At 52.6% G+C, this 71,200-nt stretch overlaps 1 protein-coding gene across 1 annotated transcript; it reads left to right on the plus strand.

The window, feature by feature from the left end:
- Positions 1-30,454: 30,454 nt before the first annotated feature.
- On the plus strand, positions 30,455-31,185 carry LOC100277204 (uncharacterized). The gene has a single exon (NM_001150840.2). It carries the CDS (start codon positions 30,611-30,613, stop codon positions 31,064-31,066), a length of 456 nt encoding a protein of 151 aa, NP_001144312.2. The 5' UTR covers positions 30,455-30,610; the 3' UTR covers positions 31,067-31,185.
- The last annotated feature ends 40,015 nt before the right edge of the window (positions 31,186-71,200 follow it).

Here is a 71,200-nt window from a genome sequence, read left to right on the forward strand (position 1 = left end):
TGAAGCCGAACGATGGCTGAAAGGTACCAACTCCCGCGGAGTTGCGTTCCCCCGACGACGAGGCGGAAAGACGGCGGATCTCCCCCATCCGCGGGCTTGGGAGGTGGAAAGACACGATGCATAAGGGAGCGCGAAGACATGGTCGCCTTCCAAGGGGGTCACCTTCCTTTTAAGGGCAGTTCTCCCTACTCGCGTCCCCAGCCGTCACGGGCTGAGTCTTCTCCAACACACTCCAAGGTCCTCCCCAACGGCGCGGGGGCTGGGACCCACACGTCATGCAAGCCGACTCAGGGCAGAAGAAGCCAAACCGCCGCGCGCGGTGCATACAACCGCCCAGCGGTTACAAGCGACCCTCCACTTTTGCCCAGACCAGCGGGCGAAAGGGTGGGCGGCCATGCGGGCGGCATGCAACCGCGCCAAGTGGGCGCGCTTCTCCGACTCCCAACACGCCCAGCCTGGAGGCCCAGGCCCACGCGTCATGCAACTGGCGCGCCGACTGCTTCGTGCATGCAACTGCACCGCCACTTGCGCCACCACTGCGCCTCCTCGACTGCGGAACCAATACCGCGACTCGAGGCGACCCAGCGCATGACTCAGCAGCGCCAGCCTGGCGCGGCGGTCAGTGCGGCCAAAAATGGGCCGGCAGTAATGACGGTGGCAGGCGGGCAGGAGCAGCAGTCACGTCGTCAGCCAAGCTTACGTCCCATCCGGGGGCAGCGAGAGCACCCTCTCCAACGGCGTGAAGACAATGCACCCGTGTTTCGTTCCTCGAGCGACTCGCGCACGCGCAACGACCGCCCCATCAACCACTCGCCCCGTCGCATCAACTCCGCGGCGGGACAGGCGGCGCCTCTGGCAGGAAAAGCGGGCGACGCTTCGCCTTCGCTATAATGACCGCGCCAGTAAAGGTACGCCGCGTCGTTCGATTTCGTATCCTTTTCCTTTTTTCCTCTTTCTCTCTCTCTTGCAACAGGGACCGGGAAAGGGGGATACCCCGAAAAGGGTCCTTCCCCGTGAAGGAACCAGGCTCCGAGCCTCCCTACTGATCAGAGGTTCGAAGGCTGGCCCCCCGAAGGGTTCGACAGCCGCCTCAGATCGCGTGGGCCCTACACCCACTACTGGTCAGAGGTTCGAAGGCCGGCCCCCCGAAGGGTTCTACGGCCGCCTCAGGCTACTCGGGCTCCGTGCCCATTACTGATCAGGGGTTCGAAGGCTGGCCCCCGAAGGGTTCACAGCCGCCTCAGACGATGAGCGAGGGATGACCATGGGTACGTTCGATACATAACCAAGGCTCGGGCTGCGCTCCCGAGGTACCCTAGGACATTTCCGAGACCAGCGGGAGCGATCTTGTAACGGAATCCCATCAGAGGGAGGCATCGAGCCCTCGAACCCCGTCGCCAGAGGACCGGGTTCGGCAGATCACCCGCAGGTACTTTTGGGCGTGCCTCTGGGCCCCTAGCTGACCCCTAACGAACGGGGCACGGACGTCCACTCGGATTACCCGCTTGCAGCTCACCGGAGACACCATGTTCGGCGCCCATCGAGGGCAACATGGCGTTTTCCCCCCTCCTCCTTGCGGAAAGGCGACGCAGGGGCGTATGTAAAAAAGCCGAGTCTGTCCCTGATCGCCCTCTCGCCCTGTGCAGAGGCTCGGGGGCTGCTCTCGCAAACCCGGCTCCGGCCGAACCGTTGACAGCGTCAACATACCAGCCCGAGAACTTGGGACCCGACCGTACACCCGGGCTACGACCAGCTCGCATGAGGGAACAACCAGACCAGCCGAAGCATTACGCGAGGCATTAAGACCTCGGAGGAGTGAAACCACTCCTCCGAGGCCTCGGGGGCTACACCCGGCGGGTGCGCTCGCGCGCACCCACCAGAACAAAACGCAACCGAGAAAGGCTGGTCCCCTTGCAAAAAAGTGCGACGAAAGCCTCCAAGCGAGAGCTAACACTCCCTTTGAGGCTCGGGGGCTACTGTCGGGGACCATAATTAGGGGTACCCTCAAGACTCCTAATTCTCAGCTGGTAACCCCCATCAGCATAAAGCTGCAAAGGCCTGATGGGTGCGACTAAGTCAGGGATCAGTCCATTCGAGCGACTCGATCACGCCTCGCCCGAGCCTAGCCTCGGACAAGGGCGGCCGACCCCGGAGGATTTCCGTCTTGCCCGAGGCCCCCCTCCAACGGTGAACATATTTCCGGCTCGCCCGAGGCCCTGCCTTCGCTAAGAAGCAACCCTGACTAAATCGCCACACCGACCGACCAAGTCGCAGGAGCATTTATTGCAAAGGTGGCCTGACACCTTTATCCTGACGCGCACCCCCCGGCAGAGCCAATGTGACCGTCGTCACTTCGCTGCTCCACTGACCGGCCTGACAGAAGGACAGCGCCGCCTGCGCCACTCCGACTGCAGTGCCATTTGACAGAGTAAGGCTGGCAGGCAGTCAGGCCCCGCCAGAGGCACCATAGGAAGCTCCGCTTCGCCCGACCCAGGGCTCGGACTCGGGCTCAACCCCAGAAGACGGCGAACTCCGCTCCGCCCGACCCAGGGCTCGGACTCGGGCTAAGTCCCGGAAGACGGCAAACTCCGCTCCGCCCGACCCAGGGCTCGGACTCGGGCTAAGTCCCGGAAGACGGCGAACTCCGCTCCGCCCGACCCAGGGCTCGGACTCGGGCTAAGTCCCGGAAGACGGCGAACTCCGCTCCGCCCGACCCAGGGCTCGGACTCGGGCTAAGTCCCGGAAGACAGCGAACTCCGCTCCGCCCGACCCAGGGCTCGGACTCGGGCTAAGTCCCGGAAGACGGCGAACTCCGCTCCGCCCGACCCAGGGCTCGGACTCGGGCTAAGTCCCAGAAGACGACGAACTCCGCTTCGCCCGACCCTAGGGCTCGGACTCCGCCTTGGCCTCAACCGACGACCTCCGCCTCGCCCGACCCAGGGGCTCGGACTTGGCCTCGGCCACGGAAGACAGACTCGACCTCGGCTTCGGAGGAGCCTCCGCATCGCCCAACCTAGGGCGCAGGCTAGCCACGTCAACAGGAGGCGCCATCATCACCCTACCCCGAGCTGACTCAGGCCACGGGGAACTAGACCGGCGTCCCATCTGGCTAGCTCCGCCAGATAGGCAATGATGGCGCCCCGCACGCTCTGTGACGACGGCGGCTCTCAGCCCCCTTACGGAAGCAAGAAGACGTCAGCAAGGACCCAACCGCTCCGACAGCTGTCCCTCCGCCAGGCTCCATCGCTCCTCCGACGGCCACGACATCACACCAGCTGGGTGCCAAAATCTCTCCGGCTGCCACGACGGCATGTACTTAGGGCGCTAGCTCTCCCCCGCTAGACACGTAGCGCTCTGCTACACCCCCCATTGTACACTTGGATCCTCTCCTTACGCCTATAAAAGGAAGGACCAGGGCCCTCTTAGAGAGGGTTGGCCGCGCGGGGACGAGGACGAGAACAGGCGCTCGCTCACTCTCCCGCGTGGACGCTTGTAACCCCCTACTGCAAGCGCACCCGACCTGGGCGCGGGACGAACACGAAGGCTGTGGGATTCCCACCTCTCTCACGCCGGTCTCCGGCCGCCTCGCTCTTCCCCCCTTCGCGCTCGCCCTCACGCTCGACCCATCTGGGCTGGGGCACGCAGCGACATTCACTCGTCGGCCCAGGGACCCCCCGGTCTCGAAACGCCGACAGTATTAATGTATGAGATCTCGATATCTCCCTTTTGTTGGTGATCCCTTAAAAGTGATACCGAATGGCTATGTGCTTAGTTCGGCTATGCTCAACGGGATTATCCGCCATGCGGATTGCACTCTCATTATCACATAGAAGAGGAACTTTGGTTAATTTGTAACCATAGTCCCTAAGGGTTTGCCTCATCCAAAGTAGTTGCACGCAACAATGGCCTGCGGCAATGTACCCGGCCTCAGCGGTAGAAAGAGCTACGGAATTTTGCTTCTTTGAAGCCCAAGACACCAAGGATCTTCCCAAGAACTGGCAAGTCCCCGATGTGCTCTTTCTATTAATTTTACACCCTGCCCAATCGGCATCCGAATAACCAATCAAATCGAATGTGGACCCCTAGGATACCAAAGCCCAAACTTAGGAGTATAAACTAAATATCTCAAGATTCGTTTTACGGCCGTAAGGTGAGCTTCCTTAGGGTCGGCTTGGAATCTTGCACACATGCATACGGAAAGCATAATATCCGGTCGTGATGCACATAAATAGAGTAGTGATCCTATCATCGACCGGTATACCTTTTGATCGACGGATTTACCTCCTTCATCGAGGTCGAGATGCCCATTGGTTCCCATGGGTGTCTTGATGGGTTTGGCATCCTTCATCCCAAACTTGCTTAGAATATCTTGAGTGTACTTCGTTTGGCTTAGGAAGGTGCCCTCTTGGAGTTGCTTTACTTGAAATCCTAAGAAATACTTCAACTCCCCCATCATAGACATCTCAAATTTTTGTGTCATGATCCTACTAAATTCTTCACATGTAGACTCGTTAGTAGACCCAAATATAATATCATCAACATAAATTTGGCATACAAACAAATCATTTTCAAGTGTTTTGGTAAAGAGTGTAGGATCGGCCTTTCCGACTTTGAATCCATTAGTGATAAGGAAATCTCTAAGGCATTCATACCATGCTCTTGGGGCTTGCTTGAGCCCATAAAACACCTTAGAGAGTTTATATACATAGTTAGGGTACTCACTATCTTCAAAGCCGGGAGGTTGCTCAACATAGACCTCTTCCTTGATTGGTCCATTGAGGAAGGCACTCTTCACGTCCATTTGATAAAGCTTAAAGCCATGGTAAGTAGCATAGGCCAATAATATATGAATTGACTCAAGCCTAGCTACGGGTGCATAGGTTTCACCGAAATCCAAACCTTCGACTTGGGAGTATCCTTTGGCCACAAGTCGAGCTTTGTTCCTTGTCACCACACCATGCTCATCTTGCTTGTTGCGGAAGACCCATTTGGTTCCTACAACATTTTGATTAGGACGTGGAACTAAATGCCATACCTCATTCCTAGTGAAGTTGTTGAGCTCCTCTTGCATTGCCACCACCCAATCCGAATCTTGAAGTGCTTCTTCTATCCTGTGTGGCTCAATAGAGGAAACAAAAGAGTAATGCTCACAAAAATGTGCAACACGAGATCTAGTGGTTACCCCCTTATGAATGTCGCCGAGGATGGTGTCGACAGGGTGATCTCGTTGGATCGCTTGGTGGACTCTTGGGTGTGGCGGCCTTTGCTCTTCATCCTCCTTGTCTTGCTCATGTGCATCTCCCCCTTGATCATTGTCGTCATCTTGAGGCGGCTCATTTGCTTGATCTTCTCCTTCATCAACTTGAGCCTCATCCTCATTTTGAGTTGGTGGGGATGCTTGCGTGGAGGAGGATGGTTGATCTTGTGCATTTGGAGGTTCTTCAGATTCCTTAGGACACACATCCCCAATGGACATGTTCCTTAGCGCGATGCATGGAGCCTCTTCAATACCTATCTCATCAAGATCAACTTGCTCTTCTTGAGAGCCGTTAGTCTCATCAAACACAACGTCACAAGAAACTTCAACTTGTCCAGAGGACTTGTTAAAGACTCTATATGCCCTTGTGTTTGAATCATATCCTAGTAAAAAGCCTTCTACAGTCTTAGGAGCAAATTTAGATTTTCTACCTCTTTTAACAAGTATAAAGCATTTGCTACCAAAAACTCTAAAATATGAAATGTTGGGCTTTTTACCGGTTAGGAGTTCATAAGATGTCTTCTTGAGGATTCGGTGTAGATACAACCGGTTGATGGCGTGGAAAGCGGTGTTGACCGCCTCGGCCCAAAACCGATCCGAAGTCTTGTACTCATCAAGCATGGTTCTTGCCATGTCCAATAGAGTTCTATTCTTCCTCTCCACTACACCATTTTGTTGTGGGGTGTAGGGAGAAGAGAACTCATGCTTGATGCCCTCCTCCTCAAGGAAGCCTTCAATTTGAGAGTTCTTGAACTCCGTTCCGTTGTCGCTTCTAATTTTCTTGATCCTTAAGCCGAACTCGTTTTGAGCTCGTCTCAAGAATCCCTTTAAGGTCTCTTGGGTGTGGGATTTTTTCTGCAAAAAGAACACCCAAGTGAAGCAAGAATAATCATCCACAATAACTAGACAGTACTTACTCCCGCCGATGCTTATGTAAGCAATCGGGTCGAATAGGTCCATGTGTAGGAGCTCCAGTGGCCTGTCGGTCGTCATGATGTTCTTATGTGGATGATGAGCACCAACTTGCTTTCCTGCTTGGCATGCGCTACAAATCCTGTCTTTCTCAAAATGAACATTTGTTAATCCTAAAATGTGCTCTCCCTTTAGAAGCTTGTGAAGATTCTTCATCCCAACATGTGCTAGTCGGCGGTGCCAGAGCCAACCCATGTTAGTCTTAGCAATTAAGCAAGTGTCGAGTTCAGCTTTATCAAAATCTACCAAGTATAGCTGACCCTCTAACACTCCCTTAAATGCTATTGAATCATCACTTCTTCTAAAGACAGTGACACCTACATCAGTGAATAGACAGTTGTAGCCCATTTAACATAATTGAGAAACGGAAAGCAAATTGTAATCTAAAGAATCTACAAGAAAAACATTGGAAATGGAATGGTCAGGTGATATAGCAATTTTACCCAAACCTTTGACCAAACCTTGATTTCCATCCCCGAATGTGATAGCTCGTTGGGGATCTTGGTTTTTCTCATAGGAAGAGAACATCTTCTTCTCCCCTGTCATGTGGTTTGTGCACCCGCTGTCGATAATCCAACTTGAGCCCCCGGATGCATAAACCTACAAAACATGTTTAGTTCTTGACTTTAGGTACCCAAATGGTTTTGGGTACTTTGGCATTAGAAACAAGAACTTTGGGTACCCAAACACAAGTCTTTGACCCCTTGTGCTTGCCCCCAACATATTTGGCAACTACCTTGCCGGATTTGTTAGTTAAAACATAAGATGCATCAAAAGTTTTAAATGAAAAGTTATGTTCATTTGATGCACTAGGAGTTTTCTTCTTCGGCAACTTAGCATGGGTTTGTTGCCTAGAACTAGATGTCTCACCCTTACACATAAAAGCATGATTGGGGCCAGAGTGAGACTTCCTAGAGTGAATTCTCCTAATTTTGCTCTCGGGATAACCGGCAGGGTATAAAATGTAACCCTCGTTATCCTGAGGCATGGGAGCCTTGCCCTTAACAAAGTTGGACAATTTCTTAGGAGGGGCATTAAGTTTGACATTGCCTCCCTGTTGGAAGCCAATGCCATCCTTGATGCCAGGGCGTCTCCCACTATAGAGCATACTTCTAGCAAATTTAAATTTTTCGTTCTCTAAGTTATGCTCGGCAATCTTAGCATCTAGTTTTGCTATATGATCATTTTGTTGTTTAATTAAAGCCATGTGATCATGAATAGCATTAACATCAACATCTCTACATCTAGTACAAATAGAAGTGTGCTCAACGGTAGATGTAGAGGGTTTGCAAGAATTAAGTTCAACAATCTTAGCACGCAATATATCATTCTTATCTCTAAGATTGGAAATTGTAACATTGCAAACATCAAAATCTTTAGCCTTAGCAAGTAATTTTTCATTCTCAATCCTAAGGCTAGCAAGAGATATGTTCAATTCTTCAATCTTAGCAAGCAAATCATCATCATTATTTCTAGGATTGGGAATTGAAACATTACAAACATGAGAATCAACCTTAGCATTTAAACTAGCATTTTCATTTCTAAGGTTGTCAATGGTCTCATGGCAAGTGCTTAGCTCACTAGATAATTTTTCACATTTTTCAACTTCTAGGGCATAAGCATTTTTAACCTTAACATGCTTTTTGTTTTCCTTGATTAGGAAGTCCTCTTGGGTGTCCAAGAGGTCATCCTTCTCATGGATGGCACTAATTAATTCATTTAACTTTTCTTTTTGTTGCATGTTTAGGTTGGCAAAAAGAGTGCGTAAGTTATCTTCCTCATCACTAGCATTTTCATCACTAGAGGATTCATATCTAGTGGAGGATTTAGATTTAACCTTCTTCTTTTTGCCGTCCTTTGCCATGAGGCACTTGTGGCCGACATTGGGGAAGAGAAGGCCCTTGGTGACGGCGATGTTGGCGGTGTCCTCGTCGTCGGAGGAGTCGCTAGAGCTTTCGTCGGAGTCCCACTCCCGACAAACATGGGCATCGCCGCCCCTCTTCTTGTAGTATCTCTTCTTCTCCTTTCTTCTCCCCTTCTTGTCGTCGCCCCTGTCACTGTCACTAGAAATAGGACATTTTGCAATAAAGTGACCGGGCTTACCACATTTGTAGCAAACCTTCTTGGAGCGAGGTTTGTAATCCTTTCCCCTCCTTTGTTTGAGGATTTGGCGGAAACTCTTGATGACGAGTGCCATTTCCTCATTGTCAAGCTTGGAGGCGTCGATTGGTTGTCTATTTGGTGTAGACTCCTCCTTATTCTCCTCCGTCGCTTTGAAAGCAACCGGTTGAGCTTCGGACGTGGAGGGACCGTCAAGCTCGTTGATTTTTCGTGAGCCCTTGATCATAAATTCAAAGCTCACAAAATTCCCGATTACTTCCTCGGGAGTCATTAGTGTATATCTTGGATTGCCACGAATTAATTGTACTTGAGTGGGGTTAAGGAAAATAAGAGATCTTAGAATAACCTTAACCACCTCGTGGTCATCCCACTTTTTGCTCCCGAGGTTGCGCACTTGATTCACCAAGGTCTTGAGCCGGTTGTACATATCTTGTGGCTCCTCCCCTTGGCGAAGACGGAAGCGACCGAGCTCCCCCTCGATCGTTTCCCGCTTGGTGATCTTGGTGAGTTCATCACCCTCGTGCGCGGTTTTGAGCACGTCCCAAACTTCCTTGGCGCTCTTCAATCCTTGCACCTTGTTGTACTCCTCCCTACTTAGAGAGGCGAGGAGTATTGTTGTGGCTTGGGAGTTGAAGTGCTCGATTTGTGCCACTTCATCCACATCATAGTCTTCATCCCCTACGGATGGTACCTGTACAACAAATTCAACAACATCCCATATACTTTTGTGGAGTGAGGTTAGATGAAATCGCATTAAATCACTCCACCTAGCATAATCTTCACCATCAAAAGTTGGTGGTTTGCCTAATGGGACGGAAAGTAACGGTGTATGTTTAGTAATGCGAGGGTAGCGTAGGGGGATCTTACTAAACTTCTTGCGCTCATGGCGCTTAGAAGTTATGGAGGGCACGTCGGAGCCGGAGGTAGAAGGTGATGAAGTGTCGGTCTCGTAGTAGACCACTTTCCTCATCTTCTTTATTTTGTCGCCACTCCGATGCGACTTGTGAGAAGAAGTCTTCTTTTCCTTCTTCTTCTCCTTCCTCTTCTCCTTGTTGCGGGACTCTTCCGATGAAGCCTTCCCGTGGCTTGTAGCGGGCTTGTCGCCGGTCTCCATCTCTCTCTTGGCGAGTTCTCCCGACATTACTTCGAGCGGTTAGGCTCTAATGAAGCATTGGGCTTTGATACCAATTGAAAGTCGCCTAGAGGGGGGGTGAATAGGGCGAAACTGAAATTCTCAAAAATAATCACAACTACAAGCCGGGTTAGCGTTAGAAATATAATCGAGTCCGCGAGAGAGGGTGCAAAACAAATCGCAAGCAAATAAGGAGTGAGACACGTGGATTTGTTTTACCGAGTTTCGGTTCTCGCAAACCTACTCCCCGTTGAGGTGGTCACAAAGACCGGGTCTCTTTCAACCCTTTCCCTCTCTCAAGCGATCCCTCGGACTGAGTGAGCTTTCTCTTCTCAAATGCTTGGAACACAAAGTTCCCACAAGGACCACCACAAAGTCGGTGTCTCTTGCCTCAATTACAAATGAGTTTGATCGCAATGAAGAATCAAAGAAAGAAGAAAGCAATCCAAGCGCAAGAGCTCGAAAGAACACAAGCAAATCTCTCTCTCTAATCACTAGGGTGTTGTGTGGAGTTTGGAGAGGATTTTATCACTTGGGTGTGTCTAGAATTGAATGCTAGAGCTCTTGTAAGTAGTTGAAGTGGGAAAACTTGGATGACTTGAATGTGGGGTGGTTGGGGGTATTTATAACCCCAACCACCAAACTAGCCGTTTGGTGGGGCTGTCTGTCGCATGGTGCACCGGACAGTCCGGTGCACACCGGACATGTCCGATGCGCCAGCCACGTCACCAAGGTCGTTGGGTTCTGACCGTTGGAGCTCTGTCTTCTGGGCCCGCCTGGATGTCCGGTGGCACACCGGACATGTACTGTAGAGTGTCCGGTGCGCCAGCATGGGCGTGCCTGACTTCTGCGCGCGCTGGCGCGCATTTAATGCGCTGCAGGTAGCCATTGGCGCCGAAGTGTTCGTTGCTTCGTTGTCACACCGGACAGTCCGGTGTACACCGGACATGTCCGGTGAATTATAGCGGACTAGCCGTTGTGAATTCCCGAAGCTGGCGAGTTCCTGAGGCGCCGTTCCTTGGAGCACCGGACACTGTCCGGTGAATTATAGCGGAGCGCCTCCGGATTTTCCCGAAGGTGACGAGTTCGACTTGGAGTCCTCTGGTGCACCGGACACTGTCCGGTGGCACACCGGACAGTCCGGTGCGCCAGACCAGAGGTGCCTTCGGTTATCCCTTTGCTCTTTTGTTGAACCCAATTCTTGGACTTTTTATTGGCTAAGTGTGAACCTTTGGCACCTGTATAACTTATGCACTAGAGCAAACTAGTTAGTCCAATTATTTGTGTTGGGCAATTCAACCACCAAAATCAATTAGGAAAATAGGTGTAAGCCTAATTCCCTTTCAGTAGGGAGGGGAGAATGAGAAAGGAAACAGGGAATGGTGATCGAACATGAGAATGGACTGTGTGCGGAGCAATCGGAAAGACAGAACAGGGAATGCGCAATCAGAAAGGCAGAACAGGGAATGCACAATCGGAAAGGCAGAACAGGGAATGGTGAGAATGGACTGTGTGGGGAGGGGGGAATCGGAAAGGCAGAACAGGGAATGGGAATGGCAGAACACGGAATGACAGCCTACCCCTTACTGCCTTAATAAGTAGTAGAGATAGCTCTTCAGCAGACTAGTCATTTAACTTGCTAAACTATCTGGCTCTTTAAATTAGCTCTCTCACTAGCCAAATTTGGCTAGCAACTCTCGCTAGCCAAGCTAACTTGCATGTTGAAGAGTTTGTTGGAATGAGATGTTATATAGAGATTTTAATATTTATGGAGAGACAAATAAGGAGTCAAATAGAGAGTCAAAAATAAAGAGTCTCTTGGAGATGCTCTAATCTATAGGCCCTAGAACTCTAGGATATAGAGGAATAATCATGACACTCAAAAGTTCATCTGCATTCTTGAGGCATGCATGGTGGACTGAGGTTGACGGTGAAGTCCACCTAGGGGATGACAATTTAACTTGCAAATCCGAAAATCGATGGGTATGGGTATGCGTGAAGATTTTGACCCGCGAGCGTAATCTTCACCTGACCCGAAGTTTCGCGTGTGTTGGTGCGGGTTTTTATTTCAACCTACGGATGACACTTACCATATCCGAATTTTGGTTTATTCATTATTTTGCGCAATAATGATTAAGACACAATAGCAATTATTTTCAATAAGCAACTTGGTTAATGATTCATAAAGTGGTTTATTGCTTCTTAACGTGAGAAGGCTTAAAATTCATGGATGTAACTCAATTATTGCTAGTGTTTAGTTGCTTATAGCTGAATTATTACTTAAAATGTATACCGAGTAAAACCCATGGGTGACCCGCAACCTAATGGGTTTGGGTGCGGGTTTAGAGTTGCACCGGCGGGTGAGATCGTAGGCGGGTTTAGGTAGACTTCACGGGAGTGACCGCGGGCGGATTTTTGCTCCCTATGACCCATTGTCATCCCTAGGTCCACCCGAGGAGCCGATGCACCTTGTCCAACCTCTACTAGTTAATTAGGGAAACACATGCTCAACAACGATTCCAACGAGGAGGTAGCCACCATGATAGCATGACGAATCGAGGGCGGACCGACTACGGTTGGTTGGCAACGACTATGGGAGAGAAAGGCGCTTGATAGGAAGTGTTGTGGATTGTGCGAAGTAGTGAATAAAAAGATGGGACCACACACCTAAGATTTAAGGCACCTTTATCCCCTTCCCTTAAAACTACCAGGCACAACATCTGAAGCATTGCATGACCCTTATAACTTGAGAGTCATGCAACATGACTATAGTCTGACACATTGGTCATTGGTTGAAATGGCTAAAGTAGACAGTATCCTCATGGCGCAGTAGACCCGTTCTATAAGGCATTTACGAGAAGAATGGTCCCACATGTAGTCATTGAGCCTATGGTAGGCCTAGGGGCCACTATCAGAGTTTGGGGAAAACATACCCCCAGACGTTGTCAAAATGCCATCCATAACTTTGTGAGTAGAAGATGGACCCACAAAGATCTCATCTCGGTGCTAACCTAGCATTTCTAGGATCATGCGCCCAAAGATCGAAGCCCCATGGATTCCCCGAGGCAGGACGACCTTGGCACCATGTGCGCCTTAGACTAAGTTGCATGTGGTGTTGTGTTGTTGATATAAGACTTTCATCATTGCATTTATTGTAAGAGGCAACATACCGGTCAAAATGCATCATCATAGCCATGCCTCATGCTATAGGTGTATCCACGAGCACTATGTATTGTGTATGCTTTCAGCAGTTACCAACTACGTCATACTCGACGACATGATACACATGTAACATTCGCCATTGTGGCATGCCAGAGGCATGCTCCATGTATGGTACAACAACTATGACATGATATGAGTACGTGAACCTCTGTTGGGTAAGACCCGTTTTCCATGCACGGATGAAACTCTCTCCTCTTTTGTGCTATAAAAGGAAGGCGACAACATCATAGAAATATCTTCTCCTCTCTTGCCTTTGGCTTCATTTCGCTTCTCTCTACTCCAAGGATATAGGATCCGAGTTCAAGATCTAGCGGCTTGAGATCTCTCTCGGTAGACATTGCAAACGATAGATAGTGATGTTCTTGCTGACTAACTTAGATATTATCTGAGTACGTAAGCTCTTGCTACATCTTGCATCGAATCATCCACCATAAAGAGAACATGAGGTATTATGCTAAAACGACCCGAACTTCTCCCTTACTATATCTGTTTTTTCTAATATCCTTGGTATCATGGTGTCACACTACGATTACAAACACATTTTTGAAACTAAAGAAATATGAAACTATCTTGAATCGTACTTGTAACTGTGAAAGGGGTGTAGTCTGGTTATTTTTGTGCAATTTTCTAAGATGTTGTTCTGTTGTCAGAAAGCAAACACCAACTAAACAAGTTTAACTTGCTTTTTGACGATCAGTTGTTTTCGTACATGTACAATATTCATATCGCTTCTCTTTTAGTTTCCAACTTTATTTGGTGAAAAGAGATAGGCAATTTATGGTTATTTTAAAGAAAATAAAAGATGGTATATTTTAAGTTATAAGTTTTTTATATCTCGTGATTCACGGATGAATCAAATGGAATCTTAAATGAGTTGAGAAAAGCACAAAAATTAAACTATAACAATAATTCAAATAGGTAAGATGGTCATCTTCAAACAATACTAACTAGGCCGAGAGCGTGCGTAGAAAGGTTCAGAATCCATGTGTCGTCGCATGGGGACACTAGTCAATATATATAGGGGCTATTTGGATCGGATTTTTTCAGACGAACTTTCTGAGAAGATGGATGGTAAGAATATGAGTGTTTGGTAACCTAACTATAGAGAAAAGCTGCTGGTTAGAATTTAAGTGTTTGGATAAATACCTTTTTTATTGACAGACTCTTATAATAAAACAGATAAAATAATACATTATCTAACTCATGAGCTTGTAATTGGAAAATAATAGGTTCATTAAAGAAAAACTTGGCCGCATATGGCACATTTTACTGGAATACTAACAAAATAACATGTGCAAGGTGGTACTTTACTACAAGTATTTGATGCAGTAATCATTAGTATCCAATGAGTTGTTACATATGTGTACTTACAAAAACGTCGTTACAAAACAAATTTGTTGGCACGTATGAGCCGGAGGGGTCACATGTCTCTTTTTCGACAACTAGCTTTCTCAGGCAGCGGCGGGTGGGCGCTTCTCTCAGACTATTGGAATTCCACTTCGGACCGAAGCGCTTGCTCTAGAAGCCGGATGAGAAGCTAGGCGTTTGATTCGGCTTCCAGCTTTTGGCCGCCATAATATCAAAAGAAGCTGATCCACCAAACACAACCATAGTACTTCCTTGGTTTTTTTATTTGACATTTTTTTTTATTTTAAAAATGAACTAACCTGCGTCAATTAATAGATGTAGTATCATTTTATGCCTGAAGTTCCTGCACTCCAGTAACCAGGAAACTCCGGTCCCTGAAACAAAATTTAAAGACGTGATGATCTATGAAGATAAGACTATCTTCAACAGCTTACCTATCTCCATACATATATTCAAACTCTATTTGCGAAAAGTGTAGTCTAAGATTACAAAATAGTACATATGGTTAAACTTTGAGCAATGTGCTAGAGTTGGCCTAACCATGATTGACCCGTGTGACCGGATGTCCGGATGTATCGGTCACAGAATATGAACGCACGGTGTCCGCACGAAAAAGCAAAATCCCTCTCATCGACCCTTGATTGGAACCTTCGTACGTACACATGGCTTCTAGAATTGCAGCGGCAGCAGCGCGCAGTCCATGTCAGGTTGGACCTTCGCCGTCACGGGTCGAATCGAGTCATCGACAGGTGAGCAACAGCGAGTAGTAAAATTTTAGACGAGCTGGTGGTGGTCGGGGCAGATGATGACGGGCATCCAACGCGGCAATGCGCATCCAGTTTTGGACTCCATGTCGATCAGAATACACAATAGACCGCACGCATACGAAAAGGATTCCGCTTCCACCGTTCCACGTCGGTTGCGCACTTGCGCGACATGCCGCAGCAGTGCCCAGTGCAGCTCGATTGGGCCTCTTCTATTGGCCGTGCTGAGAAAGGTTAGTCGTTAGTGGCACCGCAAATCCGCAAGGCATGAAACCTACACCTACGGCGTGGTGTAGAAGTCTAGCTGCCAATAGAGCCTAGCTAGGTGAGAGCAAACGAAAGCCTAATTATTATCAGGGAAAGGATTGTGATCTAATTCTTTAAACTGTCCATAGCTAGTCCTCTCTTAACTTTAGTTATCTAAAATTCATTTACTCAAACTTCAAAAAAAAATTCATTTACTCATGTCGGACCAATTGAACGATGCAAGAAAAGTATGCACACATGCGGCTTGGCTGGAAAAAAAAAAACCGGTGGCATCTGCGTGAGAGGAAAAGTGAGGGATGAAAACGACCCTTCAAAGAGAAGCGTGGTAAATAAGCGTTTGGATCTCTTCATTTTAAATGAATTGGAATTCACTCAATAAAGTAACTTATTTAGTTTGGAATTGGACATTTCACCACTTTCCAAAGTTCATATATAAGCCTATCTCAAATTCATAAGGTGAAGGATAGGAAATGATTTTATGCACTAGTAGAATTTGTTTCTACTCCGTAACTTATATCACACTATTTGTCGGTGTTTCGACCTCGGGGGGTCCCTGGACCGACGAGTAAATTGTCGCTGCGTGTCCCAGCCCAGATGGGTCGGCGCGAGACGGAGACACAAGGGGGGGAAACAGTAAGGGGAAACCCGCGACCTCGTGTTGTCCTGCGCCCAGGGCGGATGCGCTTGCAGTAGGGGGTTACAAGCATTCACGAGAGGGACAGGGGGCGTGAGGCTGCCCGTTCTCCCGCGCGGCCACCTCCTTTTTTGTATGAGAGCCCTGGACCTTCCTTTTATAGACGTAAGGAGAGGGTCCAGGTGTACAACGGGGGGTGTAGCAATGTGCTAACGTGTCTAGCAGAGAGGAGCTAGAGCCCTATGTACGTGCTGACGTGGCTGTCGGAGAGGTGTTGGAGCCCTGTTCATGTGGCGTCGTGGCCGTCGGAGGAGCGCTTGAGCCCTGTAGAAGCACAACTGTCGGGGCTGTCGGATCCTTGCTGACGTATCCTTGCTTCCGTAGGGGGCTGAGAACCACCGTTGTCATGGAGCACGCGAGGTGCCGTCATTACTTGTTTTACCGGGGCGAGCCAGATGGGACGCCGGTCTTGTTCCCTGTAGCCTAGGCTAGCTAGGGATAGGGTAATGATGGCCTCCCTTTGTGGCGTGGTCGGCCTGAGCGAGGTGGTGACTCCTCCGAGGTCGAGGCTGAGTCCGAGCCCTGGGGTCGGGCGAGGCGGAGACCTTCTTCTAGAGTCGAGGTCGAGTCCGAGCCCTGGGGTCGGGCGAGGCGGAGATCGTCTTCCGGAGTCGAGGTCAAGTCCGAGCCCTGGGTCGGGCGAGGCGGAGACCGTCTTCCGAAGTTGAGGCTGAGTCCGATCCCTGGGGTCGGGCGAGGCGGAGATCGTCGTCCGAGGCGAGGTCGAGTCCGAGCCCTGGGGTCGGGCGAGGCAGAGATTCCTATGGCGCCCGAGGCTAGACTTGGTTGCTGTCAGCCTCACCCTGGCGGGTGGCGCAGCAGTCGAAGCAGCGCAGGCGGCGCTGTTTTCCTGTCAGGTCAGTCAGTGGAGGGGCGAAGTGACTGCGGTCGCTTCGGCCTTGTCGACTGGAAAGCGCGCGTCAGGATAAGGTGTCAGGCGATCCTTGCATTGAATGCTCCTGCGATCCGGTCAGCTTGGCGAGGCGATCTGGCCAAGGTTGCTTCTTCGTGAAGCCTGCCCGAGCTAGGCCTCGGGCGAGTCGAAGGTGCGCCCGTTGCTTGAGGAGACCCTCGGGCGAGGCGTGAATCTGCCTTGGTCTTCCGTTCCTGCCCGAGGCTGGGCTCGGGTGAGGCGAGATCGTGTCCCTTGAGTGGACGGGGCCTTAACCGGAATTGCGCCCATCAGGCCTTTGCAACTTTGTGCTTATGGGGGTTACCAGCTGAGATTAGGAGCCTTGGGGGTACCCCTAATTACGGTCCCCGACAGTAGCCCCCGAGCCTCAAAGGGAGTGTGGGTACTCGCTTGGAGGCTTTGTCGCACTTTTTTGCAAGGGGACCGGCCTTTCTCGGTTGCATTTTGTTCCGGTGGGTGCGCGCGAGCGCACCTGCCGGGTGTAGCCCCCGAGGCCTCGGAGGAGTGGTTTGACTCCTTCGAGGTCTTAATGCCTTTCGTGATGGCTCGGCCGGTCTGGTTGTTCCCTCATGCGAACTGGTCGTTGCCCGGGTGCATAGTCAGGTTCCGGGTTCTCGGGCTGGTATGTTGACGCTGTCAATGGTTTGGCCGAAGCCGGGTTTGCGAGAGCAGCCCCTAAGCCTCTGCACAGGGCGAGAGGACGGTCAAGGGCAGACTCGGCTTTTTTCATATGCCCCTGCGTCGCCTTTCCGCAAGGAGGAGGGGGAGAGCGCCATGTTGCCCTCGGAGGGCGTCGATCATGGTGTCTCCAGTGAGTTGCTAACGGGTGATCCGAGCGAACGCCTGTGCCCCGTTCGATAAGGGTCGGCTAGTGGCCCAGAGGCGTGCTCCAAAAGTACCTGCAGGTGATTTGCCGGACCCGGTCCCGTTCGATAGGGTCCAAGGGCTCGATGCCTCCCTCTGATGGGATTTCGTTACAGAATCATTCCTGCTGGTCTCGGAAATGTCCTAGGGTACCTCGGGAGCGTAGCCCGGGCCTTGGTTATGTATCGAACGTACCCAGAGTCATCCCTTACTCTGTGTGCTCTGGGGCGACTGTCGAACCCGTCAGGGGGCCAGCCTACGAACCCCTGATCAGTAGTGGGCACGGAGCCCGAGTGGCCTGAGGCGGCTGTCGAACCCTTCCGGGGGGCCAGCCTTCAAACCTCTGACCAGTAGTGGGCGCGGAGCCCGAGTGCTTTGAGGCGGCTATCGAACCCTTCCGAGGGGCCAGCCTTCAAACCTCTGATCAGTAGGTGGGCTCGGGGTCCGCTTCCTTCACGGAGAAGGATCCCTTTCGAAGTATCCCCTTTCCCGGTCCCTGTAGCAAGAGAGAGAAAGGGGAAGAGGAAAAGGATACAAAATTGAACGACGTGGCGCACCTTTTTTGACGCGGTCATTATGGCGGAGGTGAAGCATCGCCCGCTTCGCCTGCCAAAGGTGTCGTCTGTCCTGCCGCAGAGTTAATGCGACGGGACGAGTGATTCGCGGGGCAGCCGTTGTGCATGCGCGAGCCGTTCGAGGAACGGAACACGGGCGCATCGTCTTCACGCCGTGGGAGAGAGATCTCTCGCTGTTCTAGGAGGGGACGTGAGCCTGCAGACGATTTGACTGCTGCTTCCGCCCACCTGCCACCGCCATTACTGCCGGCCCACATTTGGCCATGTTGACCGTCGCGCCTTCTCCCGCGGCTAACTGACCCGTGACCGACGTGCCTGGTAGGCACTGTTGGGCCGTGCGCAGGGTTGCCTCGAGTCGCGACACTGGTTCCGTAGTCGAGAAGGCGCGACGCTGGCGTAAGTGGCGCTGCAGTTTTTTTGCACGTAGTAACCGGTGCGCCGGTTTCATGACGTGTGGGCCCAGGCCTTCATGCTAGATGCGTCGAAGTCGAAAGGGTGCACCCCCTTGGTGCAGTTGCATGCCGCCCGCATGGCGGTCCACCCTTTCACCCGCTGGTTTGGGCGAAGACGGAGGAATGCAAGTAACCGCTGGGCGGTTACACGCTCCGCGCGCGGCGGCTTGGCTTCTTCTGTCCTGGGGCAGCTTGCATGACGCGTGGGGCCCAGCCCCCGTGTCGTAGGGGGAGGACCTTGGAGCGTGTTGGTGAAGACTTAGTCCGCGACGGCTTGAGGACACGAGCGGGGAGAGTCACCTTTAAAAAGGGATCGACCTCCTGGGTGGTAGCCATGCCTTCACACTTTCCTCATGCGTCGCATCCTTCCGCCTTCCGAGCCCCCGGATGGGGAGCATCCGCGTTGTCTTCGTCTTGTTGTGGAAGGAGCGCAACCTTGTGGAGGTTGGTACCTTTCAGCCATCGCTCGGCTTCAAGGATTTTCGTCAGGCAGCCCGGCCGTCTTCCCCCACCAATGGGCAATTTGGTGGAGAGAAGCGAGTCGGGCTGCGGCCTCCGCCCCGCCCTCAGCTTCAAGGATTTTCGTCATCCGGGCTGAGGCGGAGGAGCGCACCGAGTGGGGGGTTGCCTCCGCGTGGGTCGGTAACCAAGCGTGAGTTGCCCTATGCGGAAGGTGACGAGTGAGGTATCCGTTTCCCGGAGGCGTAGGAGTCCCTCGGCTCGGTCGGCCTTGCCGCTCGAGGCTCCTCTTGCTTAGCGAAGCAAACCTCGGCTGCTCTATGATGAGCCGAAGCCGGAGGCAGCAGCGTTAGCATGGACAGAGGCGGAGTTGGCTGGAGAAGAAACTTCGTCGGCCCAGGAGTAGGGGACTTCCCAGGCCGACGAGGCATCGTAGTAGCGGCTAGGACCTGGCTAGGTCGTCCGCTGGCGGGACCAACCCTAGAGTCAGGCTGCCGAGGCCATGAGCCGGGCTGGTGTCCTCGGGGGACAGCTGTCTGAGGCTACGGAGCGGCCGGTCCGGCCGTCTGCTTGGGCCGGGTTCATGGAGGAGACCCTGGCGGTGATGGCCTAGGCGCGGTGCTGACATCTTCCTTCGAGGTGGAGATCCTTCGACCATGTCGCTGTTCGAGGCCGAGTCGCATTCCGTCGAGGGTGGAGTCGATGCCAAGGGTGCTGCTGCTCCCCCTGCTGACGTCTGAACCTGCAGGAACAGTTTGTCTGTAGCGTGCGTATGTTTTTTGTGGCCGCCGAGGCCAAAACATACTGTCATCGTGTTGTAAAGCTGCGTTTCTTTTCCCCTTGTTTCGAGTATCAGGACTTGTTCGTCGGTAACAGAATCGTTTATCCGAGCGCGAGTTACTTATCGCAGAAGGTGATAAGTGAGGTATCCGTATCCCGGAGGCGTAGGAGTCCCTCGGCTCGGTCGGCCTTGCCTGCTTACGTGTACTCTTACTCGTCCGTAAGATTCTGTTATCGATATAGTCGAGATGGCACGAAAAATCGTTTCGGCAGAAAAAGTTTTCGAGCGTTAAGACTTGTTTGGATAGCGGAATCCCTTATCCGAGCGTGAGTTACTTATCGCAGAAGGTGATGAGTGAGGTATCCGTATCCCGGAGGCGTAGGAGTCCCTCGACTCGGTCGGCCTTGCCTGCTTACGTGTACTCCGTCGTTTTCAGGACTCCACTATCAAAGTAGTCGAAAAGCACGAAAGATGTTCTGGTAGAAAGACTTTTTCCGAGGAAAATTTTGACGCAGAGGGGGTTCCCCCCTTCTAGCCCCCGAGGGAGGGTCGGGCTTTGCCGAGGCAAGGCTGGCCCTTCCTTGAAGGTTAGACTTTTCTTGTGTATGTAAACGAGGTATATGAACGACTTGAAAACATCTTAAGGGTAGAAGCGACGTAGCTGTCGGATGTTCCAAGCGTTGCTGTAGACCTTGCCTTGACTGTTGGCCATCTTGTATGTTCCGGGCTTCAGAATCTTGGGGATGATGAACGGCCCTTCCTAGGGAGGCGTGAGCTTGTGGCGCCCTCGGGCGTCTTGTCGTAGCCGAAGCACCAAGTCGCCCACCTGGAGTTCTTGGGACCGAACCCCTCGGGCGTGGTAGCGTCGCAGGGACTGCTGATACCGCGTCGAGTGTAGTAAGGCCATGTCCCAAGCCTCTTCCAGCTGATCTAGTGAGTCTTCTTGGTTTGTCCGGTTGCTTCGGGCGTCGTATGCCCTCGTCCTCGGGGAGTCGTGTTCTAAGTCTGTGGGCAAGATAGCCTCGGCCCCATAGACTAGAAAAAACGGCGTGAAGCTCGTGGCTCGGCTTGGCATCGTCCTCAGACTCCATACCACCGAGGGGAGTTCATTCATCCACCGCCTACCGAACTTGTTGAGGTCGTTGTAGATCCTCGGCTTGAGCCCCTGTAGAATCATGTCGTTGGCACGCTCTACCTGCCCATTTGTCATGGGGTGAGCTACGGCGGCCCAGTCCACCCGGATGTGGTGGTCCTCACAGAAGTCCAGGAACTTTCTGCCAGTGAACTGGGTGCAATTGTCGGTGATGATGGAGTTCGGGACCCCGAAGCGATGGATGATGTTGGTGAAGAACGCCACCGCCTGTTTGGACCTGATGTTGTTTAGGGGTCGGACCTCAATCCACTTGGAGAATTTGTCGATGGCGACCAGCAGGTGCATAAAGCCCCCGGGTGCCTTCTGCAAGGGACCGACGAGGTCCAGACCCCACACAGCAAACGACCAGGTGATGGGTATTGTTTGCAGAGCCTAAGCGAGCAGGTGGGTCTGCTTTGCGTAGAATTGACACTCTTGGCAGGTGCGTACAATCCTAGTGGCATCGGCCACCGCGGTCGGCCAGTAGAAACCCTGTCGGAAGACGTTTCCCACGAGGGCCCGAGGTGCTGCGTGTGACCGCAAGCCCCCAAGTGTATTTCTTGCAATAACTCTTGACCTTCGGCGATGGATATGCATCGTTGGAGGATGCCTGAGGGGCTGCGGTGGTAGAGCTCCTTTTCGTCACCCAGCAAGACGAACGACTTGGCACGTCGCGCCAGTCGCCGAGCTTCGGCTCTGTCGAGGGGAAGCTCTCCTCGGTGGAGATATTGCAGGTATGGGGTCTGCCAGTCTCGATTAGGCATGACCCCATTCCGCTCTTCGTCGACGCGCAGTGCCTCACCCTCGGGGGCCGAGGGTGCCTCGGGCGGGGCCGAGGCTTCCTCGGGCTGAGCCGAGGGCGCCTCGGGCAGAGCTGAGGCCTTCTCGGGCTCAGGCGTGTCGTCGGTCTTGACGGAGGGTTGATGTAGGTCTCGAGAGAAGACGTCCGGAGGAACCGTTGTCCGCCCCGAGGCTATCTTAGCTAGCTCATCCACAGTCTCGTTGTATCGTCGAGCGACGTGGTTGAGCTCGAGCCCATGGAACTTGTCCTCCAGGCGCTGAACCTCGTCGCAGTAGGCTTCCATCTTCAGGTCGTGGCAGTGGGAGTTCTTCATGACTTGGTTGATGACAAGCTGCGAGTCGCCGCGAGCGTCGAGGCGTCGGACCCCTAGCTCGATGGCGATGTGCAACCCGTTAACCAGAGCCTCATACTCGGTCACGTTGTTGGACGCCGGGAAATGGAGGCGCAACACGTAGCGGAGGTGCTTCCCGAGGGGTGAGATGAGGAGCAGGCCCGCGCCCGCTCCTGTTTTCATCAGCGACCCGTCGAAAAACATAGTCCAGAGTTCCGGTTGGATCGGAGCTGTTGGAAGCTGGGTGTCGACCCATTCAGCCACAAAGTCCGCCAAGACTTGGGACTTGATGGCCTTCCGAGGGGCGAACGAGATTGTCTCGCCCATGATCTCCACCGCCCACTTTGCAACCCTACCCGAGGCCTCTCGGCATTGGATGATCTCCCCCAGGGGGAAGGATGACACCACAGTCACTGGATGAGACTCGAAGTAGTATCGCAACTTTCGCCGTGTCAGAATCACCGCGTACAGCAGCTTCTGAATTTGTGGGTAGCGGATCTTGGTCTCAGACAGTACCTCACTGATGAAGTAAACTGGCCTCTGGACGGGCAGTGTGTGCCCTTCTTCTCGTCTCTCGACCACGATTGCGGTGCTGACCACCTGAGTGGTGGCGGCGACGTAGATCAAGAGAGCTTCTCCGGTAGCGGGGGGCACCAGGATGGGCGTGCTTGTAAGGAGTGCCTTCAAGTTCCCGAGGGCTTCCTCGGCCTCGGGGGTCTAAGTAAAGCGCTCGGTCTTCCTTAAGAGGCGATACAGGGGCAGGCCTCTTTCGCCGAGGCATGAGATGAAGCGGCTCAGAGCCGCAAGGCATCCCATGACCCTCTGTACTCCCTTCAAGTCCTTGATAGGCCCCATGTTGGTGATGGCCGCGATTTTCTCCGGGTTGGCCTCGATGCTCCGCTCAGAGACGATGAAACCCAGGAGCATGCCTCGGGGGACTCCGAAGACACACTTCTCGGGATTGAGTTTTACGCCTTTCGCTTTGAGACACTTGAATGTCGTTTCAAGGTCAGAGAAGAGGTCGGAGGCTTTCCTCGTCTTGACTATGATGTCATCGACATAGGCCTCGACCGTTCGACCAATGTGCTGTCCGAACACGTGGTTCATGCACCTTTGATATGTCGCACCCGCATTCCTCAAACCGAATGGCATAGTAACGTAACAGTACATGCCAAAAGGTGTAATGAAAGAAGTCGCGAGCTGGTCGGATTCTTTCATCTTGATTTGGTGATACCCTGAGTAGGCATCGAGGAACGACAGGGTTTCACACCCAGCGGTGGAATCCACGATTTGATCGATACGAGGCAGAGGGTAGGGAACCTTCGGACATGCTTTGTTTAGACCAGTGTAGTCTACACACATCCGCCATTTCCCACCTTTCTTTTTCACAAACACAGGGTTGGCTAGCCATTCGGGATGGAATACCTCTTTGATGAACCCTGCAGCCATCAGCTTGTGGATCTCCTCGCCTATGGCTCTACGCTTTTCTTCGTCGAATCGGCGCAGAGGCTGCTTCATGGGTCGGGCTCCAGCTCGGATATCCAGTGAGTGCTCGGCGACTTCCCTCGGTATGTCAGGCATGTCTGAGGGACTCCACGCAAAAACCTCGGCGTTCGCGTGGAGAAAGTCGATGAGCACTGCTTCCTATTTGGGGTCGAGCTCGGAGCCGATCTGGATCTACTTGGAGGCGTCGTTGCTGGGGTCGAGAGGGACGGATTTGACCGCCTCTGCTGGTTCGAAGTTGCCGGCGTGGCGCTTCGCATCTGGCACCTCCTTGGAGAGGTTTTCCATGTCGGCGATGAGGGCCTCGGATTCGGCGAGGGCCTCAGCGTACTCCACGCACTCCACGTCGCATTCGTACGCGTGTCGGTACGTGGGGCCGACGGTGATGACCCCGTTGGGGCCCAACATCTTGAGCTTAAGGTAGGTGTAGTTGGGGATGGCCATGAACTTGGTGTAACATGGTCTCCCCAGCACTGCGTGGTAGGTTCCTCGGAACCCGACCACCTCGAACGTGAGGGTTTCCTTTTGAAAGTTGGAGGGAGCCCCAAAGCAGACGGGCAGATCGAGTTGTCCAAGGGGCTGGACGCGCTTCCCAGGAATGATCCGTGAAAGGGCGCCGCACCGGCTTGGATCGAGGATAGATCGATCCGCAAGAGCCCGAGGGTATCAGCGTAGATGATGTTGAGGCTGCTGCCTCCGTCCATGAGGACCTTGGTAAGCCTGACGTTGCCGATGACGGGATCAACAACGAGCGGGTACTTCCCCGGGCTCGGCACGCGGTCAGGGTGGTCGTCTTGGTCGAAGGTGATGGGCTTGTCGGACCAGTCTAGATAGACTGGTGCCGCCACCTTTATTGAGCAGACCTCCCAGCGCTCTTGCTTGCGGTGCCGAGCCGAGGCATTCGCCACCCACCCACCGTAGATCATGAAGCAGTCATGGACCTCGGGGAACTCCTCTGCCTTGTGAGCTTCCCTCTTGTCGTTATCGGGGGCCCTGTCACCTTCCGCCGGTGGCCCGGCCTTGTGGAAGTAGCGCCGAAGCATGACGCACTCCTCAAGGGTGCGCTTGACGGGACCCTGATGATAGGGGCACGACTCCTTGAGCATCTTGTCGAACAAGTTGGCGCCTCCGGGAGGCTTCCGAGGGTTCTTGTGCTCGGCGGCGGCGACAAGGTCTGCGTCGGCGGCGTCGCGTTTCGCTTGTGACTTCTTCTTGCCCTTCTTCCTCGTGCCGCGCTGAGCGGACGTTTCGGGGGCGTCATCCGGCTGGCGCCCCTGAGGCTGCTTGTCCTTCCGGAAGATGGCCTCGATCGCCTCCTAGCCAGAGGCAAACTTGGTGGCGATATCCATTAGCTCGCTCGCCCTGGTGGGAGTCTTGCGACCCAGCTTGCTCACCAGGTCGCGGCAAGTGGTGCCGACGAGGAACGCGCCGATGACATCAGAGTCGGTGATGTTAGGCAGCTCGGTGCGCTGCTTCGAAAATCGCCGGATGTAGTCCCGCAGGGATTCTCCCGGCTGCTGGCGGCAACTTCAGAGATCCCAGGAGTTCCCAGGGCGCACGTATGTGCCCTAGAAGTTGCCGGCGAAGGCTTTGACCAGGTCGTCCCAGTTGGAGATCTGCGCAGGAGGCAGATGCTCCAGCCAGGCTCGAGCGGCGTCGGAGAGGAACAGGGGGAGGTTGCGGATGATGAGGTTGTCATCGTCCGTTCCACCCAGCTGGCAGGCCAGCCGGTAGTCCGCGAGCCACAGTTCAGGCCTCGTTTCCCACCAGTACTTGGTGATGGTAGTCGGGGCCCGGAACCGGGTCGAGAACGGCGCCCGTCGTATGGCCCGGCTGAAAGCTTGCGGACCTGGTGGTTCGGGCGAAGGGCTCCGATCCTCCTCGCTGTCGTAGCGTCCCCCACGCCTGGGGTGGTAGCCTCGGCGCACCCTCTCATCGAGGTGGGCTCGACGGTCGCGGCGATTGTGCTCGTTGCTGAGGCGGCTCGGGGCCGCAGGTGCTGTGTCTCGCGTGCGCCCGGTGTGGACCGAGGCCTCCCGCATGAATCGGAAAGTCACGGCGCGATGCTCCGGGGGTATCCCTGCCTTCGGGAGGCAGAGCTTTCGGCCCGTCGAACCGCGGCATCCTCCAGGAGATTCCTGAGTTCTCCCTGGATACGCCGCCCCTCTGTGGTGTATGGTTCTGGCATCGCTCGGAGCAGTATTGCTGCTGCAGCCAGGTTCTGGCTGACCCCACTGGAAGCCGGGGGCAGCCTTGCCCTGGCACCATCGGCGATGCGGCGCTGGACGTCCTAGGCCAGATGACACACTTCTCCGGCCGGTGCTCGGCCTGCCCGCTCCTGCCCGATGTTCTGCCGGAGCTGCACAAGTTGTCCTGCTTCCTCGTCGAGCCTGGCCTACATCTCGTGGATTTGCTCGAGCTGTGTGTCCTGACCCCCCACAGGGACTAGGACCACAGCTAGCTCCCGAAGGATGTCAACACGAGGCGCAGGCCTAGAGGGATCGTCGTCCTCCGGCATACCAAGGCGGTTGCCTTCGTTGAGACCCTCTAGATCGACGTGGAAACATTCGTGACTTGGGCCACAATCCTCGTCGCCGAGGCTATGGCTATCATTGGGGCAATCGGAGAGGCAGTAGTCACATGCGGTCATGAAGTCCCGCATGGCACTAGAGTTACCGAGCCTGGAGAAATCCCGACCAGAGTCGGGCTCGTCGTCTTCCTCGGAACCCGGGGGCCCGTAGGTCGAGACGGTCGTCAATCTGTCCTAGGTTGACCACATATGGTACCCCGGGAGGTTTGGATATGCCTTTATGAAAGCGTCCACCGAAGCGGGGTCGCTTGGTGGGTCGAAGCTGAATCTAAAAGGCACTGGATGGGAAACAGACGATACCTCTTGATCGACGGACGGTGACGAAGTCGCGTCGGGGACGGACTGCACCGTTATCTCAGGAACAAGGCTAACACCCAGCAAGTTCTTCGCGAGCGTGCTGGCGTCGCCCGTCGTATGCTTGGGGTTGGCGTGTTGCGGGGAAACGACGCTCGTCTTCGTCTCAAACGCGAGGTCAACGCCCGACGTGTCCCCCGTTGGGGCGCCGGCGTCGTCGACTCGCTCGATAGCCGACGAGGCGCCGCCTCCTGCTTGGCCATGATTGCCCCGCCTCCTTCCCCGTCGACGGGGAAGGTGACGGGACAGACTCGGATGCTGTTCTCCCGCCACACGGGGAAGACGTCGTCGATTCCGCCGCCGGCAGGCGGGCTGACGGCCGCCATCGTCGTTGTCGCGCGGCGGAGGAAGGAGTATCATGTCGTAGCTGCCGTCGAGGGACATGAACTTGAGACTCCCGAAACGGAGCTTCGTCCCGGGTTGAAGAGGTTGATGGAGACTCCCCATCTGGAGCTTGACGGGAAGCTGTTCGTCAACACGCAGCAGTCCCCTACCTGGCGCGCCAACTGTCGGCGTTTCGACCCCGGGGGGTCCCTGGACCGATGAGTAAATTGTCGCTGCGTGTCCCAGCCCAGATGGGTCGGCGCGAGACAGAGACACAAGGGGGGGGGGAAACGGTGAGGGGAAACCCGCAGCCTCAAGTTGTCCTGCGCCCAGGGCGGATGCGCTTGCAGTAGGGGGTTACAAGCGTTCGCGAGAGAGACAGGGGGCGTGAGGCTGCCCGTTCTCCCGCGCGGCCACCTCCTTTTTTGTATGAGAGCCCTGGACCTTCCTTTTATAGACGTAAGGAGAGGGTCCAGGTGTACAACGGGGGGGGGGGGGTGTAGAAATGTGCTAACGTGTCTAGCAGAGAGGAGCTAGAGCCCTATGTACGTGCCGATGTGGTTGTTGGAGAGGTGTTGGAGCCCTGTTCATGTGGCGTCGTGGCCGTCGGAGGAGCGCTTGAGCCCTGTAGAAGCACAGTTGTCGGGGCTGTCGGATCCTTGCTGACGTATCCTTGCTTCCGTAGGGGGCTGAGAACCACCGTTGTCATGGAGCACGTGGGGTGCCATCATTACTTGTTTTACCGGGGCGAGCCAGATAAGACATCGGTCTTGTTCCCCGTAGCCTGGGCTAGCTAGGGGTAGGGTAATGATGGCCTCCCTTTGTGGCGTGGTCGGCCTGAGCGAGGTGGTGACTCCTCCGAGGTCGAGGCTGAGTCCGAGCCCTGGGGTCGAGCGAGGTGGAGACCTTCTTCCGGAGTCGAGGTCGAGTCCGAGCCCTGGGGTCGGGCGAGGCGGAGATCGTCTTCCGGAGTCGAGGTCGAGTCCGAGCCCTGGGGTCGGGCGAGGCAGAGACCGTCTTCTGGAGTTAAGGCTGAGTCCGAGCCCTGGGGTCGGGCGAGGCGGAGATCGTCGTCCGAGGCGAGGTCGAGTCCGAGCCCTGGGGTCGGGCGAGGCGGAGATTCCTATGGCGCCCGAGGCTAGACTTGGTTGCTGTCAGCCTCACCCTGGCGGGTGGCGCAGCAGTCGGAGCAGCGCAGGCGGCGCTGTTTTCCTGTCAGGTCAGTCAGTGGAGGGGCGAAGTGACGGCGGTCGCTTCGGCCTTGTCGACTGGAAAGCGCGCGTCAGGATAAGGTGTCAGGCGATCCTTGCATTAAATGCTCCTGCGATCCGGTCGGCTTGGCGAGGCGATCTGACCAAGGTTGCTTCTTCGTGAAGCCTGCCCGAGCTGGGCCTCGGGCGAGTCGAAGGTGCGCCCGTTGCTTGAGGAGACCCTCGGGCGAGGCGTGAATCTGCCTTGGTCTTCCGTTCCTGCCCGAGGCTGGGCTCGGGCGAGGCGAGATCGTGTCTCTTGAGTGGACGAAGCCTTAACCGGAATTGCGTCCATCAGGCCTTTGCAGCTTTGTGCTGATGGGGGTTACCAGCTGAGATTAGGAGCCTTGGGGTACCCCTAATTACGGTCTCCGACACTATTCATTTTACTCATCTATAATAAAAATGTAGCACATAAATATCTCCGACATCTTGCTAATAATAGTATACAAATATATTTTGTAGAAAACCGAATTAGCTTAATTGATATATGCCTGAATTACTATTATTAGAATTGAAATTCAATTTAATGATCCAAACCGGGCATAAGATAAATGGTTCCTAGGCTAAAATTATTTTTATGGGGTTTCAGAGCAGCCCGCAAAAATTGATCGATTTCTGGCACAATGCACTGAATAGGCTAATTTACGTCGGCTAAAACCAGAAATTAGTATTTTTCATCAGCTGAAATCAGATAGCCGACAGAAGTTACTAATTTCTGTCTACTTCTCCCTCTCTCCTCTCTCGATAGAACTCGACCTCGCGCGCGTCTCGTCGCACTGCTAGCCGCATCCTCTCCCAGTATTTAATCTACTCCTTCACCTATTTTACTAGATCTAGTATACCTTGTAATAATAAACTTTGTTTTGTATTTCTTTATATATAACTTGAGTTTTAAGATAAAACTTATTAGAGAGATACCACATATACATCATAAACTATGTTTAAGAATCACATTTGAATTGTTATTTTTTGTATTTTTAATATATTGGTTATTTTGTTATTATATGTCCACATGGGTCAAAATAGGAACGAAAAAATCATAGTAAAAAAATTAACGTATTTTTTTTATGTTTACTACGCCTTTTTTTGTGTGTGTAGAATTCAATCTGTACATAGATAGACAAAAAAATATAAAGGATTTAACAAGTAATCTAAACCAGCTAAAACACTTAGAGATAGTAGATCTACAAAATTTGGTCTAAAGGGTTAACTGGACACATTGTCTTTATCACCTATGACACGTTTGATTTTCTTGCTCACGTTTTTCACGTCACGTCGCCTACCAAAAATATCTCTGCTTAATGTTGATTAAGGGTTTGTACTGCTGCAATTGTAATTTATATAGACAAAAATACTATAGAAATAATAGAAGTCTATATGAATTAAAGCTAATCGAACTGATTGATTTTATATATGACATTTTTATGCAGTGCCAAAACTCTGGTTCTATATTAATGGACGAAGGAGACCCTTACCATCTGATTGGATGGCTGCGTATCCACAGTCAGCCTCACGTGAGCTTGGTCAGCTAGATACGACTATTTTCCACGTATGTGTAGATACAGATAAATAAGTTTAAAATACAGTAATATGTGTAAGCTTAGCCTTTTAGATACAGCCAACCAACAACGCGTCGTGCTGTAGTCAATGCATGAGAGTAGTCTGTCTCTCCTGAGGGCAACCATAGAGACGGTTAAGTAACATGTTTAAGGGTGTGTTCGTTTGTTTCGGAATAGTAACCTAGAACCAATCCAACCATGAAGGCTTATCTACTTTGTATAGGCTTTGATCACCTAGAACCATTCCTACCGCCAATCCTGAAACAAACGAACGCAGCCTAATAGGGTCATAGTTTCAGCACATGGTTGAGCACGTGGTTATCAGCAGTTGAAATGCGAGCCACTTACGTGGGAATGTAGCTATCTTCCTATAATCCTATCTCCAGGCTACGTACAAGTCAAAAACACAGAGGGGAAATCGGAGTTTCCGAGTCAGCACAATGGACAACGCTCCGCTGCAGCTGCCACGTCACCCTCTGGTTCCTGTGTCGCTCACTCTAGAAGCTCAACCTTAAAAAAAACCGCGAGACGCCGATTTTGCTGGGAGGCACGAAACGACTGTGGTGGGCGCGAGCACGCAGAACCAGCCCACAGCTTTGCCAAAGCATATCAGGGTCCCCGCCACCAATCCGGCTCCGGCTACGGCCGCGGGTCCCGGATCCCTTCAGTCCATCACCACACCAGGCACCAGCGATGATTTAAAAAGGAAAGCACAGGCGCTCACCAGAATCGATAAACCACAGAGCCACCCCACTAACTACTTTCACCATTGTTTCCAGAAAAATCTCCGCGCATAATATTTCTCTAGAGCAAACGCTCTGTCATCACACAACACTAGTTCGTCCGCACGACACTCCCGCAGTTCCTCGACAGGGGAGAGGTTTCCATTCCAGGCGGTTGCGGTTGCGGTTGGCGGCGGAGATGAGCCGGGGGAGCAAGCTCCGGTGGCTGTGGCGCGCGCCGGCGCGGGCGCTGGGGCGGGCGCGGGACCTGTACGTGCGGGGGCTGACGGGGTGCGCGCGCCACGTCCCCTCCGACGCCGCGTTCGGGTACCCCGTGTTCGTGCCGGCGCCGCTGTCCAGGAGCCACAGCGCCGTCGGCTGGGGCGCCGGGTCGTCCGAGGCCGACGAGGACCTGCGCGAGGTGGTCCGCGCCGCGTCGCAGCGCCGCGTGGAGCAGCGCCGCGCCGAGCTGCAGGCCGTGGCCCGGAGCCAGAGCATGGCCGCCTCGCTCTCCATGGCGCGCATCGACGAGGACGCGCCGTGCGACTTCGGGGCGCCCGGGGCGCTGTGCCCGAGGAGCCAGAGCTGTGTCGGCGACGCCGCGGGGAGGAGGCCCCACCGCCGCGGCCACGGGAAGGTGGCGGCCTTGCTCTGACGGAGTCGGAGCTGCTGTCCGGCCGCCGCCGTCGGTGGCACAGTGTGTGAGAATAGCGATCGTGTCACGCCATGTCTTCTGTTCAAAGTTTGATCATGTCATTACTCGAAATGATGGATGTTTTTGCTGTCCGCCGAATCCCGAACGTGCAAGCAAAAGCAACTGCAGCAGGTCGTTTCACCGCTGGGACGCCCGGCAATTCAGGCACAGGCGGCATTTTCAGATGATCGCTTTTGGGCCATTGATTTTGGCAATACTCCTATTTTTTAACGCTTCGCGTAGAAGTTGGTCCAGGATCGTCGCGATCTAAGAGAGGGGGAATTGAGTGGAGGTGGGATTCACCCTTCTCTACTGAAACTACTGAAATTATACAAAACTCCCGTCTAGTTTAGATTGCGAATTAAGTGAAGTAACAAAAATGGCCATGCTCCTTTGCTAAAAAAATGACATTGTTAGTTTGGCCTGAAAAATTGACGTGCACATCTTTCGTTCATTAGGGTACTCCACTGTTGTGAATTTGTTGTGACGAAGGGTGGTAATGAATCATGATTCAAACGTTTCTTCACATTATGTTTGAGTCCTTAACTAATTTTAGTTCAAATTTGAATAGAAATAGAGCATAATCCTAATTCGATACTGTCGGCGTTTCGAGACAGGGGGGTCCCTAAGCCGACGAGTGAGTGTGCTGCGTGCCCCAGCCCAGATGGGTCGAGCGCGTGGGCGAGCGCGAAGGGGGGAGAGGCGAGGCGGCCGGAGCCGAGCGTGAGAGAGGTGGAAGTCCCGCGGCCTTCGTGTTCGTCCCGCGCCCAGGTCAGGTGCGCTTGCAGTAGGGGGGTTACAAGCGTCCACGCGGGTGAGGGAAGCGAGCGGCCCCAAGAGAGCGCCTGTCCCGTCCTCGGTCCCGCGCGGCCAACCTCCTCTGAGAAGGCCCTGGTCCTTCCTTTTATAGTCGTAAGGAGAGGATCCAGGTGTACAATGGGGATGTAGCAGAGTGCTACGTGTCTAGCGGAGGGAGAGCTAGCGCCCTAGGTACATGCCAATGTGGCAGCCGGAGAGAGCTGGGCACCCTGCTGGCGTGATGTCGTGGCTGTTGGAGATGCGGCGGAGCCTGATGGAGGGACAGCTGTTGGAGCGGTCGAGTCCCTGCTGACGTTGTCCTGCTTCCGTAAGAGAGCTAGGGGCCGCCGTCGTCATAGAGCTTGTGGAGCGCCATCATTGCCTCTCTGACGGAGCTGGCCGGATGAGACGCCGGTCTTGTTCTCCGTGACCCGAGTCGATTCGGGGTGGGATGATGATGGCGCCTCCTGTTGACGTGGCGGTCTGTGCCCTAGGCAGGGCGACATGGGGTTTCCTCCGAAGCCGAGGTTGAGTCTGCCTTCTGTTGCCGTGGCCGAGCCCGAGCCAAGGGGTCGGGCGAGGCGGAAGTCGTTCGGCCAAGGCCAGGGCGGAGTCCGAGCCCTGGGGTCGGGCGAGGCGGAGTTTCGTCGTCTTCCGGGTCTTAGCCCGAGTCCGAGCCCTGGGGTCGGGCGGAGCGGAGCTCGCCGTCTTCCGGGTCTTAGCCCGAGTCCGAGCCCTGGGGTCGGGCGGAGCGGAGTTCGCCGTCTTCCGGGTCTTAGCCCGAGTCCGAGCCCTGGGGTCGGGCGGAGCGGAGTTCGCCGTCTTCCGGGTCTTAGCCCGAGTCCGAGCCCTGGGGTCGGGCGGAGCGGAGTTCGCCGTCTTCCGGGTCTTAGCCCGAGTCCGAGCCCTGGGGTCGGGCGGAGCGGAGTTCGCCGTCTTCCGGGTCTTAGCCCGAGTCCGAGCCCTGGGGTCGGGCGGAGCGGAGTTCGTCGTGGCGCCTTTGGCGAGGCCTGACTGCCTGTCAGACTTACTCTGTCGAGTGGCGCTGCAGTCGGAGTGGCGCAGGCGACGCTGTCCTTCTGTCAGACTGGCCAGTGGAGCGGTGGAGTGACGGCGGTCACCTCGGCTCTGCCGGGGGCGCGTGTCAGGATAGAGGTGTCAGGCCACCTTCGCGTTAAATGCCCCTGCAATTTGGTCAGTCGGTGTGGTGATTTAGTCAAGGTTGCTTCTGAGCGAAGCCAAGGCCTTGGGCGAGCCGGTGATGTGTCCGCCATAAAAAGGGGGCCTCAGGCGAGACGGAAGTCTCTCGAGGTCGGCTGCCTTCGGCCGAGGCTAGGCTCGGGTGAAGCGTGATCGAGTCACTCGTGTGGACTGATCCCTGACTTAATCGTGCCCATCAGGCCTTTGCAGCTTTATGCTGATGGGGGTTACCAACTGAGAATTAGGCGTCTTGAGGGTACCCCTAATTATGGTCCCCGACAGTAGCCCCCGAGCCTCGAAGGGAGTGTTAGCACTCGCTTGGAGGCTTTTGTCGCACTTTTTTGCAAGGGGACCAGCCTTTCTCGGTTGCATTTCGTTCCGGTGGGTGCGCGCGAGCGCACCCGCCGGGTGTAGCCCCCGAGGCCTCGGAGGAGTGGTTACACTCCTTCGAGGTCTTAATACTTCGGCTGGTCTGGTCGTTCCCTCATGCGAACTGGCCGTAGCCCGGGTGCACGGTCGGGGCCCAAGCTCTCGGGCTGGTATGTTGACGCTGTCAACGATTTGGCCGGAGCCGGTTTTTGCGAGAGCAGCCCCCGAGCCTCTGCACAGGGCGAGAGGACGATCAGGGACAGACTCGGCTTTTTACATACGCCCCTACGTCGCCTTTCCGCAAGGAGGAGGGGGGGGGGGAGTGCGCCATGTTACCCTCGATGGGCACCGAACATGGTGTCTCCGGTGAGCTGCAAGCGGGTAATCCGAGTGGACGTCCGTGCCCCGTTCGTTGGGGGTCGGCTAGGGGCCCAGAGGCACGCCCAAAAGTACCTGCGGGTGATTTGCCGGACCCGGTCCCCTGGCGACGGGGTCCGAGGGCTCGATGCCTCCCTCCGATGGGATTCCGTTACAAGATCGTTCCCACTGGTCTCGGAAATGTCCTAGGGTACCTCGGGAGCGCAGCCCGAGCCTCGGTTATGTATCGAACGTACCCCTGGTCATCCCTCGTTCGGTGTCTGAGGCGACTGTGAACCCTTCGGGGGCCAGCCTTCGAACCCCTGATCAGTAATGGGCGCGGAGCCCGAGTAGCCTGAGGCGGCCATGAAGCCCTTCGGGGGGCTGGCCTTCGAACCCCTGACCAGTAGTGGGTGTCGGGCCCACGCGATCTGAGGCGACTGTTGAACCCTCGGGGGTGAAAGGGAATTAGGCTTACACCTAGTTCCTAAATAGTTTTGGTGGTTGAATCGCCCAACACAAACAATTGGACTAACTAGTTTGCTCTAGATTATATGTTTTACAGGTGCCAAAAGTTCATCTATAACTATGCTAAATCGACTGTCCGGAATACCGTAGATTATTCCGGACAGGAGAAGCTTTTTGGAAAAACAGGCCAAGCGCGGACCGTCCGGGCCCTTGCGGCGGACCGTCCGCAACACTAGAATGACTCTCGGACAGAACCAATGCAAAAATACAAGTTTCCATTACGGACTGCCCGAAGGAAAAGCAAAGACCGTCCGAGCCCTCGCACGGACCGTCCGGCCTTAGGCGCGGACCGTCCGGTCGGTAAGAAACCGAAAAACCCGAAGGTAACGGGTTCGGAGAAATGAATTATAGGGGGCCTCGCGGACCGTCCGGGGTGCACGACCGGACCGTCCGCGACTGGCTCTGTCTGACATCTGACGACGCATTAAATGCAATATAGCCGTTGATATAGCCGTTACTGCTGACCGTTGCATTTTCAGCCGTTGATCTACAGGGGCGGACCGTCCGCACCAGGAGGGCGGACCGTCCGCGCTCGGCAGAATGGCCCAACGGCTAGGAAGTGGTTGGTGGCTATAAATACAACCCCAACCACCTCCATTCACTTCATCCAAGCATTCCAACCTTCAACATTCAATACAAGAGCTAGCAATCCATTCCAAGACACATTCAAAGCCTCCATCTCTCCAAGTTTCACAATTGAGAAAAGAGATCATTAGTGATTAGTGACTTGAGAGAGAAAGTGATCCGTGTGTTATTTGTCGCTCTTGTCGCTTGGCTTTTTCAATCGTGCTTTCTTGATTCTTTCATTGCAATCAAACTCACTTGTAATTGAGGCAAGAGACACCAAACTTGTGGTGGTCCTTGTGGGAACTTTGTGTTCCAAGTGATTGAGAAGAGAAAGCTCACTCGATCCGTGGATCGTTTGAGAGAGGGAAGGGTTGAAAGAGACCCGGCCTTCGTGGCCTCCTCAACGGGGAGTAGGTTTGAGAGAACCGAACCTCGGTAAAACAAATCTCCGTGTCTCACTTGCTTATTTGCTTGGGATTTGTTTTTCACCCTCTCTCGCGGACTCGTTTCTATATTACTAACGCCAACCCGGCTTGTAGTTGTGTTTATATTTGTGAATTTCAGTTTCGCCCTATTCACCCCCCCCCCCCTCTAGGCGACTTTCAATTGGTATCAGAGCCCGGTGCTTCATTAGAGCCTAACCGCTCGAAGTGATGTCGGGAGATCACGCCAAGAAGGAGATGGAGACCGGCGACAAGCCCACTACAAGCCAAGGGAGCACTTCATCGGAAGAGTCCCGCACCAAAAGGAAGGAGAAGAAGAAGGACTCCTCCAAACAAAAGGAGAAAAGATCTTCTTCCTCACACCACAAAGAGAAGAAGGAAAAATCTTCTTCTCACAAGCCGCATCAGAAAGGCGACAAGCACAAGAGGATGAGGAAGGTGGTCTACTACGAGACCGACACTTCATCAACACCAACCTCCGACTCCGATGCGCCCTCCGTAACTTCTAAACGCCAAGAGCGTAAGAAGTTTAGTAAGATCCCCTTACACTATCCTCGTACATCTAGACATACTCCATTACTTTCCGTTCCATTAGGCAAACCGCCAACCTTTGACGGTGAAGATTATGCTAGGTGGAGTGATTTAATGAAATTTCATCTAACCTCACTCCACAAAAGTATATGGAATGTTGTTGAGTTTGGAGCACAGGTACCATCCATAGGGGATGAGGATTATGATGAGGACGAGGTGGCCCAAATCGAGCACTTCAACTCCCAAGCCACAACCATACTCTTGGCCTCTCTAAATAGAGAGGAATACAACAAGGTGCAAGGGTTGAAGAATGCAAAGGAAATTTGGGATCTACTCAAGACCGCGCACGAAGGTGATGAACTCACCAAGATTACCAAGCGGGAAACGATCGAGGGGGAGCTCGGTCGCTTCCGTCTTCGCCAAGGGGAAGAGCCACAAGACATGTACAACCGGCTCAAGACTTTGGTGAACCAAGTGCGCAACCTCGGGAGCAAGAAGTGGGATGACCACGAGGTGGTTAAGGTTATTCTTAGATCACTCATTTTTCTTAACCCCACTCAAGTTCAATTAATTCGTGGTAATCCTAGATATACTCAAATGACCCCCGAGGAAGTTATCGGGAATTTTGTGAGCTTTGAATGCATGATCAAAGGCTCCAAGAAGATCAACGAGCTTGATGAACCCACCACATCCGAGGCACAACCGGTGGCATTTAAGGCGACGGAGGAGAAGAAGGAGGAGTCTACACCAAGTAGACAACCAATTGACGCCTCCAAGCTCGACAATGAGGAGATGGCTTTAATCATCAAAAGCTTTCGCCAAATCCTCAAGCAACGGAAGGGGAAGGATTACAAATCCCGTTCCAAGAAAGTTTGCTACAAGTGTGGTAAGCCCGGTCATTTTATTGCTAAATGTCCATTATCAAGTGATAGTGACAGGGGCGACGACAAGAAAGGGAGAAGAAAGGAGAAGAAGAGATACTACAAGAAGAAGGGCGGCGATGCCCATGTTTGTCGGGAGTGGGACTCCGACGAAAGCTCAAGCGACTCCTCCGACGACGAGGACGCCGCCAACATCGCCGTCACCAAGGGACTTCTCTTCCCCAACGTCGGCCACAAGTGCCTCATGGCAAAGGACGGCAAACGGAAGAAGGTTAAATCCAACTCCTCCACTAAATATGAGTCTTCTAGTGATGATAATGCTAGTGATGAGGAGGATAATTTGCGTTCCCTTTTTGCCAACCTTAACATAGCTCAAAAAGAAAAATTAAATGAATTAGTTAGTGCTATTCATGAAAAGGATGATCTTTTAGATTCCCAAGAAGATTGTCTAATTAAAGAAAACAAGAAACATGTTAAGGTTAAAAAGGCTTATGCTCTTGAAATTGAAAAATGTGAAAAGTTATCTAGTGAGCTAAGCACTTGCCGTGAGATGATTAACAACCTTAGAAATGAAAATGCTAGTTTAAATGCTAAGGTTGATTCACATGTTTGCAATATTTCAACTTCAAATCCTAGAGATGATAATGTTGATTTACTTGCTAGGATTGATGAGTTGAATGCTTCCCTCGCTAGCCTTAGAATTGAGAATGAAAAATTGCTTGCTAAGGCTAAAGATTTTGATGTCTGCAAAACTACAATTTCCGATCTTAGAGATAAAAATGATATTCTTCATGCTAAGATTGTTGAACTTAATTCTTGCAAACCCTCTACATCTATTGTTGAGCATGTATCTATTTGTACAAGATGTAGAGATGTTGATGTTAATGCTATTCATGATCATATGGCTTTAATTAAACAACAAAATGATCACATAGCAAAACTAGATGCTAAAATTGCCGAGCACAACTTAGAAAATGAGAAATTTAAATTTGCTCGTAGCATGCTTTATAATGGGAGACGCCCGGGCATTAAGGATGGCATTGGCTTCCAAAGGGGAGACAATGTCAAAATTAATGCCCCTCCTAAAAAATTGTCCAACTTTGTTAAGGGCAAGGCTCCCATGCCTCAGGATAACGAGGGTTACATTTTATACCCTGCTGGTTATCCCGAGAGCAAAATAAGGAAAATTCATTCTAGGAAGTCTCACTCTGGCCCTAATCATGCTTTTATGTATAAGGGTGAGACATCTAGCTCTAGGCAACCAACCCATGCTAAGTTGCCTAGAAAGAAAACTCCTAGTGCATCAAATGATCATAACATTTCATTTAAAACTTTTGATGCATCTTATGTTTTAACTAACAAATCCGGCAAGGTAGTTGCCAAATATGTTGGGGGCAAGCACAAGGGCTCCAAGACTTGTGTTTGGGTACCCAAAGTTCTTGTGTCTAATGCCAAAGGACCCAAAACCATTTGGGTACCTAAAGTCAAGAACTAAACTTGTTTTGTAGGTTTATGCATCCGGGGGCTCAAGTTGGATACTCGACAGCGGGTGCACAAACCACATGACAGGGGAGAAGAAAATGTTCTCCTCCTACGAGAAAAACCAAGATCCCCAAAGAGCGATCACATTCGGGGATGGAAATCAAGGTTTGGTCAAAGGTTTGGGTAAAATAGCTATATCTCCTGACCACTCCATTTCAAATGTTTTTCTTGTAGATTCTTTAGATTACAACTTGCTTTCTGTTTCTCAATTATGTCAAATGGGCTACAACTGTCTTTTTACTGATATTGGTGTTACTGTCTTTAGAAGAAGTGATGATTCAATAGCATTTAAGGGAGTATTAGAGGGTCAGCTATACTTGGTAGATTTTGATAGAGCTGAACTCGATACTTGCTTAATTGCTAAGACCAACATGGGTTGGCTCTGGCATCGCCGACTAGCACATGTTGGGATGAAGAATCTTCATAAGCTTCTAAAGGGAGAACACATTTTAGGACTAACAAATGTTCATTTTGAGAAAGACAGGATTTGTAGCGCATGCCAAGCAGGAAAGCAAGTTGGCACTCATCATCCGCATAAGAACATAATGACGACCGACAGGCCACTGGAGCTCCTACACATGGATCTATTCGGCCCGATCGCTTACATAAGCATCGGCGGGAGTAAGTACTGTCTAGTTATTGTGGATGATTATTCTCGCTTCACTTGGGTATTCTTTTTACAGGAAAAATCTCAAACCCAAGAAATCTTAAAGGGATTCTTGAGACGGGCTCAAAATGAGTTCGGCTTAAGGATCAAGAAAATTAGAAGCGACAACGGAACGGAGTTCAAGAACTCTCAAATTGAAGGCTTCCTTGAGGAGGAGGGCATCAAGCATGAGTTCTCTTCTCCCTACACGCCACAACAAAATGGTGTAGTGGAGAGGAAGAATCGAACTCTATTGGACATGGCAAGAACCATGCTTGATGAATACAAGACTTCGGATCGGTTTTGGGCGGAGGCGGTCAACACCGCGTGCTACGCCATCAACCGGTTGTATCTACACCGAATCCTCAAGAAGACATCATATGAACTCCTAACCGGTAAAAAACCCAATATTTCATATTTTAGAGTCTTTGGTAGCAAATGCTTTATTCTTGTTAAAAGAGGTAGAAAATCTAAATTTGCTCCTAAGACTGTAGAAGGTTTTTTACTTGGTTATGACTCAAACACAAGGGCATATAGGGTCTTTAACAAGTCCACTGGACTAGTTGAAGTCTCATGTGACGTTGTGTTTGATGAGACTAACGGCTCTCAAGTAGAGCAAGTTGATCTTGATGAAATAGGTGAAGAAGAGGCTCCATGCATCGCGCTAAGGAACATGTCCATTGGGGATGTGTGTCCTAAGGAATCCGAAGAGCCTCCAACTACACAAGATCAACCATCCTCCTCCATGCAAGCATCTCCACCAACTCAAAATGAGGATGAAGCTCAAGTTGATGAAGAAGAAGATCAATCAAATGAGCCACCTCAAGATGATGGCATTGATCAAGGGGGAGATGCAAATGAGGAAGACAAGGAGGATGAAGAGCAAAGGCCGCCACACCCAAGAGTCCACCAAGCAATCCAACGAGATCACCCCGTCGACACCATCCTCGGCGACATTCATAAGGGGGTAACTACTAGATCTCGTGTTGCACATTTTTGTGAGCATTACTCTTTTGTTTCCTCTATTGAGCCTCACAAGGTAGAGGAAGCTCTCCAAGATTCGGATTGGGTGGTGGCAATGCAAGAGGAGCTCAACAACTTCACTAGGAATGAGGTATGGCATTTAGTTCCACGTCCTAACCAAAATGTTGTAGGAACCAAATGGGTCTTCCGCAACAAGCAAGATGAGCATGGTGTGGTGACAAGGAACAAAGCTCGACTTGTGGCCAAGGGATACTCCCAAGTCGAAGGTTTGGATTTCGGTGAAACCTATGCACCCGTAGCTAGGCTTGAGTCAATTCGCATATTATTGGCCTATGCTACTTACCATGGCTTTAAGCTTTATCAAATGGACGTGAAAAGTGCCTTCCTCAATGGACCAATCAAGGAAGAAGTCTATGTTGAGCAACCTCCCGGCTTTGAAGACAGTGAGTATCCTAACCATGTCTATAAGCTCTCTAAGGCGCTTTATGGGCTCAAGCAAGCCCCAAGAGCATGGTATGAATGCCTTAGAGATTTTCTTATTGCAAATGGATTCAAAGTCGGAAAGGCCGATCCTACACTCTTTACCAAAACTCTTGAAAATGACTTGTTTGTATGCCAAATTTATGTTGATGATATTATATTTGGGTCTACTAACGAGTCTACATGTGAAGAGTTTAGTAGGATTATGACACAAAAATTCGAGATGTCTATGATGGGGGAGTTGAAGTATTTTCTAGGATTTCAAGTGAAACAACTCCAAGAGGGCACCTTCATCAGCCAAACGAAGTACACTCAAGACATTCTAACCAAGTTTGGGATGAAGGATGCCAAGCCCATCAAGACACCCATGGGAACTAATGGGCATCTCGACCTCGACACGGGAGGTAAGTCCGTGGATCAAAAGGTATATCGGTCGATGATAGGTTCATTACTTTATCTTTGTGCATCTCGACCGGATATTATGCTTTCCGTATGCATGTGTGCAAGATTCCAAGCCGACCCTAAGGAAGCTCACCTTACGGCCGTAAAACGAATCTTGAGATATTTGGCTTATACTCCTAAGTTTGGGCTTTGGTATCCTAGGGGATCCACATTTGATTTGATTGGATATTCGGATGCCGATTGGGCGGGGTGTAAAATCAATAGGAAGAGCACATCAGGGACTTGCCAGTTCTTGGGAAGATCCTTGGTGTCTTGGGCTTCAAAGAAGCAAAATTCGGTTGCTCTTTCCACCGCCGAAGCCGAGTACATTGCCGCAGGTCATTGTTGCGCGCAATTGCTTTGGATGAGGCAAACCCTGCGGGACTACGGTTACAAATTAACCAAAGTCCCTTTACTATGTGATAATGAGAGTGCAATCAAAATGGCCGACAATCCCGTCGAGCATAGCCGCACTAAGCACATAGCCATTCGGTATCATTTTCTTAGGGATCACCAACAAAAGGGAGATATCGAGATTTCATACATTAATACTAAAGATCAATTAGCCGATATCTTTACCAAGCCTCTTGATGAACAATCTTTTAACAAACTTAGGCATGAGCTAAATATTCTTGATTCTAGGAATTTCTTTTGTTAACTTGCACTCATAGCTCATTTGTATACCTTTGATCGTATCTCTTTCATATGCTATGACTAATGTGTTTTCAAGTCCATTTCAAACCAAGTCATAGGTGTATTGAAAGGGAATTGGAGTCTTCGGCGAAGACAAAGGCTTCCACTACGTAACTCATCCTTCGCCGTCGCTCCAAGCAACTCTCCATTCTAGGGGAAGAAATCATGAGCACCAAGCAAAAGGACTTCGTCTTTGGTATAATCTTAACTCATTTATTTATGACCCAAGGGGAAGGAAACACTTCGAGGGCTCTAATGCTTCCGTTTTTGGCGATTCATGCCAAAGGGGGAGAAAGTAAGAGCCCAAAGCAAAAGGACCAAAAGGACCGCACCACCACCAATTTCAAAAACTTAAGTGTTGAATATTTTTCAATTGATATCCTATTGTGTTCAAAAGGGGGAGAAAGTAGTATTTCAAAATGACATATCAAAAACCCTCTTGAACACTAAGAGGAGGATCTCATTTAGGGGGAGTTTTGTTTAGTTAAAGGAAAAGCATTTGAAACAGGGGGAGAAAATTTCAAATCTTGAAAATGCTTCTCAAAATCTTATTCATTTGCCTTTGACTATTTGCAAAAGAACTTTGAAAAGGATTTACAAAAGAGTTTGCAAAAACAAAACATGTGGTGCAAGCGTGGTCCAAAATGTTATATAAGAAAGAAACAATCCATGCATATCTTGCAAGTATTTATATTGGCTAAATTCCAAGCAACCTTTGCACTTATATTATGCAAACTAGTTCAATTATGCACTTCCATATTTGCTTTGGTTTGTGTTGGCATCAATCACCAAAAAGGGGGAGATTGAAAGGGAATTAGGCTTACACCTAGTTCCTAAATAGTTTTGGTGGTTGAATCGCCCAACACAAACAATTGGACTAACTAGTTTGCTCTAGATTATATGTTTTACAGGTGCCAAAAGTTCATCTATAACTATGCTAAATCGACTGTCCGGAATACCGTAGATTATTCCGGACAGGAGAAGCTTTTTGGAAAAACAGGCCAAGCGCGGACCGTCCGGGCCCTTGCGGCGGACCGTCCGCAACACTAGAATGACTCTCGGACAGAACCAATGCAAAAATACAAGTTTCCATTACGGACTGTCCGAAGGAAAAGCAAAGACCGTCCGAGCCCTCGCACGGACCGTCCGGCCTTAGGCGCGGACCGTCCGGTCGGTAAGAAACCGAAAAACCCGAAGGTAACGGGTTCGGAGAAATGAATTATAGGGGGCCTCGCGGACCGTCCGGGGTGCACGACCGGACCGTCCGCGACTGGCTCTGTCTGACATCTGACGACGCATTAAATGCAATATAGCCGTTGATATAGCCGTTACTGCTGACCGTTGCATTTTCAGCCGTTGATCTACAGGGGCGGACCGTCCGCACCAGGAGGGCGGACCGTCCGCGCTCGGCAGAATGGCCCAACGGCTAGGAAGTGGTTGGTGGCTATAAATACAACCCCAACCACCTCCATTCACTTCATCCAAGCATTCCAACCTTCAACATTCAATACAAGAGCTAGCAATCCATTCCAAGACACATTCAAAGCCTCCATCTCTCCAAGTTTCACAATTGAGAAAAGAGATCATTAGTGATTAGTGACTTGAGAGAGAAAGTGATCCGTGTGTTATTTGTCGCTCTTGTCGCTTGGCTTTTTCAATCGTGCTTTCTTGATTCTTTCATTGCAATCAAACTCACTTGTAATTGAGGCAAGAGACACCAAACTTGTGGTGGTCCTTGTGGGAACTTTGTGTTCCAAGTGATTGAGAAGAGAAAGCTCACTCGATCCGTGGATCGTTTGAGAGAGGGAAGGGTTGAAAGAGACCCGGCCTTCGTGGCCTCCTCAACGGGGAGTAGGTTTGAGAGAACCGAACCTCGGTAAAACAAATCTCCGTGTCTCACTTGCTTATTTGCTTGGGATTTGTTTTTCACCCTCTCTCGCGGACTCGTTTCTATATTACTAACGCCAACCCGGCTTGTAGTTGTGTTTATATTTGTGAATTTCAGTTTCGCCCTATTCACCCCCCCCTCTAGGCGACTTTCAGGGGGGCCAGCCTTCGAACCCCTGATCAGTAATGGGGGGCTCGGAGCTCGGTTCCTTCGCGGAGAAGGATCCCTTTCGGGGTATCCCCCTTTCCCGGTCCCTGTTGCAAGAGATAGAGAAAGAGGAAAACAGAAAAGGATACGAATTCGGACGACGTGGCGTACCTTTTCTGAAGCGGTTATTACGGCGAAGGTGAAGCGTCGCGCGCTCCTCCTGCCAGAAGCGCCGCGTGTCCCGCCGCGGAGTTAATGCGACGGGGTGAGTGGTTGGCGGGGCGGCCGTTGCGCGCGTGCGATCCGTTCGAGGAACGGGTCACGGGTGCACCGTCTTCACGCCGTGAGAGGAGGCTCCCTTGCTGTCTCAGGATGGGACGTGAGCCTGGCTGACGACGTGACTGCTGTGCCCGCCCGCCTGCCACCGCTATTACTGCCGGCCCACTTTCGGTCGCTTTGACCGACGCGCCAGTCTGGCGCTGTTGGGTCGCCTCGAGTCGTGGCATAGGCTTCGCAACCGAAGAGGCGCGATGGTGGCACAAGTGGTGGTGCGGTTGCTTGCATGCAGCAACTGGCGTGCCGGTTGCTCGACGCGTGGGCCTGGGTTCCAGGCTGGCGTGTCAGAAGTCGGAGAAGCGCGTCCATCTGGCGCGGTTGCATGCCGCCTGCATGGCTGCCCGCCCCTTCTGCCCGTTGGTCTGGGCGAAAATGGGGGGTCGCCTGTAACCGCTGGACGGTCGTGCGCACCATGCGCAGCGGTTTGGCTTCTTCTGCCCTGAGCCGGCTTGCATGACATGCGGGACCCAGCCCCCGAGTCGCAGGGGAGGGCCTTGGAGCGTGTTGGAGAAGACTCGGCCCGCGGCGCTTGGGGGCGCACGTAGGGGGAGTTGCCTTTAAAAGGAGGGAGGCTCCCTTCGTAAGGCAACCATGTCTTCTTCCTCCCTTAAGCGTCGGGTCTTCCCGTCTTCCAAGCCCCCGGATGGGGGGTATCCGCCGCCTTTCCGCCTCCTCGTTGGAGGAACGCAACTCCATGGGAGTTGGTACCTCTCAGCCATCGTTCGGCTTCAAGGATTTTCATCACGCAGCCTGGCCATACCCCGCCACCGGCGGTCACCCAAGATGGTGACCTCTAGTTCGACGGTGGGGAAAACGGGCCAGGCCGCGGCTTCTACCCCTCTCCCGGCCTCAAGGATTTTCGTCATCCAGGCCAAGATGGAAGACGAGGCGAGTCGGGGGGCCGCCTCCGCGTGGGTCGGCTGCCCCTTTCTTCCCCCTGCGCCCGGGGGTGAAGGGCGTCCTCGAGCCCCACGGAGACTTCCTCCAGCCATGCCAGGATATGCAGGGCGCTAGGGGCCCTGGGTCCCCATCTCCCTGCCTGAATGGCTGGTTCTCGTCCTCAGCGGGGGGGGGGGGAGCCCTTCTGCCGTGACACCTCCCCCAAGGCTGCTGCTTACGCTGCTTCGCTGTCTGGGGCAGGGGTGGTGGCCGTCGCGGTTGGAACGGGCGGCAGCGAGCCGCCCATCGTTCTTCAGCTACTCCACAGGCCTTCCCCTTCGGAGGGGGGTTGTTCGTTCATTGTGGCTGTCGAGGCCTGAACGTGTATGTAATTTCGGCACTGAGCCGTGTTTTTTCCTCATTTTCGAGCACTAAGTCTCGCCTGTTTGATTATCTGAACCGCTTTACCAAGCATGAGTTGCCCCGTGTCAAGGTGACGGGTGAGGTATCCGTATCCCGGAGGCGTAGGAATCCCTCGGCCCGTTCGGCCTTGTTGTCTGGGGTTCCTCTAGCTTAGTTGAAGAGACCCCTCGGCCGCCCTTCGGTGGATCGAGGCCGGGGGTAGCGATATCAGTATGAACAGAGGCGGAGTTGGTTCGAGAATGGGGAACCTGGTTGGCCGGAGCCTAGCCGTGTCGTCCGTCAGTGGGGCCGACGCCAAAGTCGGTCAGTCGAGGCCTTGGATCGGGCGGGCGCCCTTGGGAGCCGGTTGACCGAGGCCCCAGGGGTAACCGGTTGAGCCGCCTGCTCGGGCCGGATTCCCGGAGGAGCCCCTGGACCGCGGCGCCGCCCGAGGCTGGGTCGGGCTTTGCTGAAGACGTCGTCGATGCCGAGGGTGCTACAGCTCCCTTCGGCGTGAAGACCCGAGCCTGCAGGATCCGATCATCTCGTAGCGTGTGCTTCCTGCGGCCGCCTGATAGTCGCCTAGAGGGGGGTGAATAGGGCGAAACTGAAATTTATAAATATAAACACAACTACAAGCCGGGTTAGCGTTAGAAATATAAACGAGTCCGCGAGAGAGGGCACAAAACAAATCCCAAGCGAATAAGCAAGTGAGACACGGAGATTTGTTTTACCGAGGTTCGGTTCTTGCAAACCTACTCCCCGTTGAGGAGGCCACAAAGGCCGGGTCTCTTTCAACCCTTCCCTCTCTCAAACGGTCCCACGGACCGAGTGAGCTTCTCTTCTCTAATCAAAGCCGGGAACAAAACTTCCCCGCAAGGGCCACCACACAATTGGTGCCTCTTGCCTTGATTACAATGGAGTTGAGATCTCAAGAACAAGTGAGAAAGAAAAGAAGCAATCCAAGCGCAAGAGCTCAAATGAACACGGCAAATCACTCTCTCTAGTCACTAGGGTTTTGTGTGGAATTGGAGAGGATTTGATCTCTTTGAATGTGTCTAGAATTGAATGCCTAGAGCTCTTGTAGTAGTTGAGAAGTGGAAAACTTGGATGCAATGAATGGTGGGGTGGTTGGGGTATTTATAGCCCCAACCACCAAAAGTGACCGTTGCTGGCAGCCTCTGTTCGATGGCGCACCGGACAGTCCGGTGCACACCGGACAGTCCGGTGCCTCTGCCACGTCACCATTGCCGTTGGATTCTGACCGTTGAAGCTTCTGACTTGTGGGCCTGCCGAGGTGTCCGGTGCACACCGGACATGCACTGTTTGATGTCCGGTGCACCGGTATGGGCAGCCCTGACGTCTGCGCGCGCTGCGCGCGCATTTAATGCTGCGCAGGGAGCCGTTGGCGCCGCAGAGAGTCGTTGCTCCGCTGGCACACCGGACAGTCCGGTGCACACCGGACAGTCCGGTGAATTATAGCGGAGCGGCTGTCGTGAAAACCCGAGGATGATGAGTTCCGGAGGCCGCGGTTCGTTGGCGCACCGGACATGTCCGGTGCACACCGGACAGTCCGGTGACTTATAGCGCGCCGGCCTCCGCGAATTCCCGAGGGCGAAAGGTTGAAGTCGAAGTCCTCTGGCGAAGGGTAGAAAACGAAGTCTACGGGCGCACCGGACACTGTCCGGTGCACACCGGACAGTCCGGTGCCTCCAGCCAGAGGTGCCCTCGGTTGCCTTATTGCTCCTTTGTTGAATCCAACACTTGGTCTTTTTATTGGCTAGATGTGAACCTTTTGCACCTGTATAACTTATACACTAGAGCAAACTAGTCAGTCCAATATTTGTGTTGGGCAATTCAACCACCAAAATTATTTAGGAACTAGGTGTAAGCCTAATTCCCTTTCAATCTCCCCCTTTTTGGTGATTGATGCCAACACAAACCAAAGCAAATATAGAAGTGCATAATTGAACTAGTTTACATAATGTAAGTGCAAAGGTTACTTGGAATTGAGCCAATATAACTACTTACAAGATATGCAAGGAATGTTTCTTTCTTATATAACATTTTGGACCACGTTTGCACCACATGTTTTGTTTTTGCAAATTCTTTTTGTAAATCCATTTCAAAGATCTTTTGCAAATAGTCAAAGGTACATGAATAAGAGTTTGCAAAGCATTTTCAAGATTTGAAATTGTCTCCCCCTATTTCAAATCCTTTTCCTTTGACTAAACAAAACTCCCCCTAAAAGAGATCCACCTCTTAGTGTTCAAGAGGGTTTTGATATACCATTTTTGAAATACTACTTTCTCCCCCTTTTGAACACAATAGGATACCAAATGATAAAGACTTTTGGAAAGCACTAAGTTTTTGAATTTGGTGGTGGTGGTGCGGTCCTTTTGCTTTGGGCTCATTTCTCCCCCTTTTTGGCATGAATCGCCAAAAACGGAATCATTAGAGCCCTCGAAGTAAGTTCCTCCCCTTTGGTCATAAGTAAATGAGTTAAGATTATACCAAAGACGAGGTCCGGTCCTTTTGCTTTTGAGCTTTTACCCTCTCCCCCAAGGATAGAGTCCTTTTTTTTTGATGCTCATTTCTCCCAAGGAATAGAGAGTTGCTCGGAGTGATGGCGAAGCATGAGTTACGGAGTGGAAGCCTTTGTCTTCGCCGAAGACTCCAATTCCCTTTCAATATACCTATGACTTGGTTTGAAATAGACTTGAAAACACATTAGTCATAGTATATAAAAGAGATATGATCAAAGGTATTTAAATGAGCTATGTGTGCAAGCTAGCAAAAGAAATTTCTAGAATCAAGAATATTGAGCTCATGCCTAAGTCTGGTAAAAGATTGTTCATCAAGTGGCTTGGTAAAGATATCGGCTAATTGATCTTTAGTATTAATGTAAGAAATCTCGATATCCCCCTTTTGTTGGTGATCCCTAAGAAAATGATACCGAATGGCTATGTGCTTAGTGCGGCTATGCTCGACGGGATTGTCGGCCATTTTGATTGCACTCTCATTATCACATAGCAAATGGACTTTGGTTAATTTGTAACCGTAGTCCCGCAGGGTTTGCCTCATCCAAAGCAATTGCGCGCAACAGTGACCTGCGGCAATATACTCAGCTTCGGCGGTGGAAAGAGCGACCGAATTTTGCTTCTTTGAAGCCCATGACACCAAGGATCTTCCCAAGAACTGGCAAGTCCCCGATGTGCTCTTCCTATTGATCTTACACCCCGCCCAATCGGCATCAGAATAACCAATCAAATCAAAAGTGGATCCCCGAGGGTACCAAAGCCCAAACTTAGGAGTATAAGCCAAATATCTCAAGATTCGTTTTACGGCCGTAAGGTGGGATTCCTTAGGGTCGGATTGGAATCTTGCACACATGCAAACGGAAAGCATAATGTCCGGTCGAGATGCACATAAATAAAGCAATGAACCAATCATCGACCGGTATACCTTTTGATCCACGGACTTACCTCCCGTGTCGAGGTCGAGATGCCCATTAGTTCCCATGGGTGTCTTGATGGGTTTGGCATCCTTCATCCCAAACTTAGCAAGAATGTCTTGAGTGTACTTCGTTTGGCTAATGAAGGTGCCCTCTTGGAGTTGCTTGACTTGGAATCCTAGAAAATACTTCAACTCCCCCATCATCGACATCTCGAATTTCTGTGTCATGATCCTACTAAACTCTTCACATGTAGACTCGTTAGTAGACCCAAATATAATATCATCAACATAAATTTGGCATACAAACAAGTCATTTTCAAGAGTTTTAGTAAAGAGTGTAGGATCGGCCTTGCCGACTTTGAAGCCATTAGCAATAAGGAAATCTCTAAGGCATTCATACCATGCTCTTGGGGCTTGCTTGAGCCCATAAAGCGCCTTAGAGAGCCTATAAACATGGTTAGGATACTCACTGTCTTCAAAGCCGGGAGGTTGCTCAACATAGACCTCTTCCTTGATTGGTCCATTGAGGAAGGCACTTTTCACGTCCATTTGATAGAGCTTAAAGCCATGGTAAGTAGCGTAGGCCAATAATATGCGAATTGACTCAAGCCTAGCTACGGGTGCATAGGTTTCACCGAAATCCAAACCTTCGACTTGTGAATACCCTTTGGCTACGAGTCGAGCTTTGTTCCTTGTCACCACACCATGCTCATCTTGCTTGTTGCGGAAGACCCATTTGGTTCCTACAACATTTTGGTTAGGACGTGGAACTAAATGCCAGACCTCATTCCTTGTGAAATTGTTGAGCTCCTCTTGCATCGCCACCACCCAATCCGAATCTTGGAGAGCTTCCTCTACCCTGTGTGGCTCAATAGAGGAAACAAAAGAGTAATGTTCACAAAAATGAGCAACCCGAGATCGAGTAGTTACCCCCTTATGAATGTCGCCGAGGATGGTGTCGACGGGGTGATCTCGTTGGATTGCTTGGTGGACTCTTGGGTGTGGCGGTCTTGGTTCTTCCTCATCCTCCTTTTCTTGATCATTTGTATCTCCCCCTTGATCATTGCTATCATCTTGAGGTGGCTCGTCTTCTTGATTTTGCTCTTCATCATTTTGAGCCTCATCCTCATTTTGAGTTGGTGGAGATGCTTGCATGGAGGAGGATGGTTGATCTTGTGTACTTGGAGGCTCTTCGGATTTCTTAGGACACACATCCCCGATGGACATGTTCCTTAGCGCGATGCATGGAGCCTGTTCTTCACCTATCTCATCAGGATCAACTTGCTCTACTTGAGAGCCGTTAGTTTCATCAAACACAACGTCACATGAGACTTCAACTAGTCCAGTGGACTTGTTAAAGACCCTATATGCCCTTGTGTTTGAGTCATAACCAAGTAAAAAGCCTTCTACAGTTTTAGGAGCAAATTTAGATTTTCTACCTCTTTTAATAAGAATGAAGCATTTGCTACCAAAAACTCTAAAATATGAAATGTTGGGCTTTTTACCGGTTAGGAGTTCATATGATGTCTTCTTGAGGATTCGGTGAAGATATAACCGGTTGATGGCGTAGCAGGCGGTGTTGACCGCTTCGGCCCAAAACCGGTCCGGTGTCTTGTACTCATCAAGCATGGTTCTTGCCATGTCCAATAGAGTTCGATTCTTCCTCTCCACTACACCATTTTGTTGTGGCGTGTAGGGAGAAGAGAACTCATGCTTGATGCCCTCCTCCTCAAGGAAGCTTTCAATTTGAGAGTTCTTGAACTCCGTCCCGTTGTCGCTTCTTATTTTCTTGATCCTTAAGGCGAACTCATTTTGAGCCCGTCTCAAGAATCCTTTTAAGGTCTCTTGGGTTTGAGATTTTTCCTGTAAAAAGAATACCCAAGTGAAGCGAGAATAATCATCCACAATAACAAGACAATACTTACTCCCGCCGATGCTTATGTAAGCAATCGGGCCGAATAGATCCATGTGGAGTAGCTCAAGCGGCCTGTCGGTCGTCATGATGTTCTTGTGTGGATGATGGGCTCCAACTTGCTTTCCTGCCTGACATGCGCTACAAATCCTGTCTTTCTCAAAATGAACATTGGTTAGTCCTAAAATGTGTTCACCCTTTAGAAGCTTATGAAGATTCTTCATCCCAACATGGGCTAGTCGGCGATGCCAGAGCCAACCCATGTTAGTCTTAGCAATTAAGCATGTGTCGAGTTCAGCTCTATTAAAATCCACTAAGTATAGCTGACCCTCTAACACACCCTTAAATGCTATTGAATCATCACTTCTTCTAAAGACAGTGACACCTATATCAGTAAAAAGACAGTTGTAGCCCATTTGACATAATTGGGAAACAGAAAGCAAGTTGTAATCTAATGAATCAACAAGAAAAACATTGGAAATGGAATGGTCAGGTGAAATAGCAATTTTACCCAAACCTTTGACCAAACCTTGATTTCCATCCCCGAATGTGATAGCTCGTTGGGGATCTTGGTTTTTCTCATATGAGGAGAACATCCTTTTCTCCCCGGTCATGTGGTTTGTGCACCCGCTGTCGAGTATCCAACTTGAGCCCCCGGATGCATAAACCTACAAAACAAATTTAGTTCTTGACTTTAGGTACCCAAACTGTTTTGGGTCCTTTGGCATTAGAAACAAGAACTTTGGGTACCCAAACACAAGTCTTTGATCCCTTGTGCTTGTCCCCAACAAACTTGGCAACGACCTTGCCGGATTTGTTAGTCAAAACATAAGAGGCATCAAAAGTTTTAAATGAAATAGTATGATTACTTGATGCACTAGGAGTTTTCTTTCTAGGCAACTTGGCATGGGTTGGTTGCCTAGAGCTAGATGTCTCACCCTTATACATAAAAGCATGGTTAGGGCCAGAGTGAGACTTCCTAGAGTGAATTCTCCTAATTTTGCTTTCGGGATAACCGGCAGGGTACAAAATGTAACCCTCGTTATCCTGAGGCATGGGAGCCTTGCCCTTAACAAAGTTAGACAAATTTTTAGGAGGAGCATTAAGTTTGACATTGTCTCCCCTTTGGAAGCCAATGCCATCCTTGATGCCAGGGCGTCTCCCATTATAGAGCATACTTCTAGCAAATTTAAATTTTTCATTTTCTAAGTTATGCTCGGTAATTTTAGCATCTAGTTTTGCTATATGATCATTTTGTTGTTTAATTAAAGCCATATGATCATGAATAGCATCAATATCAACATTTCTACATCTAGTACAAATAGATACATGCTCAACAATAGATGTAGATGGTTTGCAAGAATTAAGTTCAACAATCTTAGCATGAAGAATATCATTTTTATCTCTAAGATTGGCAATGGTAACTTTGCAAACATCAAAATCTTTAGCCTTAGCAATCAAACTTTCATTCTCTAATCTAAGGCTAGCAAGGGAAATGTTTAATTCTTCAATCCTAGCAAGCAAATCATCATTATTATCTCTAGGATTGGGAATTGAAACATTGCAAACATGAGAATCAACCTTAGCATTTAAACTAGCATTTTCATTTCTAAGGTTGTCAATCATCTCACGGCAAGTGCTTAGCTCACTAGATAATTTTTCACATTTTTCTACCTCTAGAGCATAAGCCTTTTTAACCTTAACATGTTTCTTGTTTTCTTTAATTAGACAATCCTCTTGGGAGTCCAAAAGGTCATCCTTTTCATGAATAGCACTAACTAATTCATTTAATTTTTCTTTTTGAGCTATGTTAAGGTTGGCAAAAAGGGAACGCAAATTATCCTCCTCATCACTAGCATTATCATCACTAGAAGATTCATATTTAGTGGAGGAGTTGGATTTAACCTTCTTCTTTTTGCCGTCCTTTGCCATGAGGCACTTGTGGCCGACGTTGGGGAAGAGGAGTCCCTTGGTGACGGCGATGTTGGCGGCGTCCTCGTCGTCGGAGGAGTCGCTTGAGCTTTCGTCGGAATCCCATTCCCGACAAACATGGGCATCGCCGCCCTTCTTCTTGTAGTATCTTTTCTTTTCCTTTCTTCTCCCCTTCTTGTCGTCGCCTCGGTCACTGTCACTAGATATAGGACATTTAGCAATAAAATGACCGGGCTTACCACACTTGTAGCAAACCTTCTTGGAGCGGGACTTGTAGTCTTTCCCCCTCCTTTGTTTGAGGATTTGGCGGAAACTCTTGATGACGAGCGCCATTTCCTCATTGTCGAGCTTGGAGGCGTCGATTGGTTGTCGACTTGGTGTAGCCTCCTCCTTCTTCTCCTCCGTTGCCTTGAATGCAACGGGTTGGGCTTCGGATGAGTCGCCAAGCTCGTTGATTTTCCTCGAGCCTTCTATCATGCACTCAAAACTTACAAAATGCCCGATAACTTCCTCGGGGGTCATTTTAGTATATCTAGGATTACCACGAATCAATTGAACTTGAGTGGGATTAAGAAAAATGAGAGATCTTAAAATAACATTTACCACTTCGTGATCGTCCCACTTCTTGCTCCCGAGGTTGCGCACTTGGTTCACCAAAGTCTTGAGCCGGTTGTACATGTGTTGCGGCTCCTCTCCTTTGTGAAGCCGGAACCGACCGAGCTCCCCCTCGATCGTTTCCCGCTTGGTGATCTTGGTGAGCTCGTCTCCCTCGTGCGCGGTTTTGAGTACATCCCAAATCTCCTTGGCGCTCTTCAACCCTTGTACTTTGTTATACTCCTCTTTGCTTAAAGAGGCGAGGAGTATCGTCGTTGCTTGAGAGTTGAAGTGCTCGATTTGGGCCACCTCATCCTCATCATAGTTCTCATCCCCTACCGACGGTACCTGTGCACCTAACTCAACAACATCCCATATACTTTTGTGGAGCGAGGTTAGATGAAATCGCATTAAATCGCTCCACCTAGCGTAATCTTCACCATCAAATGTTGGTGGTTTGCCTAGTGGGACGGAAAGTAAAGGTGTATGTTTGGAAATGCGAGGGTAACGTAGGGGGATCTTACTATACTTCTTGCGCTCTTGGCGCTTAGAAGTGACGGAGGGCGCATCGGAGTCGGAGGTCGATGTTGATGAAGTGTCGGTCTCGTAGTAGACCACCTTCCTCATCCTCTTGTGCTTGTCGCCTTTCCGATGCGGCTTGTGGGAAGAAGATTTTTCCTTCTTCTCTTTGTGGTGAGAAGAAGATTTCTTCTCCTTCCCTTTGTTGGAGGAGCTCTTCTTCTTCTCCCTCCTTTTGGTGCGGGACTCTTCCGATGAAGTGCTCCCGTAGCTTGTAGTGGGCTTTTCGCCGGTCTCCATCTCCTTCTTGGCGTGATCTCCCGACATCACTTCGAGCGGTTAGGCTCTAATGAAGCACCGGGTTCTGATACCAATTGATAGTCGCCTAGAGGGGGGGTGAATAGGGCGAAACTGAAATTTATAAATATAAACACAACTACAAGCCGGGTTAGCGTTAGAAATATAAACGAGTCCGCGAGAGAGGGCGCAAAACAAATCCCAAGCGAATAAGCAAGTGAGACACGGAGATTTGTTTTACCGAGGTTCGGTTCTTGCAAACCTACTCCCCGTTGAGGAGGCCACAAAGGCCGGGTCTCTTTCAACCCTTCCCTCTCTCAAACGGTCCCACGGACCGAGTGAGCTTCTCTTCTCTAATCAAAGCCGGGAACAAAACTTCCCCGCAAGGGCCACCACACAATTGGTGCCTCTTGCCTTGATTACAATGGAGTTGAGATCTCAAGAACAAGTGAGAAAGAAAAGAAGCAATCCAAGCGCAAGAGCTCAAATGAACACGGCAAATCACTCTCTCTAGTCACTAGGGTTTTGTGTGGAATTGGAGAGGATTTGATCTCTTTGAATGTGTCTAGAATTGAATGCCTAGAGCTCTTGTAGTAGTTGAGAAGTGGAAAACTTGGATGCAATGAATGGTGGGGTGGTTGGGGTATTTATAGCCCCAACCACCAAAAGTGACCGTTGCTGGCAGCCTCTGTTCGATGGCGCACCGGACAGTCCGGTGCACACCGGACAGTCCGGTGCCTCTGCCACGTCACCATTGCCGTTGGATTCTGACCGTTGAAGCTTCTGACTTGTGGGCCTGCCGAGGTGTCCGGTGCACACCGGACATGCACTGTTTGATGTCCGGTGCACCGGTATGGGCAGCCCTGACGTCTGCGCGCGCTGCGCGCGCATTTAATGCTGCGCAGGGAGCCGTTGGCGCCGCAGAGAGCCGTTGCTCCACTGGCACACCGGACAGTCCGGTGCACACCGGACAGTCCGGTGAATTATAGCGGAGCGGCTGTCGTGAAAACCCGAGGATGATGAGTTCCGGAGGCCGCGGTTCGTTGGCGCACCGGACATGTCCGGTGCACACCGGACAGTCCGGTGACTTATAGCGCGCCGGCCTCCGCGAATTCCCGAGGGCGAAAGGTTGAAGTCGAAGTCCTCTGGCGAAAATGGGGGGTCGCCTGTAACCGCTGGACGGTCGTGCGCACCATGCGCAGCGGTTTGGCTTCTTCTGCCCTGAGCCGGCTTGCATGACATGCGGGACCCAGCCCCCGAGTCGCAGGGGAGGGCCTTGGAGCGTGTTGGAGAAGACTCGGCCCGCGGCGCTTGGGGGCGCACGTAGGGGGAGTTGCCTTTAAAAGGAGGGAGGCTCCCTTCGTAAGGCAACCATGTCTTCTTCCTCCCTTAAGCGTCGGGTCTTCCCGTCTTCCAAGCCCCCGGATGGGGGGTATCCGCCGCCTTTCCGCCTCCTCGTTGGAGGAACGCAACTCCATGGGAGTTGGTACCTCTCAGCCATCGTTCGGCTTCAAGGATTTTCATCACGCAGCCTGGCCATACCCCGCCACCGGCGGTCACCCAAGATGGTGACCTCTAGTTCGACGGTGGGGAAAACGGGCCAGGCCGCGGCTTCTACCCCTCTCCCGGCCTCAAGGATTTTCGTCATCCAGGCCAAGATGGAAGACGAGGCGAGTCGGGGGGCCGCCTCCGCGTGGGTCGGCTGCCCCTTTCTTCCCCCTGCGCCCGGGGGTGAAGGGCGTCCTCGAGCCCCACGGAGACTTCCTCCAGCCATGCCAGGATATGCAGGGCGCTAGGGGCCCTGGGTCCCCATCTCCCTGCCTGAATGGCTGGTTCTCGTCCTCAGCGGGGGGGGAGCCCTTCTGCCGTGACACCTCCCCCAAGGCTGCTGCTTACGCTGCTTCGCTGTCTGGGGCAGGGGTGGTGGCCGTCGCGGTTGGAACGGGCGGCAGCGAGCCGCCCATCGTTCTTCAGCTACTCCACAGGCCTTCCCCTTCGGAGGGGGGTTGTTCGTTCATTGTGGCTGTCGAGGCCTGAACGTGTATGTAATTTCGGCACTGAGCCGTGTTTTTTCCTCATTTTCGAGCACTAAGTCTCGCCTGTTTGATTATCTGAACCGCTTTACCAAGCATGAGTTGCCCCGTGTCAAGGTGACGGGTGAGGTATCCGTATCCCGGAGGCGTAGGAATCCCTCGGCCCGTTCGGCCTTGTTGTCTGGGGTTCCTCTAGCTTAGTTGAAGAGACCCCTCGGCCGCCCTTCGGTGGATCGAGGCCGGGGGTAGCGATATCAGTATGAACAGAGGCGGAGTTGGTTCGAGAATGGGGAACCTGGTTGGCCGGAGCCTAGCCGTGTCGTCCGTCAGTGGGGCCGACGCCAAAGTCGGTCAGTCGAGGCCTTGGATCGGGCGGGCGCCCTTGGGAGCCGGTTGACCGAGGCCCCAGGGGTAACCGGTTGAGCCGCCTGCTCGGGCCGGATTCCCGGAGGAGCCCCTGGACCGCGGCGCCGCCCGAGGCTGGGTCGGGCTTTGCTGAAGACGTCGTCGATGCCGAGGGTGCTACAGCTCCCTTCGGCGTGAAGACCCGAGCCTGCAGGATCCGATCATCTCGTAGCGTGTGCTTCCTGCGGCCGCCTGATAGTCGCCTAGAGGGGGGGTGAATAGGGCGAAACTGAAATTTATAAATATAAACACAACTACAAGCCGGGTTAGCGTTAGAAATATAAACGAGTCCGCGAGAGAGGGCACAAAACAAATCCCAAGCGAATAAGCAAGTGAGACACGGAGATTTGTTTTACCGAGGTTCGGTTCTTGCAAACCTACTCCCCGTTGAGGAGGCCACAAAGGCCGGGTCTCTTTCAACCCTTCCCTCTCTCAAACGGTCCCACGGACCGAGTGAGCTTCTCTTCTCTAATCAAAGCCGGGAACAAAACTTCCCCGCAAGGGCCACCACACAATTGGTGCCTCTTGCCTTGATTACAATGGAGTTGAGATCTCAAGAACAAGTGAGAAAGAAAAGAAGCAATCCAAGCGCAAGAGCTCAAATGAACACGGCAAATCACTCTCTCTAGTCACTAGGGTTTTGTGTGGAATTGGAGAGGATTTGATCTCTTTGAATGTGTCTAGAATTGAATGCCTAGAGCTCTTGTAGTAGTTGAGAAGTGGAAAACTTGGATGCAATGAATGGTGGGGTGGTTGGGGTATTTATAGCCCCAACCACCAAAAGTGACCGTTGCTGGCAGCCTCTGTTCGATGGCGCACCGGACAGTCCGGTGCACACCGGACAGTCCGGTGCCTCTGCCACGTCACCATTGCCGTTGGATTCTGACCGTTGAAGCTTCTGACTTGTGGGCCTGCCGAGGTGTCCGGTGCACACCGGACATGCACTGTTTGATGTCCGGTGCACCGGTATGGGCAGCCCTGACGTCTGCGCGCGCTGCGCGCGCATTTAATGCTGCGCAGGGAGCCGTTGGCGCCGCAGAGAGCCGTTGCTCCGCTGGCACACCGGACAGTCCGGTGCACACCGGACAGTCCGGTGAATTATAGCGGAGCGGCTGTCGTGAAAACCCGAGGATGATGAGTTCCGGAGGCCGCGGTTCGTTGGCGCACCGGACATGTCCGGTGCACACCGGACAGTCCGGTGACTTATAGCGCGCCGGCCTCCGCGAATTCCCGAGGGCGAAAGGTTGAAGTCGAAGTCCTCTGGCGAAGGGTAGAAAACGAAGTCTACGGGCGCACCGGACACTGTCCGGTGCACACCGGACAGTCCGGTGCCTCCAGCCAGAGGTGCCCTCGGTTGCCTTATTGCTCCTTTGTTGAATCCAACACTTGGTCTTTTTATTGGCTAGATGTGAACCTTTTGCACCTGTATAACTTATACACTAGAGCAAACTAGTCAGTCCAATATTTGTGTTGGGCAATTCAACCACCAAAATTATTTAGGAACTAGGTGTAAGCCTAATTCCCTTTCACCGCCGAGGCCAGAAGAAAACACCCTCGCTGCACTTGTGAAGCTGCGCCTTTTTTCCTCCTGTTTCGAGCATCTGGACTCTGTCGGTAACAGGGATGTTTGTGTGAGCGAGAGTCGCTTTTCGCGGAAGGGACGAGTGAGGTATCCGTATCCCAGAGGCATGGGAATCCCTCGGCTCGGTCGGCCTTGCCGCTTACGCGTACTTTCACCCGTCCATGAGGCCCTGTCCCCGACTTAGTCGAGAAAGCTTGAAGGACAGCTTCGGCAGGAGAGCTTCCGAATGTGATGACTCGTTCGGTCCACGGAGTCGCTTTATCCGAGCGCAAGTTACTTATCACAGAAGGGGACGAGTGAGGTATCCGTATCCCGGAGGCGTAGGAGTCCCTCGGCTCGGTCAGCCTTGGCTGCTTACGTGTACCTCGTCGTTTCCAGGATCCGCTTTCCGAAGTAGTCAAGAAGCACGAAAGAAATCCTGCTAAAAAGAGATCCTTTTTCGAGGAAAAATTCGACGCAGAGGGGGTCTCCCCCCTTTTAGCCCCCGAGGGAGGGTCGGGTTTTGCCGAGGCTAGGCCGACCCTTCCTTGACAACTAAACTTTGCGTAGGTGCGAGGTATATGAACAACTTGAAAACATCTTAAGGGTAGAAGCGACGTAGCTGTTTGATGTTCCAAGCGTTGCCGTAGATCTCGCCTTGATTGCTGGCCAGCTTGTATGTTCCGGGCTTCAGAACTTTGGCGATGACGAACGGCCCTTCCCAGGGGGGCGTGAGCTTGTGCCTCCCTCGGGCGTCTTGTCGCAGCCGAAGCACCAGGTCGCCCACCTGGAGTTCTCGGGACCGGACCCCTCGGGCGTGGTAGCGTCGCAGGGACTATTGGTACCGCGCCGAGTGTAGTAAGGCCCTGTCCCGAGCTTCCTCCAACTGGTCCAGCGATTCCTCTCGGCTGGCTTGGTTGCTTTGTTCGGTGTAGGCCCTCGCCCTTGGGGAGCCGTATTCCAGGTCAGTGGGCAAGATAGCTTCAGCCCCGTAGACCAGGAAAAACGGCGTGAAGCCTGTGGCACGACTCGGCGTCGTCCTTAGGCTCCAGACCACCGAGGGGAGTTCCTTCATCCATCGCCTGCCGAACTTGTTGAGGTCGTTGTAGATCCGAGGCTTGAGCCCTTGTAGAATCATGCCGTTGGCACGCTCTACCTGCCCATTCGACATGGGATGAGCCACGGCGGCCCAGTCCACCCGGATATGGTGATCTTCGCAAAAATCCAAGAATTTTTGCCGGTGAACTGGGTGCCGTTGTCGGTGATGATGGAGTTCGGGACCCCGAAGCGATGGATGATGTTGGTGAAGAATGCCACCGCCTGCTCGGACCTGATGCTGTTCAGGGGTCGGACCTCGATCCACTTGGAGAATTTGTCGATGGCGACCAGCAGGTGCGTGTAGCCCCCGGGCGCCTTCTGCAAGGGACCGACGAGGTCCAGACCCCATACAGCGAAGGGCCAGGTGGTGGGTATTGTCTGTAGAGCCTGAGCGGGCAGGTGTGTCCGCTTCGCATAGAATTGGCACCCTTCGCAGGTGCGGACAATTCTAGTGGCGTCAGCCACCGCCGTTGGCCAGTAGAAGCCTTGCCGGAAGGCATTTCCAACAAGGGCTCGGGGTGCTGCGTGGTGGCCGCAAGCCCCCGAGTGTACTTCTTGCAGCAGTTCCCGACCTTCGGTGATGGAGATGCATCGCTGGAGGATGCCCGAGGGGCTGCGATGGTAGAGCTCCTCTTCGTCGCCCAGCAAGACGAATGACTTGGCGCGTCGCGCTACCCGCCGAGCCTCGACTTGGTCGAGGGGTAGCTCTCCTCGATGGAGATATTGCAGGTACGGGGCCTGCCAATCTTGGTCTGGCGTGGCCCCGCTCTGCCCTTCCTCGACGTTCAACGCCCCGCCCTCGGGGGCCGAGGGTACCTCGGGCTGAACCGAGGGTACCTCGGGCTGAGCCGAGGATACCTCGGGCTGAGCCGAGGGTACCTCGGGCTGAGCCGAGGGTACCTCAGGCTCGGGCGCGTCGTCGAGCTTGACGGAGGGTTGATGCAGATCCCGGGAGAAGACGTCCGGGGGGACTGTCGTTCGCCCCGAGGCTATCTTGGCCAGCTCGTCTGCGGTTTCGTTGTAGCGCCGAGCGATGTGGTTGAGCTCGAGCCCGAAGAACTTGTCTTCCAGGCGCCGAACCTCGTCGCAGTAGGCCTCCATCTTCGGGTCGCGGCAGTAGGAGTTCTTCATGACTTGGTCGATGACGAGCTGCGAATCGCCGCGGGCGTCGAGGCGTCTGACCCCTAGCTCGATGGCGATCCGCAATCCGTTGACCAGAGCTTCGTACTCGGCCACATTGTTGGACGCCGGGAAGTGGAGGCGCAGCACGTAGCGCAAGTGCTTTCCGAGGGGCGAGATGAAGAGAAGGCCCGCACCGGCCCCCGTCTTCATCAGCGACCCGTCGAAAAACATGGTCCAGAGCTCCGGTTGGATCGGAGTCGTTGGTAGTTGGGTGTCGACCCATTCAGCCACGAAATCCGCCAACACTTGGGACTTGATGGCCTTCCGAGGGGCGAACGAGATCGTTTCGCCCATGATCTCCACTGCCCACTTTGCGATCCTGCCCGAGGCCTCTCGGCACTGGATGATCTCCCCCAGGGGGAAGGATGACACCACAGTTACCGGATGGGACTCGAAGTAGTGTCGTAGCTTCCGCCTCGTCAGGATCACAGCATACAGCAGCTTTTGAACTTGTGGGTAGCGGATCTTAGTCTCGGACAGCACTTCGCTGATGAAGTAGACCGGCCTCTGAACGGGCAATGTATGCCCTTCCTCCTGTCTTTCGACCACAATCGCGGCGCTAACCACCTGAGTGGTCGCGGCGACGTAGACCAAGAGGGTTTCTCCGTCCGCCGGCGGCACCAAGACTGGCGCCTTTGTAAGGAGCGCCTTCAGGTTGCCGAGGGCTTCCTCGGCCTTAGGGGTCCAAACGAAACACTCGGCCTTCCTTAAGAGGCGGTACAGAGGCGGACCTCTTTCGCCGAGGCGTGAGATGAAACGGCTCAGGGCCGCGAGGCATCCCATGACCCTCTGTACCCCTTTTAAGTCCATGATGGGTCCCATGCTGGTGATGGCCGCAATCTTCTCCGGGTTGGCCTCGATGCCTCGCTCAGAGACGATGAACCCTAGGAGCATGCCTCGGGGCACCCCGAAGACACACTTCTCAGGATTAAGCTTGACTCCTTTCGCCTTGAGGCACCGGAATGTCACTTCAAGGTCGGAGAGGAGGTTGGGAGCCTTCCGTGTCTTGACCACGATGTCATCGACGTAGGCCTCGACTGTGCGACCGATGTGTTCGCCGAACACATGGTTCATGCACCGCTGGTACGTCGCGCCTGCATTCCTCAGGCCGAACGGCATGGTGACGTAGCAGTACATGCCGAACGGCGTGATGAAAGAAGTCGCGAGCTGGTCGGACTCTTTCATCCGGATCTGGTGATACCCCGAGTAGGCATCGAGGAAGGACAGGGTTTCGCACCCAGCAGTGGAATCCACGATTTGGTCGATGCGAGGCAGAGGGTAGGGAACCTTCGGACATGCTTTGTTGAGACCAGTGTAGTCTACACACATCCGCCATTTCCCCCCTTTCTTCCTTACGAGCACAGGGTTGGCAAGCCATTCGGGGTGGAATACCTCTTTGATGAACCCTGCCGCCATTAGCTTGTGGATCTCTTCGCCAATCGCTCTGCGCTTCTCCTCGTCGAATCGGCGCAGAGGCTGCCTGACGGGTCGGGCTCCGGCCCGAATATCCAGCGAGTGCTCGGCGACATCCCTCGGTATGCCAGGCATGTCCGAGGGACTCCACGCAAAGACGTCGGCGTTTGCGCGGAGAAAGTCGACGAGCACTGCTTCCTATTTGGGGTCGAGCCCGGAACCGATCCGGATCTGCTTGGTGGTGTCGCCGCTGGGGTCGAGGGGGACGGCCTTGACCGTCTCCGCTGGCTCGAAGTTGCCGGCATGGCGCTTCACGTCTGGGACCTCCTTGGAGAGGTTCTCCAGGTCGGCGATGAGGGCCTCGGACTCGGCGAGGGCCTCGGCGTACTCCACGCACTCCACGTCGCATTCGAACGCGTGTTTGTACGTGGGGCCGACGGTGATGACCCCGTTGGGGCCCGGCATCTTGAGCTTCAGGTAGGTGTAGTTGGGGACGGCCATGAACTTCGCGTAGCATGGCCTCCCTAACACGGCGTGGTAGGTTCCTCGGAACCCGACCACTTCGAACGTCAGGGTCTCCCTTCGGAAGTTGGAGGGTGTCCCGAAGCAGACTGGGAGATCGAGTCGCCCGAGGGGCTGGACGCGCTTCCCAGGGATGATCCCGTGGAAGGGCGTAGCGCCTGCTCGGACGGAGGACGGATCGACGCGCAGAAGCTTGAGGGTCTCGGCGTAGATGATGTTGAGGCAGCTGCCCCCGTCCATCAGGACCTTGGTGAGCCTGACATCGCCGACAACGGGGTCGACGACGAGCGGGTATTTCCCCGGGCTCGGCACATGGTCGGGGTGGTCGGCTCGGTCGAAAGTGATGGGCTTGTCGGACCAGTCTAGGTAGACTGGCGCCGCCACCTTCACCGAGCAGACCTCCCGGCGCTCTTGCTTGCGGTGTCGAGCCGAGGTATTCGCCGCATGCCCTCCATAGATCATGAAGCAGTCGCGGACCTCGGGGAACCCCCCTGCTGGGTGTTCTTCGTTCTTGTCGTCGTCGTGGGCCCTGCCACCTTCGGCAGGTGGCCCGGCCCTGTGGAAATGACGCCGAAGCATAACGCACTCCTCGAGGGTGTGCTTGACGGGCCCCTGATGGTTGGGGCACGGCTCCTTGAGCATCTTGTCGAAGAGGTTTGCACCTCCGGGGGGCTTCCGAGGGTTCTTATACTCGGCGGCGGCGACAAGGTCCGCGTCTGCGGCGTCGCGTTTCGATTGCGACTTCTTCTTGCCTTTCTTCTTGGCGCCGCGCGGAGCAGACGCCTCGGGAGCTTCTTCCGACGGGCGGCCCTGGGGCTGCTTGTCCTTTCGGAAGATAGCCTCGACCGCCTCCTGGCCGGAGGCGAACTTGGTGGCGATGTCCATCAGCTCGCTCGCCCTGGTGGGGGTTTTGCGACCCAGCTTGCTCACCAGGTCGCGGCAAGTGGTGCCAGCGAGGAACGCGCCGATGACATCCGAGTCGGTGATGTTGGGCAGCTCGGTGCGCTGCTTCGAGAATCGCCGGATGTAGTCCCGGAGCGACTCCCCCGGCTGTTGCCGGCAGCTTCGAAGGTCCCAGGAGTTCCCGGGGCGCACGTATGTGCCCTGGAAATTGCCAGCGAAGGCTTGGACCAAGTCGTCCCAGTTGGAAATCTGCCCCGGAGGCAGGTGCTCCAACCAGGCGCGAGCAGTGTCGGAGAGGGACAGGGGGAGGTTGCGGATGATGAGGTTGTCGTCGTCCGTTCCGCCCAGTTGGCAGGCAAGGCGGTAGTCCGCGAGCCACAGTTCCGGTCTCGCTTCCCCCGAGTACTTTGTGATAGTAGTCGGGGGTCGGAACCGGGTCGGGAATGGCGCCCGTCGGACGGCCCGACTGAAGGCCTGCGGACCGGGTGGTTCGGGCGAAGGACTCTGATCCTCCCCGCTGTCGTAGCGCCCCCCACGCCTGGGGTGGTAGCCTCGGCGCACCCTTTCGTCGAGGTGAGCCCGACGGTCGCGTCGATAGTGCTCGTTGCCGAGGTGGCCCGGGGCCGCAGGCGCGGTGTTGCGCGTGCGCCCGGTGTAGACCGAGGCCTCCCGCATGAATCGGGAAGTCGCGGCATGAGGTTCCGAGGGATATCCTTGCCTCCGGGATGCAGTGCTCTCGGCCCGCCGGGCCGCAGCGCCTTCCAGGAGATTCTTGAGTTCTCCCTGGATTCGCCGCCCCTCGGTGGTTGACGGCTCCGGCATCGCGCGGATGAGCATCGCTGCGGTCGCCAGGTTCTGACCGACCCCGCTGGATGCGGGCGACGGCCTGATCCTGACGTCGTTGGCGACGCGGTGCTGGAGACCTTGGGGCAGATGACGTATTTCTCCGGCCAGGGGTTGGCCCACCCATGCCTGTCCGACGTCCCGACGGATCGGCTCAAGCACCCCTGTTCCCTCGTTGAGCCTGGCCTGCGCCTCGCGGACTTGCTCGAGTTGTGGGTCGTAACCCCCCGCCGGAGCGGGGACCACAGCTAGCTCCCGTGGGATGTCGGCGCGAGGCACCGGCCTAGGGAGATCACCATCCTCTGGCATGCCAAGATGGTTGCCTTCGGTGGGATCCCCTAGCTCGATGTGGAAACATTCGCGGCTTGGGCCGCAGCTCTCGTCACCGAGGCTGCGGCTTCCGTCGGAACAGTCGGATAGACAGTAGTCACATGCGGTCATGAAGTCCCGCATGGCACTGGGGTTGCCGTGTCCGGAGAAATCCCAACCGATGCTGGGATCGTCATCTTCCTCGGACCCGGAGGGCCCGTAGGTCGAGACGTCCGTCAGTCGGTCCCAAGGCGACCGCATACAGAACCTCAGTGGGGTTGCACTCGCCTCAATGAGAGCGCCCGCCAAAACGAGGTCGTTTGGCGGGTTGAGGCCGAGTCGAAATGACGCAAGATGGGAGTTAGTCGTTACCTTTTGGTCGACGAGGAGCGACGTAGTCACATCGGGGACTGGTTGCGCCGTCATCTCTGGTTCGAGGGTGACGTCCTGCAGGCTTTCCGCGAGCGCGCCGGCGTCGTCTTCTTGCTCGGGGTCAGCGTGCCGCGGGGGGACGGCGCTTGCCTCCGTCTCGAACGCGAGGTCGACGTCCGGCGTGCCTTCCGTCGGGGCGTCGGGGGCGTCGATTCGCTCGACGGACGGCGAAGCGTGGCCTCCCGTCTGGCCTTGACGGCCCCGCCTCCTCCTCCGTTGGCGGGGGAGAGAACGGAGCGAGCCCGAATGTTGCTCTTCCACCACGCGGGGTAGACGTCGTCGATTCCGCCGCCGGCGGGCGGGTTGTCGGCCGCCATTGTCGTAGTCGCGCGGCGGTGGAAGAAGTGTCATGTCGTAGCTGCCGTCGAAGGACATGAACTCAAGAGTCCCGAAACGAAGCACCGTCCCGGGCCGGAGAGGTTGCTGGAGACTGCCCATCTGGAGCTTGACGGGGAGCTGTTCGTCAGCACGCAGCAGGCCCCTACCTGGCGCGCCAACTGTCGGCGTTTCGAGACAGGGGGGTCCCTAAGCCGACGAGTGAGTGTGCTGCGTGCCCCAGCCCAGATGGGTCGAGCGCGTGGGCGAGCGCGAAGGGGGGAGAGGCGAGGCGGCCGGAGCCGAGCGTGAGAGAGGTGGAAGTCCCGCGGCCTTCGTGTTCGTCCCGCGCCCAGGTCAGGTGCGCTTGCAGTAGGGGGGTTACAAGCGTCCACGCGGGTGAGGGAAGCGAGCGGCCCCAAGAGAGCGCCTGTCCCGTCCTCGGTCCCGCGCGGCCAACCTCCTCTGAGAAGGCCCTGGTCCTTCCTTTTATAGTCGTAAGGAGAGGATCCAGGTGTACAATGGGGATGTAGCAGAGTGCTACGTGTCTAGCGGAGGGAGAGCTAGCGCCCTAGGTACATGCCAATGTGGCAGCCGGAGAGAGCTGGGCACCCTGCTGGCGTGATGTCGTGGCTGTTGGAGATGCGGCGGAGCCTGATGGAGGGACAGCTGTTGGAGCGGTCGAGTCCCTGCTGACGTTGTCCTGCTTCCGTAAGAGAGCTAGGGGCCGTCGTCGTCATAGAGCTTGTGGAGCGCCATCATTGCCTCTCTGATGGAGCTGGCCGGATGAGACGCCGGTCTTGTTCTCCGTGACCCGAGTCGATTCGGGGTGGGATGATGATGGCGCCTCCTGTTGACGTGGCGGTCTGTGCCCTAGGCAGGGCGACGTGGGGTTTCCTCCGAAGCCGAGGTTGAGTCTGCCTTCTGTTGCCGTGGCCGAGCCCGAGCCAAGGGGTCGGGCGAGGCGGAAGTCGTTCGGCCGAGGCCAGGGCGGAGTCCGAGCCCTGGGGTCGGGCGAGGCGGAGTTTCGTCGTCTTCCGGGTCTTAGCCCGAGTCCGAGCCCTGGGGTCGGGCGGAGCGGAGCTCGCCGTCTTCCGGGTCTTAGCCCGAGTCCGAGCCCTGGGGTCGGGCGGAGCGGAGTTCGCCGTCTTCCGGGTCTTAGCCCGAGTCCGAGCCCTGGGGTCGGGCGGAGCGGAGTTTGCCGTCTTCCGGGTCTTAGCCCGAGTCCGAGCCCTGGGGTCGGGCGGAGCGGAGTTCGCCGTCTTCCGGGTCTTAGCCCGAGTCCGAGCCCTGGGGTCGGGCGGAGCGGAGTTCGCCGTCTTCCGGGTCTTAGCCCGAGTCCGAGCCATGGGGTCGGGCGGAGCGGAGTTCGCCGTCTTCCGGGTCTTAGCCCGAGTCCGAGCCCTGGGGTCGGGCGGAGCGGAGTTCGCCGTGGCGCCTTTGGCGAGGCCTGACTGCCTGTCAGACTTACTCTGTCGAGTGGCGCTGCAGTCGGAGTGGCGCAGGCGGCGCTGTCCTTCTGTCAGACTGGCCAGTGGAGCGGTGGAGTGACGGCGGTCACCTCGGCTCTGCCGGGGGCGCGTGTCAGGATAGAGGTGTCAGGCCACCTTCGCGTTAAATGCCCCTGCAATTTGGTCAGTCGGTGTGGTGATTTAGTCAAGGTTGCTTCTGAGCGAAGCCAAGGCCTTGGGCGAGCCGGTGATGTGTCCGCCATAAAAAGGGGGCCTCGGGCGAGACGGAAGTCTCTCGAGGTCGGCTGCCTTCGGCCGAGGCTAGGCTCGGGTGAAGCGTGATCGAGTCACTCGTGTGGACTGATCCCTGACTTAATCGTGCCCATCAGGCCTTTGCAGCTTTATGCTGATGGGGGTTACCAGCTGAGAATTAGGCGTCTTGAGGGTACCCCTAATTATGGTCCCCGACAGATACTATCTTTAATTTTTTATAGTGTAAAGTTTAGAGCATATTATCACTCTGGTTGTCTAGAAGCAACTGAAAAAACAATATGTTTTTGAAACGAATCAAGCAAGTGAGCTTCTGATTACATTTAAAAACAAAACTCTAAACAAAACAAAACAATGAAAGAACAATGATCTCAAACAATTTAGCAACACCGCTGTAGCTGAAGCAACCAAAACAACCGAACCAAGCTAACACGAAAGGTCGGTTCAAAGAAGACCTTAACATGTGCGGTAGATACATCGTTGTTGTAACCAAGGATCCCACCCTCTACAAACTCCTCCGGATAGATGGCCAATTGTTGCACATTGTTCGAGTGTCAAAGTCACTCTTTGCCATACATACATAGGGTCCAAAGAAATTGAACACCTCATTGTTAAAGCACAGGAATATCCATTGTATAATATAACCTGGACAATTCGATTTCACTGATGCAGCAGACCGAAGCTCTTCAAAATCCCAAATATGAAAGCAATAGAATAATACTCGACACTTTCTATTTCTGGTTTGGCGGCTGCCCTGAGAACTCATGAATTCTGTTCCAGTCAGACCGTGCGTCGTACTAGCCCTGACCAAATGCGTTGTACCAGCCCTGACAGTTCAGTTTCAATCCGTACCAGATTCTACTACTTCTACAGTATTTTTGTTTTATGGATTGCAGCTGCAACAGTCCAAACAACTGACTTTAATCCGAAGCGAACATCCAACTTTAAATCTAAGTAGAGTACCAAATACCATAAAAATACTAGAGTATTGGCTAAACCATGGTATTGAAACCATAGGTTTTCCATAACCAACCAAATAACACTTAGACTAGAATACTATAGTGTTCCTATCCACCATAGTATTGTCTCAAAACTCTAAAAGTACTACGTTGCCAAACAGGGCCTGATATGACTTCACGCTTTATTCTCGATCTTTGTGGTTTGGTGAAATGATCTAATAGACTTCATAATTTGAATGTTGATGAAGATGACCAATTGGCTTCAATCTTTGTTTACGTGAAGGATTTATGTTTGCCTTTCCTATTGCTTTTGTCTTAGACGAAGTTGATCATGAAAACAGGCATCGAGTAAAAAACAGAAGGTAAGCGTTAACCAACTTTGAAATGCTAGGGATTGCTTTTGTCTGAGGCCAAATCCTAAGTAGTAGGCTATTGTATTGTGTAAAGGAGATACACTCATAGTTATATCCAGATTACAATAGAGGTAATCGAAGAACAAATTTGAATGAATTAGATTTCCACAAACATCAAAGAACAATGCCTATCAAACAATTCAGTTCGTTCTGATCCATCTAAATAATAATGGATTTGAACAAGGATGGATCAAGTCAAATCGAAGGAGGAAGAGGTGGAAGTTAACCTATGCCGACAGTCTAAGAGAGGAAATGTTGTTACCAATCTTCATAGCGGGCATGGCGCCAGCAATGAGTAAGAGTCTTGGTCACTCGCGTAACCTTGATTTCTATTCCTTGACCACTTGTTATATGGCAATGACATCGTCGCTTTTCCCTTGCATGGTTAGAGATATGATGACCGTCTGCGCTAGCTCTACATCAAGGCCCTGACCATCCTTGGCAACTTTGCCGTCGTTGAGCTATAGTCTTAGCATTCTTCCATTTTTCATGTGCGTGGAGCTAGTTTTCTTAGTTCCGCCCGCGAACAAGATAACATATTAACATGTGTGTTATTCTTGGATTTGAAACTAGAAACCAATCTGACTTGAGTAAAACCTTTGATTTTGGTTCCATCTCGGATGTTGTGCCAGTTGGTTTCTCGTTTCACTGAACCCATAAACAGATAGGACTCTCTTTCTTACCACTTATCATCAGAGACGGTGAACCACTAGACATCGATGATGGCTTGGATCCCTAGCTCAATGGTGGTGGCGACCTTTTGAGGGGATACAAAAGCCAAGTCAAGCTTGATCTCACCTTACCAAATGAGGCGCAACCATGTTGACCAATTTTCACCATATTTTTGGTCGCTAGTTGTTACCCCTTTGTTCTAAATTATAAGGTACGTTAGCTGCTTGACATAAGGTATAATAAAAAGCAGCATATTTAAAGTTAAAACATTTTATAATTTAAAGTATATAAAGTAATAATCTTTAGTCTAACTGGGATTTACTCCTTTCATCAATAAATGTTTGTTTGTCACTATATTATTTATACCGGTCAATTTTTTTTAAGTTTAACTAAATTTATATAATACTAGCTGAGTGCCCATGCGTTGCAACGGTAATATATAATACCAGTATACTACGATAACTTATATATAAAATGTGTGTTATATTGTTATGAGAAAATGTTTCATAATCAATTTGTAATCCTAGTCATACATAAATTTTGTTATTTTAATCTAGTTGTTTCACCACTACATTACAACCATCAGTATCATGCAGACTTCGATATATGCCACAATTTGTATGGTCTCATCATTGGAGAGCACGTTCCACATATGCTGGAAGAAATTTCCTCGTACATCGTTAGTCATCAGACACGCACCACCATACACTCTTGCTTAAACAAAAAGGTAAATGTGTGTGTTTGCGAAGAGAATTAAAGGCAGGTCGGCACAAAAGCTACCCAGACGGTGGCGAGGATGACGAACTGGTCACTGTTGTCGATCCTCCTATGCGTCACCTCCGACGCTAAGATGACGCCATAATCCTCGATATAGTACTCGTCGAACGCGCGCGACATGACAAGTACCGATGACTCTTGGTTGGGCTGCCAAACGAAGTGTACCCCGGGCTCATCAGCGAGGTAGTACCCCTAGCCGTTGCACCACCAGATGTTGAAAGGGAAATGTGCCCTTGGGCCATTTCTAAGTATTTTGGTGATTGAGTGCCAACACAAGTGCTTAAATGTGAATTTATGCTCATGGATGGACAAAGTGCAAATCAAGAGTAAAGGTATGTTTCTAAGCCTTAGTACATTGGTTTTGTGTACTAATATACTTGTCTAAGTGTTAGAAACAGAAAGAAGAAGAAAAGAAAAAAGGTGAAAAAGGCTTGGCCGTGTACAGCCAAGACTCAGCTTAGTCTGGCACACCGGACTGTCCGGTGGTGCACCGGACAGTGTCCGGTGCGCCAGGCTGACTCGGCGTGAAGTGGCCGCTCTCGGGAATTCGCCGACGGCGTACGGCTAAAATTCACCAGACTGTCCGGTGTGCACCGGACTGTCCGGTGAGCCAACGGTCGGCCGCGGAATCTGCGCGCGACACGTGGCCGGGCCAACGGTCGGAAGGGGGCACCAGACTGTCCGGTGTGCACCGGACATGTCCGGTGTGCATCGGACATGTCCGGTGCGCCAACGGCTCCCAGATCTGCAACGGTCGGCCGCGCCATTTTAGGAAGGAAATCGGGCACCGGACAGTGTCCGGTGTGCACCGGACTATCCGGTGCACCCGACGACAGAAGGCAAGATTGGCCTTCCAGATTTGCTCTCAACGGCTCCTAGCTGCCTTGGGGCTATAAAAGGGACCCCTAGGCGCATGGAGGACAACACCAAGCAACTTTAGAGCATTCTTGATCATCCACACTCAGTCTTTGCGCATTCGTTTGTCATTCTCAGTGATTCGAGCTCCGTTCTAGTGAGAACTTTGAGATAGTCTTTTGAGCTCAATTCTTGGCCGTGTGTGTGCGCATTTTGCTGTGGATTTGTGTGTGTTGCTTCCCTCCCTTACTCCGTGCTTCTTTGTGAACTTTAAGTGTAAGGGCGAGAGACTCCAATTTGTGGAGATTCCTCGCAAGTGGGATAAAGATAAGCAAAGCAAAACACCGTGGTATTCAAGTTGGTCTTTGGACCGCTTGAGAGGGGTTGATTGCAACCCTCGTCCGTTGGGACGCCACAACGTGGAGTAGGCAAGCGTTGGTCTTGGCCGAACCACGGGATAAACCACTGTGTCATCTCTGTGATTGATCTCTTGTGGTATTGTGTTTTGTTGAGACTCCTCTCTAGCCACTTGGCGATTATTGTGCTAACACTTAACAAGTTTTTGTGGCTATAAGTTTAAGTTTCGCAGGATCACCTATTCACCCCCCCTCTAGGTGCTCTCAATTGGTATCAGAGCCGTTCTCTTCACAAAGGGACTAACCGCCCGAAGAGATGGATCCTAAAGGGAAGGGAATCGTGATCAACGACAAGGAGAAGGAGTCCTTCGTCAACGAGCCAAGGAATGACAATTCCAACGACTCGGGCTCGGGCCACAGACGCAAAGAAGGGAAGAAGAAGAAGACAAGACGCATCAAGGAGATCGTCTACTACGACAGCGATGAGTCTACTTCCTCCCAAAA

Source organism: Zea mays, chromosome 1 (genome assembly GCF_902167145.1).
Source record: "Zea mays cultivar B73 chromosome 1, Zm-B73-REFERENCE-NAM-5.0, whole genome shotgun sequence".
Classification (NCBI taxonomy): domain Eukaryota; kingdom Viridiplantae; phylum Streptophyta; class Magnoliopsida; order Poales; family Poaceae; genus Zea; species Zea mays.

Coding starts and splice junctions, on each gene's coding strand:
- LOC100277204 (NM_001150840.2), top strand. CDS start 30,611: ATGAGCCGGGGGAGCAAGCTCCGGTGGCTGTGGCGCGCGCCGGCGCGG.